Source organism: Centroberyx affinis, unplaced genomic scaffold (assembly GCF_046629955.1).
Source record: "Centroberyx affinis isolate AG114_WGS23_722 - 3 ecotype Tasmania unplaced genomic scaffold, CSIRO-AGI_Caff_v1 ptg003550l_1, whole genome shotgun sequence".
In the NCBI taxonomy this organism is placed as follows: Eukaryota; Metazoa; Chordata; class Actinopteri; order Beryciformes; family Berycidae; genus Centroberyx; species Centroberyx affinis.
The window spans coordinates 114228-186316 of NW_027281486.1; the positions used below are offsets into that span (position 1 = coordinate 114228).

The 72089-nt window shown below is 41.9% G+C and overlaps 2 protein-coding genes across 11 annotated transcripts; one reads left to right on the forward strand and one right to left on the reverse strand.

Moving 5' to 3' along the window:
- Positions 1 to 2777: 2777 nt before the first annotated feature.
- Positions 2778 to 30805, reverse strand: scn1lab (sodium channel, voltage-gated, type I like, alpha b). 9 transcript variants are annotated; one of them, XM_071540011.1, is made up of 27 exons: positions 30539 to 30805; positions 28532 to 28650; positions 27992 to 28081; positions 26794 to 26922; positions 25742 to 25833; positions 24574 to 24725; positions 24432 to 24480; positions 23347 to 23410; positions 22415 to 22556; positions 22084 to 22290; positions 20363 to 20641; positions 19543 to 19884; positions 18454 to 18586; positions 17938 to 18176; positions 17642 to 17815; positions 16643 to 16999; positions 15985 to 16518; positions 11875 to 11995; positions 10838 to 10992; positions 9784 to 9957; positions 9450 to 9572; positions 7891 to 8166; positions 6903 to 6956; positions 6507 to 6644; positions 4706 to 4810; positions 4064 to 4334; positions 2778 to 3970 (listed from the first exon to the last, which is right to left on the reverse strand). In XM_071540011.1, exons 1-27 carry the CDS (start codon positions 30803 to 30805, stop codon positions 2778 to 2780), a joined length of 5979 nt encoding a protein of 1992 aa, XP_071396112.1. The 9 variants fall into 9 exon arrangements, with proteins under 9 accessions (XP_071396112.1, XP_071396111.1, XP_071396113.1 ...); XM_071540010.1 differs by having other exon boundaries at positions 24432 to 24503; positions 24570 to 24725; XM_071540012.1 differs by lacking the exon at positions 25742 to 25833 and adding an exon at positions 26101 to 26192.
- Positions 30806 to 42442: 11637 nt separating this feature from the next.
- On the forward strand, positions 42443 to 54346 carry cobll1a (cordon-bleu WH2 repeat protein-like 1a). 2 transcript variants are annotated; one of them, XM_071540008.1, is made up of 10 exons: positions 42443 to 42496; positions 44282 to 44438; positions 45046 to 45247; positions 45628 to 45853; positions 46551 to 46592; positions 47394 to 47503; positions 47663 to 47857; positions 48129 to 48228; positions 50602 to 51923; positions 53423 to 54346. In XM_071540008.1, exons 2-10 carry the CDS (start codon positions 44347 to 44349, stop codon positions 53480 to 53482), a joined length of 2349 nt encoding a protein of 782 aa, XP_071396109.1. In that variant the 5' UTR covers positions 42443 to 42496; positions 44282 to 44346; the 3' UTR covers positions 53483 to 54346. The 2 variants fall into 2 exon arrangements, with proteins under 2 accessions (XP_071396109.1, XP_071396108.1); XM_071540007.1 differs by lacking the exon at positions 42443 to 42496 and adding an exon at positions 43329 to 43397.
- The last annotated feature ends 17743 nt before the right edge of the window (positions 54347 to 72089 follow it).

Consider the following 72089-nt stretch of genomic DNA (forward strand, 5'->3'; position numbering starts at 1 on the left):
TTTTTATTGAATGAATGATTGCAAAGTATAGGTTCCCTTTATGTCAATAGTCTTGAAATGAAGATTTAATATCCATATGTCCAAATATAAGACAAACTTCTCATGGGGTGAACTTACTTTTTCCACAGCATTGCATGTTCTTGGACAGAGTAGGGCTTTATAACCAAAATACCATATGATAATATTGTTCTTAGTTTGACTCTACTATTCCTATTCCAGTGCATGACTCCAGGATACTAATTGAGTTCGAAAAGGTTTAATTTAGACAAATTGAATTTCCTCCATTGAGAATGTCTAATCTTGATACTTAATTAAAGGTAATTAAGACATGAGCTATCTTTATGTTTTATGTGATGTGAGCTTTTGATACTCTGACAAAATGATTAACCGGAATGTAAAACTCACTATTATTGATGTTATCAGCTATCTTGCCCTTTACTTAGAAACCAATATCATTTTAAAGGATATCATCATTTTTTTTTTTTTTTAAAACAGTATTGTAAAAATGTATGACAATATACCTTCTAGTATGGTCTCCTGCCCAGAATCCCAGCTCTCTATATTCAGTATGATACCTCAGGCTGAAAATAGACCATCCTCTCAATAGCCAGGTATCCTGTTTAAATGTCAAAGAATATGCTGAGCCTCTTCCACCGCACACCAGCATTTCCCCAGTAACCTCTCATCTGAGAATGAATGCATCCTGCATGCAAAATACGCTTCCCAAAATAGGTTTTATTTTGGAAATCTAGATTTTGTGTTTTGTTGCCACATCTTTGGTTATAACAAAAATGTCACTTGTCACACATTTTGCAAATTGATACATCGTTAGGTGTAACATGTACTTGAATCACATGAATGATCCTTTCAACCAAAGTTTCCGCCATGTTAAGCAATCATACTTTAGGTTAGATCACAGACCAAAGACCGGATGTCACTGACAGAATAACCATTGAACTATTGAACAAAGAAAAGGCTGGAAAAGAAACTGAGAAAATAAACAAGCATTTACAAAAAATATGTCCTTTATTCTTTTGGCTTTAAAATTATATTACCATATGAGCGGACAGTAGTCACTTCTTGCATGCAGTTCACTAAAACACTACAAGCGCAATGAGAGATGGCTACTGATTGCTTCATGGTTCGTATCTACAGATATGGGGACCATACATGTGTTTCATCATGTGTTACAGTGCAGAATGGAAAACAAGTTCTAGAAAAAATGTAAATCAAATTCGAAGACTGGAAAAATGCACTCATATCTACAGTAAAAATGTTATTTATAATCGGTAGAACGTAAGCAACCTGCAGACCCCAGTTGCACAGAAACACACACACACACTCACATAGAGATAGATAGGCTTGCTTACATTCTCGCTTTTTCTCGTCTCCCTTTCACACACACATACACATAGACATACACAGACACACATGCACACGCTCTTACACACACACACACACACACACACACGCACTTACATGTATTACCGCCACACATGGTATTACATAGCGGTGGGGATAAAAAGTGCTCTTACATCAAATGTAAGTGTGATGCATACTGTGGGCCCAAATAGCTATATTATTTACAAACCAAACCACTACATTTAAAAACACTCGCTTTTCAATTCAAATCAAGAACAACATGAATGCCGTACAAACATTGGTGATATCATAACCTCTAAACGTGATGTGTTATATTGTCGTGTTCTAGTTTCGAGAGCATTTATAAAGATCGACGTTTTCTTTTAGTATACTTCATTATTTAGATATTTTCTTTACAGGAGCTCTGGTAGAATGTGTGTGAGAGAGGGAATGAAGGATGGGGGGAAAGAGAGAGAGAGAGTGATAGAGAGAGAGGGGGGGGCGATGAATGCATTAGAGGAGACACCGCAATATGACAATGGATGAGTGTGAATGAGGTGTGACTGTCACCTTAAATGTGTCTCATTCCATTAGTTGGCATACATTCAGCTTCTCTGTACTTGTATGTTTTTCTGCAACGGGGAGATGACAATCCAGATTTACAATGCAGATTTTAACAATCACTGATGGCATACCGGTGAATACAATGCCATATCCATTGTAGTTCAAAGGGATGCTTGGTGTTTCAACTTTGTCTATGAAGCTAAAGCATTCTGGGACTAAGTTTCAGATGATTATTTCCAGCATCGACTTTATCTGCCCTTGGTGATTTTACAACAGTGAAAGCAATGGACACATTCTCACAGTAACACAAATGAGTAGAAAACATTCTTTCTCATAAAAAAGAAACTTTGTAACCAAAAAAAAAAAACCCAAAAAACAAAAAAAAAAATGCAGAGTACTTGTTAAGTGATACAGCGATTGTTAAATTCAAGACACTGGATTTATAGTAGTAGCAGCAGCACTAGCTACAGACAACTTAACAGTACACTCAAGTGTGTCAGATAGTAACAACAACCAATAGGAAAATCACAAGCGTTTTGCAGAGAGGCTTTTCCATGTTGCCATAGTTCCACTCGCTCTCTGGTAGTGTCTGCTGGATATGGAGCTTGTCACCCACCACTTGTCTTGTGTCCAGATGACCTGTGAAAAGGTCCCATATATTCATATATGTCATAAATCCAAACTGCACTCTCATTTTAGGCTTACCTAGACAGTCAGTCTGGCATAGCATTTGTCATCTCTTAACAACCAACACACAAGCGTACATCTATCTACCCCTCAGAAGCTGTAAACAAATTTCCCTCGTCGATAATGTCTCTGATGCATTTATTTTTTTGTTCCTTTTAACGAGTCTATTTCTTTTTCTCCTTCAAGTCTTTCCCTTTGTTCTCTTTTTCCCTGTTTTCTGTCTCGTATTTGTCCTTGTCCGATTTCGTCACGCTGTTGTAGGAGGGCGGGGAGGCCGTGGAGGGGGTCATGTCCGTTTTGTCCGAGGTGGAGTTCTCGTTGAACTTGCTGATGACCAGCACCTCCTTGTCCGGGTCGCGGAGGCCTTCCCTCAGCCGCTCCTTGTAGAGGGCGGAGGCCTTCTTCATGGCGAGGCGGATCATGTAGCGGCGGAAGGCTCTCTGGATGACCATGGCCGACATGTCCTCCTGCTTGCGGCGCAGGGTGGTGGTGATGGGCTCGTAAGACACCTTAGAGGGATTCGAGGCCATGAAGCGGTCCTCCATCTGCCCGCGCAGCACGTCCATCTCGCCGCCCTCGCCCAGCACTCGCTTGGTGAAGGCGAACAGGATGTCCAGACAGTGGATGCGCTCGCCGCTGACCATGGGCAGGTCCATGGAGATGAGCTGGATCTTGTTCGGCTTGGGCATGCGCAGCGGCGGGTCCAGAGCGTCGGCGAAGTCGGTGAGCTTGTTGTACTCCATGAACTGCGTGGCGTCGGGGTCGAAGCGCTCCCACACCTCGTAGAACATCTCGAAGTCGTCCTCGCTCAGCGGCTCGGCGCTCTCCTCCGTGGCCACGCTGAAGTTCTCCAGGATGACGGCGATGTACATGTTGACCACAATGAGGAAGCAGATGATGATGTAGCTGACGAAGAAGAAGATGCCCACCGATGGGTTGCCGCAGTTGCCCTTGTAGTAGTTGCCCGGGTGTTCCATCTGGCTGTCACAGTCGGGCTCCCTCTTGTTCAGTATGGGCGCCAGCAAGCCGTCCCAACCGGCCGAGGTGGTGATCTGAAACAAACAGATCATACTGTTCCCGAAAGTCTCGAAGTTGAACATGTCGTCGATTCCCGACTCCCGCTTGACGTAGGCAAAGTTGGACATGCCAAAGATGGCGTAGATGAACATAACCAGGAAGAGGAGGAGGCCGATGTTGAACAGGGCAGGAAGCGACATCATCAAGGCAAAGAGAAGCGTCCGGATGCCCTTGGCGCCTTTAATAAGGCGGAGGATGCGGCCTATCCTGGCCAGACGGATCACTCGGAACAGTGTCGGGGATACAAAGTACTTCTCGATAACTTCAGATAAAAACATACCTGCAAAAGCAAAAACAGCAAATTCAGCCGCATTGTTACAATCAAAATTAACAAAATGGAAAGCTCAGGCCCCTCAACGGATGATGTCCTCACCTACAATCGACAGGATCACCACTACAAAGTCAAATACATTCCATCCAATGGTGAAGTAATAGTGGCGGAGGGAGATCATCTTGAGCACACACTCGCCGGTGAAGAGCACGATAAAGACCAGGTTGATCCAGTAGAGGATGTTGTCCATGTCCTCCGTCTGGTCGTCCGTCTCCACCATCATGGTCACCATGTTAAGGCAGATGAGGATCATGATGACGATGTCGAAGGCCTGCTTCGTGATGAAGTCAAACACACAGCCTTGGAATGCATTCTGAGGGTAGAGGATAAAAAAAGGACAGGAGGACATTAGTCATTTTACGCCTCTGTATTCCAACAAAAAGAAATAACAGAGGACAGACTGAGCAAAGACCAGAGTCTGAGCGCATTTCCACTTCCAAACATGGAAATCTTAACCATTGTTCTATCCTCTGGTAAAAATCATCACAAAAGTGCAGTGAAATAAGTCTAATCGCACTAATAATAGCTCTTAATTACAGCCTGGTCAGCAGAACATAAATGGACTATGCAAGCATCATATTATCATAACAAAACAAATTTTCACAACACAAAATAACACTTGAAGCTTGAAAGCCCACTCAGCACACTTTCAGTCACAAATAGTGTGAATTAAGTGTTTCCTACTGCTGGCCGGGGGATTGGTTTTTGTGGTTTCTTGGAGCCCAGCTTCTTCATGGCATTGTAGTATTTCTTCTGCTCCTCTGTCATGAAGATATCCTGACCTCCAAAGTAAAGGGAGCAAAACAAAATCTGGTTATAACCACATACTTTAAACTATATGTATATGTATATGTATGTATATATGTATTTCTCCTTCTGTTGCTGTCTCCTTCTACTGCTCAAAGGCAAAAAAAACCCCCTCATAATTAATAAAATCTCATAGGTAATTTTGGTGATTTTCATGTTTTCACTTGATCTGAAGTTTTAAATATGTTCATTTATAAGTAGAACAGGCTTCATGTATCAAGGCTCCATTACAACCAATCAAACCACATGACAGAAATGTCAAAATGGCTGTCAAATGGCTGTTAAAAAAAAGACCTTTGTTGAAAATACACGGTTTTCTTCCGACATAGGCGCTATACGCTTTCATAAATCAAAGAAAGAAATCCCCCTCATTATAGCATATGAGGCATTTCACCATAAGTCAGTGAGTGGTGCTCAGTGAGTGTGTGATGCGTGTCTGGAGGGAGGACTGGTGTCAACACTGAACGACCATCTGTGTGAAGCTGTGGCTGTGGGGCTGCTGCACCACATCAACTGATCCAGTCACTCAGTCAGTCAAGTCCGACCTGCCAGCACATAGCAAACTACAGTACAAGCCCACCCACCCACAACCCACCCCCACCCCCACCACCCCCCTCTCTGTGTCTCTCTCTACCCCTCCTCCTCTCGCTCTTGGGCGTTGCCAGTCCTACTTGTTAGCGCCTGGTTGAATGGAGGGCGCATTTCCAGACTATATTCTCTGTGACACTGTGATATGTGTGTGTGTGTGTGTGTGGTGCAGGCAGGGTGTTTCTCAGTGACTCATGCACCCTGGGTATTCTCAGAAATCCGTGGCACCAACAGGTTCTCGCCGTGCAACATATAATGATTATTCCCTAGCAAGGCAGTACAGTTCTCTTTTGCCCACAGCTGTGAGTCTGCTTTGGTTCGATCCATGCAACTGCTTTGCATATAAAGGGACTCCAGTATGGTTTTTCCACTGCACATGGCTATGGTTTGGACCCTTTGGTTTTCCATTGCAATTTTGCAAATTGCAAATTGCAATTTTGAATATATGGGTCCAGAATACATATGTATAAATACTGTAACTAATAGTGTCAACATCAACAGCAGACTTGGCGGACCCACTGGAGTTTTGTATTTTGTATCTTTCTTTTGAAATAATCGTGCATCAAAAGGAAAAAGTCGCTATTTTCCCCTGTTGTTCCACTTGTTTACACTAGGTGGGTATTTAAAAATGGCATTTGTAACTGAACGCTTTTCCTATACCCAGACTGTGCTGAACTGTGAACAAAATGTGATGGATAAACATACTGTACCATGGCAGCATGGGTACAGTATGGCACACTACTACAGTGGAAAAAGCATACATATTCTGACTCTAGTAAACAAACTGTTCCTGCTTGCCAAATATGGGTCTATTGTTTAACAATGTTTTTCATTTTTCATTCATGTTTTAGGGTGACCAGTTGAATTCCCAGCAGTCTGGTTATTGATTGCCAAGTCTCTTAGAATAGGAGTGTTTAGCTAGGATAAGTTACGCCTTTCAGTTGATTGTGAATGGTTCAGGCGAGTTATTATCCTAGATCTACATTCCTACTGAGACACTTTATAATTACTATCCAATGCGTGCCTGTAGAGCATATTTGTGTCTAAATTGCCGTCTGACTGAGGGTGAATATTACTAAATGCTACTCATCTTTTTCTTCTGCTGATTGAAGTTGTCGATGATGACACCGATGAAGAGGTTGAGGGTGAAGAAGGAGCCAAAGATGATGAAGATGACAAAGTAGAGGTACATGTACAGGTTCACTTCATACTCAGGCTGGTCCTCCACCTAGAGCAACCACACAAGAGAGAACACACTCACACTGTTACCTGCTTTCCTAACTCAAACATTCATGTATGTCAACCTGCTATGTGAAGTGAAAGAAAAAAGTGAGCTCAAAAGCAGCATTCACATTTAATCAAACTCTTATACATGGAACTGATTATGAGATAATATACAAGAAGACATAAATGCAAAGTGAATGCGGATTTTTCTCCTTCTAAATGCTCATTTACAAATCCCTACGTTAAGCAGAGAGAGACTTACATTGCGCGAGTCCACAGCTGCGTACATGATGTCCATCCAACCCTTAAACGTTGCCTAGGAGCAGATGAGAGAAGACTCAGTCATTCAGTCTCCAGGGATGGAGGAGGGGGAGGCCTTCATCTCAAGTGACAACCTTCATCTGATTTTCTCAACAGTCAAGCACCACCGCTTGGCTCTCATTTAGAGGATTGGAGAGTTATTTTGGTCCAACTTTGACAGATTTTCAAGAGTCATGTGACGCTGTGCGCAGTATACATATGAAATGCAAATCTATGATGATGACTAAGATGCAAGATGCCCAACAGCTCTTAATATCTTCATAAAAAGACCACAGGATTAAAAAAAAATCCCAAACATTAAAATATATCATCTTGCTGCCTTGTGGTCCTTTTACTCTCCACTTAGTCACTCCTCCACAAAATTCCTGTCACTCAGAAAGTATGGCAAGAAGATCTGAAATGGTTTCAGGTCTGGCTGACCCACTTGAAAAGCATGAAAGAGACAACATCATTTGCAAGATTAGCAAAGCCAAAGGGGAATAGGGCAGTCCAATCAGTAATTATGTGCATCACCAACTCTATCCCAAAGGTAGAAGCCGGAGAGACGAGGCTCTAATCTGCTGTATCATAATGACGTAAAGCCTGCAGCTTCTCCAATGACAATGAATAGGAGACTATTAAAGAATAGGAGTCTGAGATTTAACCACTAAGTGAGGACTTTATTGTAGTAGTGCTATCAGTTCCAAATCAGAAAAAACTACCTTTACTTCCAAAAAGTTATTAAAAGGTATTGCCAAGGTCACCTGCTCCATCTTTTGCAATAGTGCTGTGCATCAATATGACATCACAGATAAAGGGGCGGGACAAACTCCTCTTTCTTGTTTCTGGCTATGGGAGATAGTTGTGCTACAACAAGAATGGTAATAAATGCAAGCTTTGACATTTCCACCTTTGCCTTACTGCCTTTATGTCACTTAGGCTACACTCACCACTTGCAACAGAGCCAGATAGCCCGCGCCGACGTTGTCAAAGTTGATCTTGACATTCTTCCAGCGGGCGCTGTCGTTCACCAAGGCCAGGCAGTCGCTCCTGTTGTTGACGACATCGATGGGGAGGATCTCATCGGTGGTTGTGTTGACACAGTGGTAGTACTTCCCTGCGAACAGGTTGACGCCCATGATGCTGAAGATGAGCCAAAAGATGAGGCAGACCAGCAGCACGTTCATGATGGAGGGGATGGCCCCAAGCAGCGCGTTCACCACAACCTGGGGAGGGTGAAGCACACGGCCGAATCAGCATCCTTCTGTTTGGCAACCGCAGATCCTTGTTTGCCAAATTAGAATGGCTTTTGGGTTTTGGATAAGTGGCCATTAACAATCATCTAATCACTTAGCGTTCCTAACTAGGACATCTGGACACCAGATTTGATGGAGCTGTTTAACCAAATGTAAAGCTATGGCTTAGGGAACAAGGGCCAAGGGTGATGTTATTTTACATTTGGGCTGGAATAATTAACAGTGTTCCTATATTATTCAAAACTACATTTAATATGTAATTTTCAGCACACATAAAGCTCTTAACACCATACATATCTACAAAGAATTTAACAACATGACAGTTGGAAGGAAGAAGGTGGATAGGTGTAAAAGTTCACATTTGAGAGGTAAAAAAGCAAAACAGAAAAAAACCTTAGAGAGGCGGGATGAAGTCACAACATTTTGTTTGACTGTAAATGAAAAAAGACACACAACAAAGAAAAAAATTACAGGTCAAAGGCACCACACAAGCAACGTCAGAAAACAATGCTGAGAACAGCTATATACAGTACATAATCCATTGACACAATGTGAAGAAAGTCATGCAGATAGAAGAAGTATAGTTCTGAATCGCAAGGAAAAAGATAAATCTAGAGCTAGGAATAAGCATGCATTCTAACAGTCAGCCCCCTACAGAGCTAAGGCCCTTTCAAAACATATTTTGTTGTTTTTGTCTGCAACAAGATGTCACAGTTGACATCAAAAATTAACGAACAAGAATCTGCTACTCTAAAAATGGAAAACATGAATTATTTTGTGGCATTTTCCCTCCAACACTCCAAAGCTGAGGACAAGAGGGCACTAAGAAACTGTCTCTCTAGCTTTACAGAGAGAGGTAAAATAAAAATAATACGACTAGAAAAGTACATCTCCATGAGAAAATGCGTGGGCTAGCTGAAAGCAGCTGGAAGTGTGCTTGCTTCAGCATGAAAGGTTATAAAATTGAATTCAGTAGAAGGCGTTCTTTTAAAAGTGTTTACAATTTGACCATCCAATGTGACAATTCATGTATTTGAGTGGGACAAATTTAAGAATAAAAGTTAGATACAGAAACAGAGTTAGAAACAGAGTCTCTAATTGAAAGTATATAGAAGTAAGTTACAGTTTAAGGTTTTGGAGAGAATAAAAATGAACAGTAGGAATAGCATGAGTGTGCCTGCTTTCAGCTTGCCCGCTAATAATAATAATTAGAATACAAGGTGTTGTTTGGCTGTTTTTGCAGCTGCCCTTACCCTCATGCCCTCAAACCGTGACAGGGCCCTCAGGGGCCGCAGGGCTCGCAGCGTCCGCAGAGATTTAATAGCGCTCAGCTCAGAGTAGCCCAGAGCGTTGGCTACCAGGCTGACCAAGGACACCTGACAGAAGACAGTGACAGAGGCAAAAGGTGAGGCATGAAAAAGGTTGCCAGTGTTTGAACAAGATGGCTACAACAGATATATTCACAATTAATAATTAGCCAATCATCTCAGATTGGAAGCTCTATTTTTATGTTGTTATTAATGTATGCATCGAGCCACCAAGGCAGATTCCTGAAACATGAATACATACAGCTAACTTGATACATACATCTACAATGAGAAAGTCGAGCCAGCACCAGGCGTTGGTGAAGTACTTGACAAAGCCGTAGGCGACCCACTTCAGCAGCATCTCCAGGATGAAGACGTAAGTGAAGACCTTGTCTGCGTACTCCAGCACTGTTTTGACGGTCCTCCTCTGCTCTATGTAAATGTCCTCGAATGCCTGCACAGAGTCCCACAGAGAATGAAGACTGCTGGTGGAAGTAGTGAGGTGTGGATTATGTAATTGTGCAAAGAAAGTCAGAAGTTAAAGGAAGTCGGTGGTTAAAATTTGCACCAGTCACCAGCTAGTGTAAATGTTGGCTGTGGCCACAACACTGTATTGGTAAATGAAAAGGTATATAAATAATGAAATCTAGTTGGTGATTACCTTAGAGAAAGGCAACACCGCAAAGCAACATACATCTAATTTGGCAAGTCCTTAGGCAAACATAGGAGTGTCAATGCAGGTAACTACTGTATGGCTGAAAGCAGGAATGCCACTGTTGAAAGTGTAATGGACCACATTTTCAACCACATTTAACGGAATTCACACTTCAGCTATTCTTGTATAAACCACATTACAAAGCTGAGGACATTTTGCAAAGGAGGCAAGAATGAGCTGCCACCGCGAGTCAAGCAGCTTCGGAGTCTCCGGTGGGGCTGCAGAGGGACTGGCAGTGACTGGTGATGGATCTGCCGATATTGCGCAGCCATGCCCACAGAGAGTGAGAGTATAAACTGTAACAAATGGGATCAACACAGATTTTGCTGGAATCCACAGCTGACACTGAAGAACAGGGATCATTTTCTGTTACTCAGCAACAAAGTTTCAATGCGGAAATGACCACAGAGTTTAGAAACATCCCTCTGCACCAGCAGGATAAACTGGCAAATGACCGACTAGTGTAGTGACTGGACCAAGAGGGCAAATGACTGACAGTCAGACTGTAGTCTGGTAAATGCAGATACACACACACACACACACACACACACACACACACACACACACACACACACACACACACACACACACACACACACACACACACACACACACTCACCAGGGCTCCACTGCTGAGCAGGATCATGAATATGATGAAGGACTCAAACCAGTTGTGTTCCACTATGACAAAGCAGGTTTTCCTAAGCGTCCACCAGCTCTTCCACCTGCCCTCCTCCACGTTGACCTGGCAGCACTGGAACCTGCGCACACAGCCTGGAGGCACAGGGAAATGTGAGAGAGGAAACAGAAACAGAGAGACAGAGGGAGGCAGAGGCAGAGACAGGAATTAATATAGAAACCCTGGGTCCATGTTGACTGGAGGTGATTGTATGATTAGATCAAAACAAACCCTTTCTACCTGTTTTCCCTAGCTCAATTTTCATAACCTGGCACTTCTCTATTCTCTGTCATACATGATCATTATAACATTATAACATTATAACATCTATTGTCTGGGCTCTGTGGGTCTGACTATTGTTTACTCCTTGTTATTGGTTGCTTGTAATTTTGCCAATCTAGGAAATGAAGCTTATTCTGCTGTTGCACTGCAGTGTACGTTGCTCTGGATAAAGGTGCCAGCTAAATGCTTATAATGTGAATGTAAATAACAACTTGTCCAGGAAACCCACTAGGCCAGAAGTAATATTGGAAACAATGTAAATAAGCTTCACACTTTTTCTTTTATTGTACCAGTCTTTAACGTTCCACTTGGTCCTCTATTCCTTTTCTACATCCTTAAATGCTACGCCATGAGCCTCCTGCCTCCTCCACAATTTTTCATTTATTTATTCCACCTCCTGAAGAGGCATTTCCAAATTCAAAATTGTGGCGGAGGTGTGTCAGACACAATGTCATGTTACATTACAAACCGAGAGAATCTCATAGACTCCTTTTATTTCTGTCCTACTGAGCATTTGTATTCACTGTCGTTTTAGTGTTGAGTTTAACAGAGCGGTGCTAAGTGCGAGCAGTTAATCCGATTTTCTTTACGTCTTGAAAGGTACTGCGGAAACATTTTGTCTCCCACTTCTCACTGTCTATCCCCCTTTTCCTTCCTATCATCCTCTCTGCCTATCACCCTCGCATCCCTCTCACCCTCGGTGAAGCAAGCCTCTGGGTCCAGCGACTCTTCAGGCTCCAGCTCCACTGACTCGCCCCCATCTCCTGGGGGCCGAATATCCACTGTGCTCCCCTCCGAAGAGCTGAGGTGCTGGGGCTCCACATCTAGCTTCTGCATGGAACGAGGAGGAGGAAGAGGACGGAAGACAAAGTTAGACTGAAATGCCTGAAACCACAGAAGTTCAGTCATTACAGGAGCCAACCTTCTGAGCTGGTTATTATTGTCATTCTCCATTCACATGTACTCCAGTGCCACCACTGTAAATACCTTAGTCTGGAGACTAGGCACTGTAATAGCTCACAGAGTTGGGCTCTTTAAAGTCATTGTGATTGTAATCATCGTCATAGATTTCATCATCACATGCAGCATCGATCAAATGTACCTACAGGCTTTGATATTAGTTTGATCTGGTAGCTCAAATCAGATTATGTGGCAACACATGGCATGGGGAGGTTGGCCTTACGGAAATGCACTGTGGGTACGTTTGATGTGACCTCAGTTTGAGGAAGAGTGCATGCAGTATTCCAGTGCATTATCAATCCAAGCCTGAAATAGTACCAAGCAGAACGTGTGCTGAAGTATTTTCATGTCCACTGAAAAATGACCCAAGATCAATTCAAGTTGTCTAGAAATTATCCCATTTCCAAAATTGCTTTTATAAAATTTCCCCACCCTCAAACCTATAACCCACCCACCAAAAAACTGCTGAACATTTTCCGCAATGACATGAAAACACGTTATTTCCATTCCTTGAAAGCAGTGTACAAGCTTCTTCTGTTTGTGTTGAAGTAGACGGGTAACCACATTAGCTTACCAGCAAAAACCAGTACTGTGCACTGTTTATAAGACAGCATGTGGTCTGGCGTTTTGTTCCCGTGTGTAAAAGATGTTGAATTAGCACTCATGCATACCCAGAAAACATACAGGACTAAGTGTGGTACTCAATGATTCTCATCAGTCTTCTCAACGATACGCAAAACACATGGTTATGACAAGTGTTGCTTCTGTGCGTTGAGCTTGTTTTAATCTGTCTCCCTGCCAACAACAGAATTTTGAACCCTGACATCAATCATAACTCATCTGAAATCCTAAAATGAAGTGATCTTCTTTTTTTGCAGTTGTGTACATTGCAACATCATCTGCATAGAGTCAAACTTTTGTCTACAGTTTGGTATTGTGAAGCTTCCTGTCTGTTTTACCTTGGGCAAACATGGTGTTGTGTGGCCTCATGTCTGAAGCAGATCTGTCTGGTGTGTGGAGTACAGGAACATGTCATCCTAGACAGTGCAGCAGCTCTGATTGCCGTGGGACCCAGCTAATACGGCATGGGAATGATGGAAGCATGCTGCTCGCAAGTACATACTTTTCTCGGAAGGTGTTTCCCTCCCGCTTGCTTTCTTTCTCTCCCTCACTACGTGACCAATTTTACCTCTTCTGGATACGGACCATACACAGATTGAGGCTAGTCCTCTTAACCTACCCTGCTTTTATCATTATTATAATTTTTATCTGATTTTGTTAGCAAGTTTCACCATAGTGATATAAGATAGGTGATGCACCAGCTTAGATGCAGTGGCCCAAAGTGGATAACACAGGCACGTAAAAACATAGGCTAAGGCCTACTCATCCACACTTAATGTGTAGTAGTTTTGGCATCTTTAATGAGGATCTTGAGTTTCTCCATAACATGTAACATTATCAGGTTTTAATTTTGTAACTCGACTCACATTTGAAGAAAAAAATGAAATTATATTGAAATTTTAGAATAGTGCCACACTGATTTAATATAATTTGCCATGCGTTATCTATTTTGCCACCCTGCAAAAATCAGAGCTGATTCATTACCTTACGGAAAAACTACTGGCCCGATTTTCATGAAAGGAAGAACCCATTAAATTTTGGAGCAGATCCGGATCCGACTCACAAACAAGCAATAATAGCATGAACCTTGGCGGAGGTCTGTGCTGTCCAAGTGCCCTTCTAGTTTGTCTTTTGAAAATATCTCCATGGAAATTGTTCTGTAATGAATCTTTCATCATTCCACTATTACTCAAGTATCACAGAAAAGGTACAAGTATGTGATGTGTGTATGCATGGGCTATGAACCAGACAAATGAATTTTGTCAAACTACAGCAAAATTCATTCCTCCATTCCATCTCTCTCTTTTTCCTCATTCTCCTCCACCTCCACCTCTCTTCCTTCATTCTCAAGCTCTGAGTGTTGGATGCCAATCAAGTCCCAAAACCAATTCAAAACCAAGCAATGAAATCAAAAGCAAAGAACATGTTAGATGAGTTTGTCTATCAATGGAAAAGGTGGTGTCGCTCATTCCTAATGGTTTGTAACTGCAATACAGCCTGATGCTTGAAGATAGATTATGAAGGGGGGGAGGGGTAAAGGGAAAACTCAAAGATTACAGCATTGAGTGTGCTGCTGTAGGGGGAGGGAGGGGGAATATAAAGCAAGGGGTGGGAGGGGGGGTCGGAGGGCGGACCAGGCAAAGAACGAAAATGGGCAATCCATTGAAAGTATGAGAAAAACATGTTGTTTGTCTGTAAATGGCATAGGCAGTCCTCATGGTTAGTGCTATGGTACAATAAAGTGGTCTTACAATTCTCCTCTCATTGAAAACCTTGAGAGCGTCTGTGACACAGCTGCAATAACAAACGGGGGGTTAAACAAAGTAAGTCATACACACCAAAAGCCAGCATACAACCTAATGTCTGCTTTCATTCGTCAGCCACAAGGCACAGTGGGGGAACAGGTTAGCCACAGACAACAGAAACTACAATCTAGATATCTTGCAAAGTATATTCCTCAGGCAATACAGAGGGGTGCTATTTCTGCATAAATCAGTGTGCGGCCTCCTCATAGACCGGCAATGAACATTTATGTTGACACTCACTCCCCTGCTCTCCCTGACACACACAATAAATGCATGGCTAGTTTTTAATATCTCTTATTTTATTCTATGAAACCAATAGGCAGCAGGTGGAAAACATTCAAAGATCTGTTAACTAGACAATAAAATTTAGGGATTGGCCAAAAAATTCCCCCACCCCCTGGCTACAGGGTGTGAAGATCAGCAGTGACGCGAGGCAGCATTGCCCGATCCATATTTGGAGCATGTGGTGTCATGGCTAGAAATAGACTCCTGGGTTGTTTTGAATCGGAGGGAATTGGCACCACGCCCACAGTGGCAGGTTGGCATCACCGGGGAGCGCGTTCCCGAAGCTTTGTCAGCCTGGCAACACTTACAGCAAACCTGGCTTTTGCTCTGGAAGAATATGAATTTGAATATGAATATGAAATCATTATCTCTAAGATTTTCTTGAATAATGTGTGCAAAATGATAACATATTTGATTTTGTAGTGTGTTAATTGTTTTGTTTAAATTAGTTGATGGTATAGAGTTGTTCATTTTGGTTCTGGCTTACACTGGCAATTCATTATGATACACTATTACTCAGCAATATCTGGAGCTACCTTTAGATTACCTCCATAAATATCAATAGTTTGTTGTTTCATTCGTGTTATTTTAATGCAGGACATTTACATGGGCATACACTTCACTTCACCCAAAGGCTGGAACGCTGAATTAAGCAATATCTTCAACAGGTGTGTGTAATAGTGAAGAGCATTTGCTGGTCTGTCTGTTAAGTCAACCATGTAACACTGCAGACTGACACACTGACACACACGCAGTCTAATGAGTACATCTAGAAACTGAACCTGCTACATAGGCCGAAGGCAAATTTGAGTCATTATTTGTCATGGCTGTTTATTGTTTTGCTGCCAAGGGCTTTAGAACAGGGAAAAAAACTACAGAAGATTCCCTCAATAGCATAGCATGACGCATAGTGTACAAATGAGTCAGCAGATATGGTATTTTCAAACTGCCTGACTGTCTGAAAAGGCTTAAGAAGGCCAGCTTTACTTGCAGATTTTCTTGACATATTCATACATTGACCGTAGACTGACACTGGATGGTGGCCCTAATCAAATTTAAAAAGCTGTGTGACTCAAGTGATTTCCTTCTAAATGACAGAGGAGTGAGTCATCTGATCAAATTCTTTTGTCTTACCTCCTTGCTGCCTTCCACATCCGACGAGTCACTGCTGAAATCCTCCGTGTTAAGGTTCTCAAAGTCTGACTCGCCCACAGCGATGGGCACCGTTACTGTCAGGCTTGGGTTATGAATGAATGACATGTAGTCGCATTCTTCCATGGAGTACTTTCCTGTGCTGTCCCCACCAACACCAACACCAACCCCAACCACCAGCCCTCCTCCTGGCCGCCCATTGCCCTCCTTCAGGTACACCCCACTGGGGTCTTTGGTGATCTCCACTGAGGTGTGGTTGGAGATGCAGTTGCCTTTGCCATTGCTGTGCAGCTCATCCAGGGGTTTGCTCTCCTCAGCCAGACCAGAGCCTTTAGTGCCCCCACCAAAACACAGGCTCTGGAGGAACTGCCGCACCATGGACTTGACAAAAGCGATGCCCCGCTGGATCCGGCCCACTGCGATCTGCAGGTTGTTCATCTCGCTGTCATCGTCAGTTGCCGCCAGGTTGTCGGCGCTGAATGAGCTCAGAAGGAGAGCCAGGAACAGGTTCAGAACCTGGGCAAAAATGGACATCAGGGAGGGCAAGTGAATTCAGCTTGACTTCAACCACTTACCAATAAAAACTGTTAACCAATTAAAACTAATTATGGAAAGGAAATAAAGAGAAAGAACCCCCTACCACCAGGTTTCCAATGACCATGACCATCATGAAGACGATGAGGCACATGCTCTGTCCTGCCACCTCCATGCAGTCCCACATGGTCTCGATCCACTCTCCACACAGCACCCGGAACACGATGAGGAAGGAGTGGAAGAAGTCGTGCATGTGCCAGCGTGGCAACTGGCAATCATCTGCAATCTTACACACACACTCCTTGTAGCTCTTGCCAAACAGCTGCATGCCCACCACGGCGAAGATGAAGACGATGATGGCCAGCACCAGAGTCAAGTTCCCCAGAGCGCCCACTGAGTTCCCGATGATCTTGATCAGCATGTTCAAAGTGGGCCATGATTTGGCCAGTTTGAAAACCCTCAGCTGTTTTGAGAAGAAAATCAAAAGGAGTGTGTAATCTTCTGGATCTGCACGGCTCAAAAACCTATGATTGGCTTTAAATATTTATTGAACAAAACAAAGCTATCTCTGTTCTGGAATGTATTATTTATTTTGACTGTGATAAAGTCATAAACTTACATAAAGTGGTATAAAACTGCCTCCAAAAAAATATGTATTATTTTAAACAGTTTTCATTCCTAAATTGCACACTTTCTTACCTTAAAGTAGACCTAAATTTTGAGTTACAGTGGGTCAAGAATGTGTTAAAAAGCTTTTTGTACATCCACAAACTAAGCTAAGCTAAGAATCTATGTGGATATAACCTTAAACTTAAAAAATCATGGATCAGGGTCTCAAAGAGTCTAGCAGCACAGCAACAGTGAGAGTGAGCTTACCAGGTGATCTGGTCAAAAAAAACAAAAAACAAACAGTGACCTACAGGCCTTAACAACTATCAGTGAGGTCTTTCATACATTCCACAACAGCTCCCCTCCATTAATAAAATGAACGCTATTGAGAAAGCTATTCCAGCATGACATCTTAACTTCTGATCATTTACAGAGGGGAATTGATGTAATACATGGCTATTGCAGTAAGATATAGCAAGATTGCCAGTACACTTACCAATCTAAAGGACCTAAGCACAGACAGGCCTTCTACGTTGGCCAAGCCAAGCTCCATCAGACTCAGACTGACAATGATGCCGTCAAAGATGTTCCAGCCCTCCTGGAAGTAGTAGTAGGGATCCAGGGCGATGATCTTGAAGCACATCTCTGCTGTGAAGATGCCTGTGAACACCTAATGACAAAAAGGATCAGAACACCAGTTTAACACCTGTATTAGAGATATTTCACAACTGATGACAGTCAAAATGTTTTTGATCAGTCAGTGTTTAGCACAGTGTTTCACACAATACTTACCAGGTTTCCGACTGAGAGGACATTATCAAACTCTTTGGTCATGGGATAGTGCTCCATGGCCATGAAAAGGGTGTTGAGGACGATGCAGATTGTGATGGCAAGATCCACAAATGGGTCCATGACCACCATGTTGACGACCTCTTTGATCTTCAGCCAGGTGGGACAGCAGTCCCAGATCAGATAGGTGTTGGCAAATTTATACCAGCAGGGGGGGCACTTCTGTCTTGACTCTTCAAGCTCTGGAAAAGGTGAAATGAGCAACATTTCGTTATCATGGGATGCAGAGACATTTGTGCAAGATATATATATGCTATCCTTCCAGCTCGTACTGCTCTCCTGATTTTAAATGATAGGACTAGTGCCAGAAGGTTTTCAGTGACACTTTATCTGACGCTATCTGAATTGGACTGAGGAAGAAAATCCCACCTATCTCCTACAAGTAGGTTAAAACAAACACATATAATTTGAAGTACTATTCACCCCATGTCTGGAGGTAACATACGGCCTGACACTGACCTTCCATGGTGTTGGTGAGGATACTGGCCACACTCATGGCTCTTTGCCTGGCCCCTGGTTCATCTAAATAATCCATGGATGGCTGGTGGGAACCTGAACGCCGTTTCTTCAGCTCAGTATCTGTAGTTGTCCCCTAAAAAAACAAAAATGAAGTATTAGGGTCAAGATACACAAGCGACATTTTGCGCAAAGGAAGAGGAGTGAGAGATGGGGCAACTATTTTAAGCAAATTTATCAATATTTATGACATCCAAAAAAAATTCGGATCACCACAAGAGACATTTATTTCCTTTACTTTCGATGGTTACCTAAGGAATGGTATGTGGTGTTACAATAAAGAACGATGCAGAATGGCTGTTCCTGACATTTTTTTTTCTGTCCAGTGGTGGTGCAGAGATTATGTGTTGCATACATAAACAATTTATCCCCCAATCATTTTGCCTCAATCTATTGACTCCATCGTGCATCTCACGTCTACAGTGACAGCTAGGCATTCACCCACACAAGGCAAATGCCCCAACTCATTAAAAGACACGGACCACTTCCATTCACATGATTTTTCTGCCTGATGTGGTTATTCTGAACTGTGCATTCTTATTTTACAACTAGTGATTAATGATCCAACGCTATCTACAACTCAACTGACTGAGGATCTGATGTTTTATCTACTCACTTGGGGGATGATTATTGCGTACGCAGATCTCAGTTGTATACAAATTAGGTGGAAGCACACACATCATGAAGATAAGGAAGTTTCTTATTCAAGGTAATTATATATCTACGAAAGAGATTAGGGCCACATGTGAAAAATGTATTTGAGTTCTGAAATTAATCTCAGAATTCTGACTTTATTCTCAGAATTCTGAGATTCATCTCAGAACTCAAATACATTTTTCACGTGGCCCTAATCCTCTTCCATATATATCTCACCTGGAGAAAAATGGATATTTTCATCAAAATTTTTTGATGATGTACAACTTTCCTACCACTTACTAGGACTCAGTTATTTATCGACGACACCCGAACTAAGTGACAGGCATGAATCAAGGGGTATAAACTTGGAGGAGGTCTGTGAAACCGTTAAGTCACCTCAGGCAGGAGGAGACCTACAGGGGAGGTTGGTACGGACGTTCCACCGACCAGCGACACCACGCCGTTGCAGTCCACGGCGCAGTGCATCTTGCCGTTGGCGGGCAGCATGACCCGCGGCGCCCCGAGGCTCGTCTGGCTGACGGCGCTGCAGCGGCGCTCGAGGCGGCGCGGCACGAACAGCGAGCCGCGGCGGCTGTCGCTCTCCTCGAAGGTGCTGTGCTCGTCGTCGGCGAAGTCGTTCTCCGAGCCCACGTCGCGCGCCCGGCCGCGGAAGCTGAACAGGCTGGCGCGGCTGTTCCTCCGCGGGGAGAAGAGCGAACCCCGGATGCTGAGGAGAGACTGAGAGAGAAGGAGAGTGAGTGAAAGAGAGAGTGAGAGAGAGAGGGAGGGGGGGGTTAGAGGGTTGAGGGAGGTAGAGCCCTGGATACCTGGAGAACACATTGTCAATAATGTGATGATGTCTGTTCTCAATGATTTGCAAAGTTCTTTATGAGGGTTTGACAGATATGGGATTTTGAAGGTCGATATCCATACCGATATTTTTAGACTGGAGTTGCTGATATTCAGTGGTAGGGGAACTCATAATGGTAGGGGGAAACAATTAAATGAATAAATAAAATATGCAAAGAAAATAAAATTTAATTGGGGGTTTTACAGACTGTTTTATGGAATTGTGGTCACGGAGGAACCTCCATCATAACGACAGTGGATGGCCGATGTCCGATATTTAGTAATAATATCTGATCGGTATAGCCTTATTCTGTAAATCTTCATTCCTCAGGTAGCGATAATCCTGCTTTGCCTGTGAATCATTTACCTGGTTGGGCGAGGAGCATCTCTTCTCATAGGAAAGCCGGTTGGCGTCGATGGAGAAGCGGAAGCTGGACCGCTTGATGCTGTCCTCGGACTCAGACTTGTGGAACTTGTCGCGGCCCCCCCTCTCCTCCTCCTCCTCCCTCTGCTTCCTCTTCTTCCTCCGGTTGCGTCGCTCTTTGGCACTTTTGGAGCTGAGCTTAGACGTCCCTGAGGAGGACTCGGAGGTGGGGCCCCCTCTCCCGCTGTACTCTCCACTCTCCGTGGCTGCTGCCGCGGCAACCTGCCAGCCAATGGGAGCACAAACACAGTTGTCATGGCGACCAGAGCCCGTCTCGGAGGCTCTTGCGGACTAGAGCGGAGGAGAGAGCCTGGCAGCCGAGAGCAGCAGCAGCAACTTCTAAAAATGGAGGCCAGAATGTTTTCATATAAACTGAAACGGAATTGTGTCTGAAAATGTTTGCATTTGTAAAAATCCTCCATGAGGAAAAAGAAAAAATGATGCAAATAGTGAGTTAGGTAACAGCCCAATGGCTTTTTTTAATATATATAATATGACGACACACAATCTTTAAGATTGGATCCCTATTAGAAAGAACATATTTTGTGACAAGCCAAGCAACATTCATCAAATCACTGCACACAAAATGCAGCATTTCCCCCATCAGAGTCACAGTCTCAGCCTTGTATGTTGATGTTGGTGAGAGAGAGAGAGAGAGAGAGAGAGAGAGAGAGAGTCTGCATCATCCCTCAAGGAAGCCAATATCACTTTCTACTGAGTGCAGAAACAGATGCACTGTTTCAAACTTGGTATTAGCCTCGTTTCCATAGAAATTCTGCTGCTATTGGAAAGCTAGGCTGGGGGATTTGAGAGGGTGAAGTCTGGTGCCTTGGAGGAAAGAGATTAAGGTTAAACAGAAATGCAAAAGGTATGAGAGATACAGATATGTCCCAATAATTAATTATTCAAAGACCTTCATTATTAGCTTCCACATTTGGCAGTTAATTTATATTTTTTAGGTTTTCTCTCTTCAATCTTTGAGCGGGACTCTACAGTATGTTTTAATGGACAGTATGTTTTTTTTAATGGAGGGAATGTGCTCAAGCCTAACAACTCATGCCTATAATAGACAGAAGACATGAAAGTAACCAAACACCAAATCATCATTATTCTGTCATGGCAACTATAGAACAATCAACAACAATAACCTGGAGTTGCGCACAAGCCTAATAAGAGAGCGTTATGTTGAGCATGAATAGTAATTTAAGGATAGAGTCAGGGGTAAACTAATGTAAAGGGTAAGGTAGGTGATCTGAGAGGAAATATGAAGCAGGGCAGCATATGGAAGACAATTGAAAGTACCTTGGAAAATGTATCTTGACCTGTCCCTAATGAGGATGCGGTGGAAAGGATGAGTGACATACCCCCAGTCGTATCGCAAGCTTGTTAAAACACTATGGGACAGAAAGGAGAAATCCTGCTGTCTAATGAGCCTTCTATACAATTGAGCCACACCTCACAGATCACCAAAACAACAGCCAAACCAACAGTAAGTAAATTCCCATAATCCAGTGTGCTCCTGCCACACTCCTCCCCTCTCTATGGTCTCCATATGCCTCTGCCTCTAGGTCTACCAAGGACTCCTGACTCCTGAGGGAAGGGAGGATAGATAGATAGATAGATAGATAGACAGACAGATAGTCAGATAGATATTGATGCCCTACCTGTGCCTCCTCTTGCTGTCTCTTGAGCTGCTCCAGCATGGCCTGGAACTCCTCCTCCTTCTGCTGCGCCTCCTCGATGGTGGCCTGGTTCTGCTCGTCGTAGGCCATGGCCACCACAGCCAGGATCAGATTGACCAGGTAGAAGGAGCCCAGGAAGATCACCAGCACAAAGAAGATCATGTAGGGCTTCCCTGCTGCGCGCAATGTCTGACGGACCCAAGAGAGACCAGAGAGAAGAGGAGAGAACGGTCGTGGATTTTGATGGTCAAAAGAAATTCTGTACTGTATCATTATCAGAAATTAGTCCCACGAATCCTAAGTGTTCTCACACCTGCTGGTAGAGGTTTTCCCAGAAGTCCTGGGTCATGAGTCTGAACAGGGAGAGGAAGGCCCAGCTGAAGGTGTCAAAGCTGGTGTAGCCGTAGTCTGGGTTACGGCCCGCTTTGATACAGATAAAGCCCTCCGGACACCACCTGAAGTGTAGCATTTTAACATCAATAAATCATTACCACTTTGATTTGCGAAATTAAGCATAAGTAACGTAAATAAACAAGACCATCACCGAAAAGATTGGCAGCCTCTACCAGCCTCTACACTGCATTTTACACTGCGACAGGTCAGATTTCATGGGAAATCTGCTGGATTGCTTTACGGCACAAACAATAGGGCCACTGTTCTTCCACCACAAATGTAGCAACATCCTCTTTGTACCAGGAAGGAACAGGGTTTATAGGAAATGCAGTCTTAATTTTGAGAAACACTAGCACTAACAAGAGATAGAGGCTGCCAATCATCTCAATTATTTGTTTACAGTAATTATACCGTGGTATCAGTTAATTTCACAATGACATACTGATGTTTAAATTATTAATATTCTACACAGAGCACCTTAAACTGACTGTACAGGTAAATTGACTGTGACCAATACGGTGGAATTGATTATGCCTGGTCAGACTGTATTTTTTAGCAACTACTGGACTGGATGATTAGATGAACTTCAGTTAAGTTCAGCTTGGATAAATGCTTTAATTAAGCCTTAATCAATCAGTTCCACTGAGCGAAAAAAGCAATAAAGGGGAAAAAAAACTAAAAATTTGCCAAAACACATGACATGACATAACATGCCCATGATGCCCATGGTTAACCAGCAGTTTGACTTCCTGCGATGCCTCAGTGCGGTGGGCGAGTGTAGACAGTAATTGTGTATGCTCGGCTTTGTGGGGCATCTAATTGGCCGTATAAATAAAACATGTCAAGACTTACCCAGCGCCACTGCCGTTCCCACAGAGCAGAGCATCCCTGCGGTTAGTAAGGTAATAGTAATTACCTAGAGGAGAGGAGACAGAGGAACGGTCATTCAAACCCAGAGGGGACAAATGGGGGGACAATTATTTTTTTAACAATTTACAGTTGTTGTATCAGAATATGGCAGGAACATTGCATTATGCAAAGCAGATATTGCAGTGTTTGCCAACAGGTTAGAGAATGGGGTATAGTGTAACATTGTGCAGTGGCTCAGGGCGAGAGTAGAAGCAGAGAGAGAGAGAAAGAGAGAGAGAGAGAGGGAGAGAGAGAGAGAGAGAGAGATGGTGATTTGTTTTTTGTTTTAACACCCAGCCACTCTACTGCTCCACTGCTCACAGACACCCATGAAACATGAGTCATCCTTTTTCTCATTTATAGTCCGGTGTGTTTTTTTTGCATGAAACAAGTTTGTGTTACTTTAAGATGTGCAGTGTGTAGCACTAACTGTCGCAAATCGCAAGCGAGCTACGATCATATTTTTGATAGCCACGGCTGCCATTAAGAGGCCAGGCTTTACAATATCGATGCCATTTTAATTTGTTCTGACTCTGCCTCTCTCTCTCTCTCTTTCTCTCTCTCCCTCTCTCCCTGACATCGGTTTGTCATGTAGCTGGTGCACGTCTCCTCGATATCCCACTGGCGGTCAGTGACTCACCATCCCCTAGCACTTTAGGCTGCTCATGCCACACAGATGGGGTATGGGAGAATGATGAGGGGGGGGGGGGTGAAAGTGAAGGATTTATTGTTGTGGCGATTATCCGCCACATTTGCCGCATTCTCCCACCAGCCCTTGTTAGAGAGTGCAGCCCCTGCTCCTAGCCATTGCTGTCACTCCCTATCATGGCAGCGGGCCGGCGTGCCGACCCCCCCCCCCGCCCCACCACCACCACCACCCTCGCCCATCTCTGCATATGAAGTAGCCAGTATATGACTCAGGCCGTCTGGGGCGGATGCTAACTTGACCCCGGTTAACCCCTTGGGAGCCCGGCGGACATAACAGCGCCGGGCGGGCTTTGCTTTCGCGCCGCTTCACTCGGGCTTACGGTCATCGCTGATGTACTCCGTCCAGTTGAAGTAGCTGTCCGTGTCGTTCTGCGCGAAGGTGGTGTTGATGTCCAGCAGGGTGGTGTTGAGCAGCAGCATGTCGTCCATGGTGACGTTGCTGCTGTTAGTGGCGTTGCTGGCCACCGGCATCCGCACGCACTTCTGCCTCAGGTTGCCCATGAAGAGCTGCAGGCCGATGAGGGCGAAGACGCTGAGGCAGAAGACGGTGAGGATCATCACGTCCGACAGCTTCTTCACCGACTGGATCAGTGCGCCGACGATGGTCTTCAGGCCTAAACAGGACATAGGGAAGGGAAGGGGGATGGAGAGAGACATGGCAGACTGATTACTGACTGCTAATGAGGTCCACAAGCTTGTGTGGAGAAGAAGCTGCTAATGAGAGCTACAGTAGCAAGCAGCCAAAGAGATCTGCACTGGAGGTTCCTGTATGAACCGTCATACAGGAACCAGGCGGACACAGATCACCGCTATGGATAAACCACCAGAGAAAGTTATGTTGCTCTTGCCCATTGTTATAGTGCTATGGTATTGGCCTCTGGCAAACTGATCTTAATGAAGTGGGTTTTTTTCTGTATGTTTACAGAACTTCAACAGGAATAATGCCATTACAGTCATTACTGTTTTACTGTTGTGTTGTTTCCTGATTAAAATGTCATTGAAACAGTTACAGTATGTTTAAATAGGGTCCAAATATAGCTGCAGCAGCAAAAATCTGCATTGTTTACTGTAGGATTACATAGGACCCTCTTTTTACACAGAGCCAATGACTGGATGTTCTACAAATGGGCTTTTTGTTAGTTTGTGTCATGAAGTGTGTTAGTGTTTGTAATGCCATTACCCAACCACCACTCACCATGTCACAATTTCCCCAAAACACACAACATTGAACAAGACATGCACAGGAAAACAAGGTAAGGAGGAACCCTACACACACAAGTGCTTGCCAACAGAAAATCGGCTTTTGCAATCTCTCATGCAAAAAGGAGAAACAAATCCCAAGGCAAGAATAGATTTCATCCAAAGAGAATTCGGTCTTAACGAATGTATCTAAAAGCTAAGAATCCTGTCAATCTGTGCAGATTGGAGCCAGATTCCAGCTTTTACTGGCCTTGGGACTAAGGCAGCATGAGGGATAGCGACGGGCGTCATCAGGCTTTAGCTACAGTGAGATGAGCTGAGAGGAGGGGAGGGGGGGGGGGGGGTGCTCGGATGTTAGCGAAACGCCAGCTGTTAGCCGTTAGCATTTCATTAGCGCTTTTGACCCTGTGGGCCTTGATGGCTCTCTCACCTGGGATGACTGATATAGTTTTCAGGGCTCGCAGAACCCTGAAGGTTCGCAGTGCTGAGACATTGCCCAGGTCCACAAACTCTGTGACATATCTGTAAGGGAAGGGAGGGGGGGAGGAGGAGGAGGGGGAGGGGTGGGAGGAGGGGGGGGGGGCATTTCGGAAAGGGTGGAGGGGGTGGGGTGGGGGGCACACACACACACACACACAAATCACGCACGCACGCACGCACACCCACGCACGCACACCATGACAAGACAAAAGGGGTGGGGAGGGGGGACGGGGAGGGGAGGGAACGACAAACGGTCACACACGGAGGACAAATGGCAGGAGTGCTGGCAGCAGGCGCGGGCAGCCTTACCTGGTATGACTGAGATAGTTTTCAAAGCTCGCAATACTCTGAACGTGCGCAGAGCTGAAACATTGCCTAGGTTTACAAACTCTGTTATATACCTGCAGGATCAAATGCACAGTTACTACACAGCATGGCACAAGCATAAACCCATTGCAAACACCCGAAAAAATAAAGTACTGCTCACAAAAGTATCATCAATTATGGGAATCTTTCAGAGAAACAATGTGACAAAACAAGATTATAATCTTATTACATCATCTGACAAGGGAATAACTCAATTATTCTACACAGAAGCATCTGCAAATACTACGATCATAAAAAAAAACACTCACATGTACCGTGTAACCTAATGCTGAAGGCTCTGTTTTGTGGAGTCACAAGCCAAGTAGCTAAAGCCAGTCAGGCGTGGGACAGAAAATGTGGGCCAAGATACTCCATGCTTTGGGGCTCACATCCATTATAAGGGATTATGGCAGTAGAGTTGAGATTTCTGGCTATGCCTTAGAAAATAGAGCGAGGGACTGAGAAGGCTGTGAAATCTCCGGATTATCATACGCTTTCCCATTCTCTCTATTTTTCCTCTCCCATTTAGCGGGATTTAATAGGCTAGTGGGCTGATTAGCATTAAAAGCAGTTGGCCTCTTAATCTACGCCAGATCGTGTTAAGCTGATCCTAACGCTGGTTGTCACAATACTTACGCCATGAGGATAACACTGAAATCCAGCCAGTTCCATGGGTCCCGGAGGAACGTGAACTTTCCCACACAGAAGCCCCTGGCCAGGATCTTTATAAGGGACTCGAAGGTGTAAATCCCTGTGAATGTGTACCTGGTAGACAAACAGAGAGACAGAGAGAGAGAAGGAGAGCGAGAGAGACAGAGACAGAGAAATGGTTTTAACACCTAGCCGCTCTACTGCTCCACTGCTCATAGACACCTATTATTATGAGAGACAAGGTGACAGAGGGCTATGAGAGCAAACACAAGATCTACTGTGTATAGCCTTGGATGTTTTATTACATACCTTACATGTTTTGCTGATGGGGTTTTAGTCAACATTTTAGCTGATTAACTATTTTTACGTATAATTTTTTCAACCATCTCACATTGAGTTATCTCCTGAAAAGTGCAGCTCTGTTATTAGAGCATACTCATATGTGTATGGGTCTTTCTTGATAGACTCTAGATCTGTAGGTCTGTTTGCATGACTGTATGTATTTTCAGGGGGGCAAAAATATGGGGAAACACCCAGCAAACATTCTGACATTGGATCACTGTTGTCGGGTAGAAACCTTGCATCTGCAATATGTCAACTTTTCAGGAACTAAGAAAAACAACCTTGCTCTCAGCTTGACGACCATGCATTTTTCAGTTTATCCAATGTGTTTTTAAGTTTTCATAATCCCAAAGGTCACAGAATTTCACCAAAAAATCACCAAAATTGGAGTTATGGCACCGATGTTGAAAACCTGTGTAAATCTAATGCCAAAATGAATTTTGAGACGGCATCCATAGTCATCCATGGCTGCTACCTGCATTGTAAGATAAATATCTTTCTGGTATCAGATCAAAACAGTTTCCAAAGCTGTTTAAACATGAATTTCTACCATGCGATAATATAATATTGTGAAAATGTTGTGCTTGTTTGGGTTGATGTTGAACTTGGCCGCCTCCTGCATGCCCTCGTCTGGCAAATGCTTGCTTGGCAGTTTTTCAGATTTGTTTATAAAGAGGCTATTTGATAAGTCAAGAAAATGTTATTACCATTAGTCAATGTAGATTCTCTAATCAAATTAAAAACAAAGGAAAGCCCTACTTACCTGCAAATCAATCCAAACAAAATCAAAACAGAGAGAGACAAGACAAAATGGACAGTTTACAACAAGCCGGGGACTTACTCTACATTCTTGGCCCATTCAGGGGGATTACTGAGGGTCATGAAAGCACAGTTGGTCAGGATGGTGAACATGATCAACATGCTGAACATCGTAGACACAAAGCACAAGGTCAAGGAAGATAATAGAAAATTTGTGTTTTCCAGTGTTTTCCCTGTATCTCATTTAGCAGTGGGGGACCATGGCAGTAAGACAACAACAACTGCTAAAGAAGACAAAAAATATATAATTTCTCATTAAATATCTAGCATTATTTTCTGCTATTTTATGCTAATGTTTACATTTTGCACAGTTATGTAGAATCTAAACCAAAATCTCCCCAATCACCATTGCTACAAAATACAGTATGAGGAAACATTGGTCTGATCACCAGTGGATGTTTCCTCCATCCATAATCTAAGAGTAAAAGCTGATGTATCTTGTCACAAGACATCAAAACCAATCATGGCATTTAGTCTTCATCATAAACACATTCAAATCCCACTTTTGTCTGACACACTAATCCAAACCAAGCTGAGGGCGTAGCGAACTGTGAAAGGATATGAATGTACTAAAATTCTAATAGATATCCTCCTTAGAGGGTTGAAGGGGCTTAAGATGTACAAGGCAGGAGTGGCGTTGAAACGGAAGATTGCCTTCCCGCGATTCAATACTATGAAGGTCTGAAAGAGAGAGAGAAAGTGATATAGATAGATAAATATATACAATCTGTGCAATACATGGGAGTATGAGAAAGTTATATAAATATATATGCAAAGCAATGAAATCTATGCTATTTGGAGTTTTAGTTATACGAAAATTTCTTTGAGGCAGCTGCTGGAGGCAGAAACAATCTTTTCAGAGCACAGCCTAGCTAACTGGCAAACTTGAATCAAAATATAAATAAAAAATATAAATGGCAATTCATTATTTTTTTCTTTCATCCATAACCAAGGCATTTGTGATGTTGGAAGGTCAGCAGGCGAGCTAACCTAGCTAGCTTACCTAGATAGCTGTATGCTAATATTGCTAGTTTGTACTTGGAAGGTCAGCTAGGCTAACTAGCTAACATAGATATCTTAGTATGGCTAGACTGCATTTGCAGTAAGTAGCAAGAGCGCTAAGCTTCATAATATTAGCTTCCGCTTCTCTTACTCCTTGTCTTTTTCACTACTTGGCTTCAAAAGTCTCTCGCTTTACTTGGCCTGAAAAACTGTGGTTCTTTGGCTCCGCCCACTGAGGTTTAACTCAACCAATGAGATTATTCCTACCTCCAGAGCAGCTCTGCCTCCAAGAAATGTTTAGTAAAACTCTCAAAATCTCACAATCTGCGATCTATACAGTGTTACAGACCCAGGATTTGGAAAGCAATTTTTCAATTAAAAGAGCTGCAGTTTCACACAAAGCTTTGTCCTGTGCTGTTGTTCACAATATGTGACGGATGCAACACCCACGCGAAAAGACATAAGACAGCCTAAGTACTCAGATGGTAATGCCAGTATGTGTGTGTGCGCATTTCAGAGGTGCTACATTATGTGTGTGCCATAATGTCTGCTACGCACGCCTACTTAAGTGCGTGTGTGATTAGTCACAATAGTGGACAAGAGTGAGCTGGCGTCTCTGTCCAGCGTCCGCACAGCGTCTGCTGTGGTCATAATAGGCTGAGCTGGATCAGTCCACCTGGGGCAGGACGGCTTTGGCACCACGGTTCAACTGGCACAACCGCTCACATCAGCGCTTGGCACCTCTGCTGGCCAATGGTTGAAAGGCGCTGACTTGGCTTGGCACGTTGATTTTGCAGCTTGCCCATCAAAAACATCAAATGTTAATTCCGTCCATTTGTATGAATTTTGATTCAGCACAGAACAAGCCATTTCAATAAACAGTAGCTGAAAGGCTGATCTGTGTTTAAGCATGCAGTCGATAAAAGGATGAGTCACTTCGTGGTCAAATGTCACTGACGCACTTTTTGTTTCCATGCAGAAAAAAGGAGATAACTGCCACCAGAGGTACTCACAATATCCAAAACAATTAAGTCTATCAAATAGATAAAGGCAACCAAGGTCACAGAATAATGAGTTGTAAAACCAGTCACAACACATCCTTTAATAGAATATCTTGACATTTTGAATTTATTTATCCAGTTATTATTTTTCTTCAGCTGACATTTTTCTTATTGTGGGAAGAACTTTCAACATTTGACCTTGCGTTTTCTTAAAATAGTTTGTTGAAAGCACAGGCAGAGTTAACTGCAACCTTTCAGGGGCAAACAGGTTTATTGGTTCATCAGATGGGATCCCCATTAGCTGCTGCACAAACAGCCGCTAGTCTTCCTAGGGTCCACACATCATATATACCATGATTGAAAGCAAACTCAATATAATGTAACTAACAATACACACTAGGGCTTTAAAGCCAGAACAGTTATTTAAATTTTAAAAGACAGGTCTTTAAAGCCAAGGTATCCATCCATATGGAGCTTTTCCATTTAAATGTTTACCTTTTTAACAAAATATGCTTTGATAAAATGCACTTTCAGCTAGAGAGAAACAGAATAATTTTGAAGCAGACCTTCTGATTGCTGTAGAAGGTGTCCAGGTCCTCCAGAGGGGTGGACACCAGCTTGGGAGGGATGTCCCCGTAGATGAAGGGCAGGGACTTCCCCGCCTCCAGGTCGCTGTTGGGCTTGGGCCCATTCTCGTCATCGCTGTCGCTGCGGCGCTCCGCCCGCGGTCTCCGGGCCTCCTCCTCGGCGATGCGCCTCTCGATGGCGGCCAGCGACTCGGGGACGAAGGGGCGGAAGCTGTCAGGTCCGGGCGGTACAAGCAGCTGTGCCATCTTGTCATCCTGCTCCTTCAGAGGGCAGCGAGGGGCTCAGCTGGGGCAGGGAGCTGCAGCAGCAAGGGGACGAGGAGAAAATGGGTCAGGAGTCGTTTACTACGTTCACCTCTGTAAGTCAAATATGCTCCAGGCTGTGCTGTAAATAAGAGGGTTCTTAGTAGGGCTGGGCGATACTGACAAAATCAAATATCACAATATTTTAGACCGAATACCTCGATATCGATAATTTTGGGGATGAGTATTTGTGCTTTCATAAGATTTTCATAAAAAATTTTTTAATTTGTTATGATCATTAGTAATCAGTAATGTGTAATCAGTAAGAAGTAATGTGGATATGTTGAGCAGGTAAAGGCAATGATTTATTTTATTTTACTCACCCAGAACAGGCTAATACGTTCAGAAAATTAAATATAAAAAAGATAAATAAAATAAAAATAAAAATGAAAAAAGATAAATAAAATAAAAATAAAAATGAAAAAAGATTCTGGATACCTCTCACACTCCAAAGAGGAAGCTGATTTGAGATGCTGATTTTCTATTATTCTTCCAGCCAAGCCTTCATATGATCACCATGACTATCTACATATATTAATGAGATTGGTTCCTGCTTAAATATCAGTAGTCTTTGAGCAGCTACACACGTTTACTGACATCAAGGAAGTAATACGCAGACTTGCATGTTGGAACCATATGAAAGGCCGCTGGAGGAAAAATATAAAAGAGAGGACATTTCACATACAAATGGTTCTGAGTGACTAATACCCATTTGAGTGCCACATAACACAATACTCTTTGGCTCTGCAATGCCCGTTTTACAGCAGAAGACCACTAGAATTCACATCCTCACGTGCAAAACTAAAATTTCAATATGCCATCGCTTTGCTTTCAGTCTGAATATGAACCAAGTGTCTTCTAAACTACATATTGATGCTTCTATCTTTTTGGAGGAGAAATAAAAATGATTAATCACAGGAGTCGAATGGTGCAGCGCGTCTCACGCTGACCTCTGGGTAGAGTATTTCGACTGAAACAGCTGGAGGTCATAGGTGGGGCGGAGGCTTCAGAAAGGCGAGGGGAGGGGGAGGGGGGGGGGGGTTCTGACGTCAGTGACAGGCAAGGACGGCCTTGAACTGATTCAGAGGGACACTGCGAGAGCCAAGGCCAACTGAGGTGGACAGCATGAGAAAAAGACAGGCGAAGACACTGCCTCAGTCCAACAAGAGAAAACAATCTCCCCACTTTTCTCCATGTATTGCTCTGTCCAAATCTATTTACGCTCGCTTTCAGCTTCATGGAGAAAGTGGCCACTGGAGAGCTGGAGGCAGTCAAGCAATTCAATAAACTGTGTGTTTTTATTGCATAATTAATTGGTGGATTGCCTCAAATTAGAAAAATAATATGTGAATGGACTGTGTAACTTAGCACAACACATTTACTCTACAATTAACATTGATTTTCTCTTGTGTGTCCCAATCACTATCAACAGCAGCTTTCCCCTTGAAACCCTGCCACCCTTCACACCCAGAAGCCCATCCTGTTCCTCCAGGAGACAGAGGGAGGTGCACAAACAAGATCTGCTGAAAAAACCCTGGTGGGCCATTATCAGCGCATTGTCTGTGCCTTCTAGCCTCGGCAGTCTCACAGGTGTGTCTTGTCCCTCCTGGGACACCGTACCGGCCCAGAAAACAGGAACCTCCCCTCTGGGAGAATCGTCTGTGATGGGAGTGACGTCTCCTTGATTCATCAGCCTTTCTCCTTTACAAAATGGAAATGGAGGAATAGAGATTGCCTAAGCCTTCTACAGCCCATTTCCCTTCCATTTTAGGAGGCAGGGAAAGAACAAGAGAAACCTTTTAAGGCATTTTGACATTCAGCCCTTGTCTGAATGGCATACACCCCGAGGGGACTTCATCCATCACGGTACGACCAATTTCACCCATGCACACTGTAGCAAGAAACTCTGGATTATACTGCCATGCCCCAAGCGTTATGATGCTCTCAGACATGATCAAAATATGAGTATTACCAGTTTTAGACAGGTGTCATGTCTGACTATGTCAGAGACTGAGTCATGACAATCACTTATTCACAGCTCCACATCTTTGAAAGCAATCTTCCAGTCCTGATCGTATCCATAGTAACTTTAAATTGAATATAACACTAAGTGTGCAAATGGGAAGTAACAGGAGGGATCTTTCTATCAGCCCATGTGACCTCAACATCCACAATGGGATATAAAATTCAAACATATTCAAAAATATTTTGATATGTACATCATGTTCTCACAGGCATTTCCCTCCCAGAGTAGCCTGTGTTTCAGATAATTCCTTTAGCAATATCGTCAGTATTAATTTAACTCTGAGGGTGTAAGAATCAACAGTATGCCAGTTAATGACCAGTTAACAATTCTCAAATCAACATTTGTCAACTCCAAACAAGTGAAAAGTCACTGAAAAATCAACACTTATTACTGTAACACTGCCAAATGTCCTGTGGAAAGACCAGCACTCCAAAAAGGTGACATACAACTGAAACATCATTATAAGCCTTTTCTCCAGCTATGGATGTTTTACAGTATGTAACATTATCTCTGATTATCCTAACATATATTTCATCTTGATGAGGAGGCAAAACAAGAAGGAAATTCTTATGTGTGAGCCATATCTAAGACGTTAAAAATAGATGAAATAAGCGATCTGTCTCTATTCTCTGGTCAACCAGGAGCAGCATTCATCATTAGTGGAAGTGGAGCATTATTAGAGAGCCACAGCGGGCATCGAATATCACCGTCTCTAAGAAACCATCAGGCATAAACAGTAGATTAATTGTAGCTTCTCCCATAGGGGGAATCTCATAAAACACATCTGCTTGTGTCCTAAAGACTGCCCCGGGACGCAGTGTTTTGATGTGCGCCCTGACAGCTTGTTTGGCGTGAGCTATGGGGTTGTAGGGGGGGGGGGGGGGGGGGGGGTGAGTACCAGAGGACCGATCGACCCTTCAGGCCCAACATCCACACCCACCTCTGAGCTCAGCTATCAGGCCGGTTGTCCCCGGAGTCAAACACGACACGACACACTGATACCAAGAAGGGACAGCGGACGTTTCTGAATTCATGCGCTCTGACAATGAAAGGAATCGCAGTAACTGTGCAGTCAGAAATTATCTGGTTCACACATAGAGGACCTTGAATGCTCCACATGGATCACATCAAAACTTTAATCGATATTTTCAGGCATTTTGGTGGATTAAATGTATGGGACATAGGGATATTGGGATATAGAAATTATAAATTAGTTTGTTCAACCCTTTGGAAATTTGAGGAACTCTTTACCTCAATGCTTTTCCTAATAAAAAACAAATTAGATTTCATTCATAACCTACTAAATAATGACATGAAAGCGTGATGCAGTGTAATCCAGCCCTGTATTATGCTCTAAATCACCCAAATTTTCATCAGGGTAAAGCAGGGTGGCCTAGTGGTTAGGGTGCCTATCCCGTCACCCAAAGGTCACAGGCTCGATCCCCACAACAGCCAGGAATCCTGTCAAAGTGTCATTGAGCAAAACACTGAATCCTCTACCTGCTTTGTCTCTCTCTCTCATTGTCAGTCTCTGTGGATAAAAGAGCGTCAGCTGAATGACTAAAATCTCAACAAACAGACCTTGGAGTCAAGAGGCGCCGCTGTCCGTGGTGCTGAAAAGGGAGCGCGCTGAAAAACCGGTTGTTTGAGAAAACACAGGAGAATGGAAATGGTAGAAATGACAACCCGACGCAACATGTGAGACATTTTCAATAGCCCTAATAACGAAAATCACTATGATATTCATATTATACTCCTATAAGGGCTTAAGGTGTGTCTGTGATGCTCAATAGTTTATAGTGACCTTGTCGTACTTTGGGGTATTTATATTTCAGCCTACCTATAATAGGCTACAGATACAATACGAATATAGATATTGTATGGTATCCTTCAACATTTTATTATAGGACTAGGCTATATAGTTCTTTTTCATATAGGGGACATATTATATACATATTATAGCTATAGACTATACAATATAGTCGCTATATTGATCTCGATACCGACTGACTATTCCGGAGCGAGAAATATAAATCAATAAGGCTAATCATCAATCAGAAATAAAGGGAAGGTGGGTGTTAGGCGATATACCTTAATTGTCGCGGTTTCAAAACGAGCCGAGGGGGCCGCAGCAGCTGTCGCCATGTTGATGATGTCTCCGCGTTATTTCCACGACTCCAAAAATCGACACTTTTCGCATCATATTTTCCACAGACGAGGGCTCGCCGAGATATCTGCGGCCGTCATCTCTCTCTCTCTGTCTCTCTGTCTCTCTGTCTCTCTCTCTCCATCCACCAGCGGCACCACGACGACTCCGAAAAAAACAAAAAGAAAAGCCCCAAAGCGCGCACACTAATGAGCGACCGACCGAGGTTGAGGCTGTTAATCGTTTCAGCATGCAGCAGCCACCCATCACCATTCCCCTCTAAAGCAGCGGTTCCCAACCCGGGGTCCGGGGGCCTCCAGGGGGTCCTCGAGCTGGGGTCAAGAGGGTCCCCAGTAAAAAATGAAAAATAGTTTAATTTCACTATAATTCACTAGTCGTTTTCCCAATGGGAGGATGTATCAATATGAATATTCTAATCATAGGTTTCTCTCTTACCTTCTTATCTCCCCACGTAGGGTGTGATGCAATTCATAAATCTTCCCATGTAGGGGTCCCAGGGTCAAAATATTATCAAGTGGGGGTCTGTGGGTTCTATATGTGTCTATTTGAGCGGTCACCGGTGTAAAAAAGGCTGAGCAGTCCTCCCATACACCAGTGAATATGTGTGAATGGGTCGGCCTGAGTCTGGGCGTGTCCTGGCCAGATGTGTGTCTATTCCTTGAAATCGATCCTCTACATAGGGAGCAATCGGCTCACCTAAAATAGAAATTGGACCTTTTGTTGTCTTTGACACCGTTGTCCGCCAGTTAATCACGAAACCTCCGCTGATGTTGGCCCTTTTTGCATCTCACATGTTATGAATACGGAACGTTTTTCACACCAAAGGCGGAGGCCTGCAGCTACAGGCTGTTCCCTCCCAGCGCGTCGGGAGCGCTTATATTTTGATTTTATTTGTCGTCATGAGGCGATTATTTTCCACTCAGTGTGTTTATTTGAGAATGAATGAAGGAGAAATAGTAGCGTCTTATCCTTGTAGATAATCCATAACTGGGCTATAGGCCGATTAAAACCCTTGATTGATCTTCTAATCGATGAAATGATTGCGAGTTGAATCTCTCAATTACTCAAATGTCTATATAGGCCTAATTACACAAAATGATCAGAGTGTAGTAATATTACCGAATGGATAGGGCTATAACACGGTGTGCAATTAGCAGAGGAATGTAACAATGGTAAAATAACAACAATGGTAAAAAAAAAAAAAAAAAAATCCGAATGCGTTGTTCTCGTATTGCACGCATCCTATAGCCTGCAATAATGTGTTATCTTTGGAAAGCAATTAAAACTGCAAACACGTTTAACCCTGAAAATCCTTGAGTGGGGGTAAAGTGTCACATTAAAGCGGGTTTGCCTGGATACTCACCACCATTACGGTGCCCAGCAGGTGGGGACCCTGAAGGTAGATCCCATTTCCGTCAGAATAATCCTTTTATAAGAGGATAGCCTGTCAATTTAAGATTTAAAACGTGTCTCTCCCTTTGAGAAATCCTGCGCGCCGATTGATGGATGAACATTTAATACGCGCTCCTTTGATTTTCTACCAGCGCTCGCTCGCCTGCCATGTAGAAATCGATCCGCGCTTCCGGTTGGTAAGGCATCGCAGGGTGGGAATTAAATAAAGCTCCGACTGTCACAAGATGGCCCAATCCCACCGATATCACTGTTACTAATTCAGAATTGTCTGTTTTTATGATCGGTCGCACTTTAGACTGACATGAGACATTTATACGTCCAGTTGAGACTTTTGTCTAGTAACAGAGAATGTTTTTTGTGGAAAACAGTGATAAACAGAACTACGCAATTACAGTAAATCCAATTCACTTCTATAAATAGTCTACTGGCAACAACCTTACAAAAGCCAGAATGAAGGTTAGGTGTCATTGAATCTTAGAAAAAGTGAAATTTCGCCTAATGATCGTTGTTCAGTCATGCCAACAAGAAAGCTTACAGAATTAGTTGGCTCAGTTTATTGATATACTACATTTGCATGCTCTGAAATAGATTTTTACAAACGGAACGCCTGAGTCTTTAGCCAGTTGGGCCTATACTGTCTTATGGTTAAACAAGAGTGATTACATATGCTTGACAAAGAGACGCTGTATCTCAAAGGCTTTCCATCCACATTTTGTGAATTTGCAAGAAATCAGAGAATCAGTTGATATGTCATAAGTCGATATGACAGATGACAAAAAGGTTGGAGGCTGATGGTGGTTTTGTTTATAATCTGTATCAGGCTTTTCCAGTGTTGATAACAGTTGATTTTTCGGTGACAATTATTTGGAGATGCCAAGTGTTGATTGAAGTGTTGTTTGTTCACTCATAGAGCTGATATGGCTCTGGGGCTGCTGTTCAAAACTATCCAAAAGTGTTCTTATGGGTGTGGGCTTGTGGAAACACTGGCACAGTTTTGCTTTTCACATTCTCACAGGTAAATGAACACTGGCAGTTTGGTGTGCTGTGGTTTGACGTTTCAGAAAGTTGGCGTGTGCGTGCGCGCTCACGTGCGTGTTACTTAAGAATCAGCGCATACCATAGCCTACTGTTTAATGTACAGTGTTCCCTCTAGATTTCTCTGGTGAATTCCTGCCACCTGCTGGTCAGATGGTTACATTACACCAACACAAGGTTATGTAACACTAAAGCTGTTGCAAATCAGGTCCAAGTAGTAAAGTTTGTTTACTTCTGCCTCTCCTCTGCTGTAGCTAAGTAAAACAGATATTCTAAACAATTATATTTCATAAAAGCATTAGTTTATGTTTTTCCCCCATAAAAGTCAATTATATTTCATAAAAGCATTAATTTATGTCCCCACCCCCCCTAAAAGTCAGTTATATTTCATAAAACCATTCATTTATGTTTTTTCCCCAACAAAAGATCTTATACTCATATAACTTGTACACATTTTATATTACTTACTAAGATGCGTACTATGAATTCATGGCACATGTCATTCATAAAAGGTAGGTAAAATCTACTCAGCAAATAAAATAAAAAGCTGGGTTTTCTCATCACTGACAGAGACAAAGGAGGACACACCCATGAGTTCAACCTAGCATGTCTCTCACTCTCCAGTTTCACTTCATCATGTGAACATATATGACAAATGTTTTACTTCTTCAAACACACTTTTACAGGCTGTTAAATAATTTGTTTAATCTTGTTTTTTACTGCTGCTGCATTTACATTCATTCTTGTTTTGTTAATGCATGTTGGGAATGTTTTATTGTTGTATCATATTGGCTTATATTTATTAAAGTTGTGTTATTTATAAGGTACTGTTTTGGTATGTGATATATAAAGTGTATTTATATTTCTTTCATATATATTATCTAGCATAATTAATCAGGTCCCCAATGTCATATCATGCTTACAATGATTAAGATGATTTGTTAATAAAGTCCAATACAAATACACAGTTTTGGTGAAATGGACCTGCTGAATACTATAATTCACTTTCAAGAAAAATTATCAGTCAGTGTCCAAGGAAGAAAGAAAAAAAGAAATGTGTTCAGTGTAGTGTAGTTTAGATCTAATAAGTCATTCAGTTCTTCAAACTGAATGACATTTCGTCCTCAATCCTTGTTGACGACCTGCCTGGAGCTACGATTATGCAATAAGGCTGTTGATAGAGATATTTCTCCTTGGCCTCAGTCTAGACAGTGAGGCAGCTCAGTTACCATAACTACTGTACACAAGGCTCACTTTCCACAGCTTGCTTGTTTGTCGAATTGTATTTCACTGTAGCTTCTCCACTCACACCTAATACTACATGTCAACTCCTGATGAGCAATCAGGCCAGAAAATATTTTTCATTTATCAACCCATTTTTATAGGTTATATAGGCCTATGGGTCTATATGGGTTTACAAAGCATTTACATAAAAACTACAATAACTGGGCAAAGTAAATAAGGACCACAGAATATACAGCTTTGATATTGTACAGTAACAAATGAAGCCTTCAGACAGACAGTTAATGTACCGGCAGTTGTGTATTCATACCAAATCATTTAGTATGTATGAATGTTATACATCGCCTAAAAGTATATATACAACTATGTCTTTCACTATGTGTGTATGCAACACTCTTAATATTGAGTTAATGAGATTTGAAGACATCACTTATCAGAATACTGGTTCTTCTTCTGTATGATTCAAATATGAAACACTGCAAGCAATGCATGGAGCATTTCAATGCAGCCAAAACACGCAGTGTATCCCTAGCCGTATTCACTATGCATTTCAGACAATGTAAAATATGTCTCTAAGGCTCAGTTCATGGCTAGTGGTCCTTCTTAGCAGCTATCTGTGACTTTGCTGCGAGTTTCATTAGAGGCTGCCTGCTGAATTTGGGAGCCTTGTTCAAACAGTGGGATGTTAAGTTCCACCAATGCCGCCCTGCTCAGAAGGCTTCAATATGGCTGCATTGTTTGACTGCTTTATGTAATGTTGCTTTATATAATGCTCCAAATTTGAACTGTTTCTGGTTATGCCAATGTTAAATCAACACACGCTTATACACACGCACTGCTGGGTAAAAACTTCCTGAGTTTACATTGATCTATTCAAAGTAGTAGAGTTTACCCTGGGCTGCTGGTGAATGTAAACATAGCATGGTGAATACGACATACTGTAGAGGGAAATGAGTTCATGTTGTTGCCATTTTGATTTCCTTCACAGGAAAAATAAAGCTTGTCACTATCAGGCCACTTGTTTCATCATGCATAGCAAGGAGAGGATGGGAAGTTTGCTTTAGGCCTGCGCTAAATCTATCTCTGTCCTCAAGTGAGTGTTTTGAAGGTGGCAGAACAGAAGCTATTTTACATTTAGACATGCTAAGTAGAACGGAAAGACTCCATGCACACTGCCTTGCAATACACAGCACTTTATAACTGAGCTTTCAGCCAGAGCAAAGTGAGCAGTACATCAAACACACAGGACAAAAGAACCACTACACAGGTGGATACGATGGGTTCATTAGTCCAATTAACCAATCACAGCGTAGTCCCTTGGAATGTCACTGTTGGTTAGGAATAGTACACATCAATACCAAAAACCACAACATTACATTTAGTATTTTAAAGAAAAATATTTATCCAATAACCAATCAGTTAGTCATCCTAAAACCTCTATATCTCATACTGAAGTTAAATACCATAAGTGGGATGTGTGTGTGTGTGTGTGTGTGTGTGTGTGTGTGCGTGCGCGCGCGTGCATTCTTCTTCCATTTCACAGCATCATAACTGATGATACAGACCGACAGACTGGATGGTGTGAGTAACAGGCTTTCTGTTCATCTGTTAGTCAGCAGAAGAAGTTCATTAACCTAGACAGCCACACTGTGATCTGTTTACTGCAGCCTCGCTAGAAGCCCATTGAGTTTCCACCGGCAGACTTCAGAATGAGATTACAAGATTACAGTCAGAGTGGACATGTGTTCCTCCGTGCTTAATTTGATTAAAACTCCCACTTAACCCACTGCCTGTGACTGCTCACCTACTGTATGCAGATGAAGTCTGCCGCACAACTAACATTAATCTGACTTTCTGAGCTGTGCACTCAATCTAGCTGATGGTCCCATTAGTGTATTACAACCCATTATCTCTGAAAAGGGGGTTTGACTAATCACATATAGGACAACAAAAGCCTATATCCTTCAGTCAATAAAAGCCATAAATACATGGGATTGGGAAATTAACCTACAGCTGATGAACACTTAAGACATAGCACAGTGACCCTCCCAATGTAAACATGGGAAAGCCATGGACTGATGGGGGGAATATAATGTTATGTATAATAGTTTGAGAGCATAAACATCACATGACATATTAGACAAACAGCACACAGCAGCTAACAGAAGTAGTTTTCAAACCTTTTCTCTGAGAAGCCACCTTTACAAAATAAGTTTTCTTTTCCAATTATGTGAATTTTTGGACTAATTTCACTGCCAATTAATCAAAACTTATGTAACAGAATAGTCTAAAAATAGAAAGATATCAAGAATAAATGGAATTGAAAGCTCTTTTATTGTGCATGCCTGACACACACAACTCCTGTGCAACTGAGGACACAAATAACAACTTTGTTTTAAAAAAGTAAGTTGAATAAATATAAAATATAGTAATTTTATTTTGTTTATTTCAATGAGTGATGAATGAGCAATGGAAATTTTGTATTTTACAATGGTAATTCTCTGAGTATTTCTATTGCTGACTAGTATATCACCCTGACATTAACAGACTAGTTGAATGACTTTCGACAACCCCCAGAGAACAGGCCTGAACTTGTATTCACCTGTGGGTTTTGCATGTAGGTGGAGCGAACAATAGTGATAGCGATAGTAAGAGCAAGAAAGCAAGTTTTTCCAGTCAACAAAAACTTAAATCAATTTAAAACATAACATGCCTTGTGGCTGCGTTGCATTCTGGTCTATTGAGGCTGCTGTCAGTGGAGAAACTGGTCTCTCTGCCTCTTCTACGATCGGTTTCTCCCTGTATGATTGATGAACGTTGGTCGGCTACGTTTCGCCAGTTATCTGTGCGAATAAGAAAAATGTCGGCGTGGATTTTTCCTTTAACTGCTCCCTAGCTTACAATATTGTCTACCTTACATTCTAAGGCCTTGGAAAAAACTATGACAACATGATACAGCAAGTAGTTTCATGCAAAAATAAAATTTTACAGCCAAACACTATCCCAAGAATAATTTGGGGACCCACTTTAATCCCCTCATGACACAGCTTTGGTTCTCAACAGTCTTTGAAAACAACTACCATGCCCCACAAAGGCTAAGACGCAGCAAGTGATATTGTGTTTTTTAAAGGTCAAAGGTCATGATGGGGGTTTAGGTTTCATATCATGAAAAAGTATACCCATAAATGCTATTAAATAATATGCTATTCATTCATATACATTGTCTGCCAACAACCCTTTTGTCAGGACAGAAGACAAACTGAAGTCATTTTTTTCTCAATGTCAGTGCTCTTTTGGATTTGTAAGGCAGTACAGAGCACCTATGCGTGTGTATGCACGCTATACTGTACTGTATCTGATCAGTCAGATCCCATAGAAAGGATTAGTAGCTTAAGTGGATTATATGTCTTTTTACAAATTGAGAGGAAGGCTTTTCAACATTCCTGTGGTTGAAAATTGTCCAGGGAAGAGCTTTTACATTGCAGACTAGGAGACACTGATTCACCAGGTCACTATAAGCACACAGACACCCACACACCCACACACACACACACACACACACACACACACACACAATGATGTCACAGGACTGGGCAGGGCCAGAAGGTGTGGTAGGCTGTCTGCTAAACAGGGATTACAGGGTAAAGAACCTCGCTCCCTCTCTCTTTCCCAACCTTGTTTTCTCCTCCTATACCACTTCATAATATAGAAATGAAAGTTGCATGAGAATGGGGAGAATTTGCAGAAGCAGGTAAGTGCAAAATACAATGCTGCTATGCCTGTGTATGTATGTATACTGTGTGTTTCTAAATGTGTATCTGGCAGCATGGAGGAACACAGCCTTTAAAAAGCACTAATCCCTCTTGCTCTAGAAACACTGTAATCTTATTTGGAACTCAGCGTTACTGCGTGAGCAACATGGCTGAAGACTGCTAGACTTGTAACTGTTACTGAGATAAACAGTTTGTGGATAGAGAGTTTACTTTTTATGATGTTCATCTACTAGGCCTAGGTGTCAACTGTACAGCAGGCTCAGTGGGTGGGGCCAACAAATACAGTAGAGCATTTGACTGTAACTTTGTAAGTTATTTTGGCTGTTATTTAGTTGGACTATTGCATCTAAATAGGATATCCATATATTTGAAATATTTTTAAAAATATTTTGTATGTGAGGATTTTTAGATAAATAAGCAAACAAACAAGCAAATAAATAAATAAAAAACATTTTTTTTGTTTTTGTTTAAATAACAATGTTTAAATAAATAAATACATTTATTTATTTATTTATTTATTCCTAAATTACATTTGGTTTCATTTGATACTATAAAGTCCCCTGTGTGTGTGTGTGTGTGTGTGTGTGTGTGTGTGTGTGTTGGGGAACACACCCTTCAGCTCAGTGGTGTGTGTCAGCCGTGCTAGCAGCTTGTTGATGAACAGATACACACAGCTGTTTCGTAGGCATGCTCTGTTGAACTCATATCTCAAAATACATCGGGCGTTGTCTTAAATCAAGCTGTGGAGACTGTGCCTGCTAGCTTGAGTAGTTATAAAAAGTCTAACTATATTATAAGGTCAGAGGTGACGTTTAAGAAAGACTAAAATCATGGAAACAGACGAGGAGCGCTGACTGACCTGGACAACCGTCGGTTACCGTAGGAAGTTGCTCTTACTTTTCTGTGACTAAATAGCTTGTAAAGTTTCAAACATTTGACCGTGTCGTTACAAGTCGTTTTTTAATCGATACCTTGGGCTAGTCTTCGTGTTGAACACAGTTTGGTTGCTGTATTCGGTCATGCTTCGTGTTTGAGGAGTTTTTCCATTCAGGTAACTGGGGACATTTGACACATAGTTGCAGTTTTCACTGGGGATTCAATCGGCTAACATGGAAATTGATAAATAAAGAGATACTTTGTAGCCTGCACTTAATTTATCAGTAGGCATGCAGGGACGCTGGTTCCCATGTAGTTAGATTAATTTGTAATTTAATTGGCAAGTTGGCAGTTGAGCAATGTTTAATATATTTTGCCTTGCTTGCCTGATGGGATTTGGCACTTGCCTGGCTGGATACTTGACTGTGTGCAGAAAGTACAGGGTTTAAGATAAGGGTTTTGTTTAAAGGTTTATATAAGGGTGACCATACAGTGTTCTTTAATCAAAACCATAAAAGTAGGGCAGTTTTCCTGTTATGATTTTGAAGGAGGAATCTGAATTGAACAGGCCATCAGCCCAAAGCCTTGAGGAGAGGAGGGTAAGAAATGTCAGATTTACACCAAATGTTTTCATCCCTCAGTGTTGCCTGCAGTAGTCTGGGTCAGGCCTTCAAATCTCATTCTTGAAATGTTTTAGAGCAGCAGCAAGACATTTCACACTGGCAGCAACAGTCAGACAAGCCAGACAAGTGTGTGTGCAGGCATCGCTGGCTTCAACAGCTTGACTCTCAGACAGATGCTGCAAATTGTTCAGCCTCTACTGAAATGAAAAGAATTGCACACTGACCAACATGCAGTAACTTAATTCTAAATGTCTGATCTCTCAGGAGGTTTACCTGACACTGGGTGCAGCAACAGATCTTGAATGGTCCAAGATTCCCCTTGAGGTCCGATGGATGAGCAGGTGAATCCACTGGAGAGGGACCACTGTCTGTCTGTGGTTCTCCCTGGGGGGATGGAGACGAACGCCACGGTGCATGGAAGGTACGTCATATTGTAACCTGTGTTGGCCATAATCTGTTATTATTTTGACTGTATTCAGAAAGATGAGTACTGATCTTGTGCCGTATTATCATCCAAGTAATAATTGTGGTGTTTACATTGTTGTATACAGAGCTGTAGTTCTTGAGTCAGGTCTCGATACCACTTTTATGATATTTTGGCCTTTTCTTGCTGTTTCCCAATGAGTCAAAATCCAATGTATTCATCAGATGGCCGTTGAAGGGTGTAGTACACACTGGATTCGCAGACGGATCTACATGTTTGTTGATCCTTAAGAAACTCCTTAAGCATTAGTCTATTTTTACATTTGGAAAGACACTGTGCGGTCTTTATTGCCTATTTTGGTCTTGGTCTTGAATAGAACTTGATTTGCTCTGGTTTCTGTCTTGACTTGGTACCAACCACGGTTGTACCAGGTCTTGACTCAAATTCCTGTAGACCTGGTCTTGGAATTGACTTCAGTAGACCAGTAGACTACTCACATTTTGAGAACCCTGATCAATGAATTCATATCTACATGAGATCATATGAAATAGTTTAATTATGGATGTCCATTTGAGATTTCAATTGAATTTTCTTCTCTTTATAGTAAACCGGTGATGGACGTACTGGTGACGCTTTGTGCGAGTTACCACCTGAATCCATCTGACTACACTGTCGAGGTTCTCTCGCCCAACAAGAACAACATCAGCTTCAAACCAAACTCTCCTATCGGCTCACTAGAAGCTGAGAAGATTGTGCTGAAACCCAAAGTGGTCGAAGAAAAGATCAAGAAACCCTACATGCCTGAGGTGAAAATTGACAAGAACTTGTTAATTTGTTCAACAAACTTTATAAGGAGCAATTACTATAGGAATGTATTAAAACACACGAAAATATATGTATGTACTCAAAAATAACATAATTTTAAATCCATGGCAGGAAAATACAATGAGACTGAAAACACAGAATGTTTAAATGAATCAACATCCTCTCATTATACAGTGTACACTTTATATTCTGTATGTCCTATGGGCCTATTATGTAGTCAGAAGAGTGAACATAATTTAAACCATTCATTAATGGGAAAATGTATTTAGTTCTTCACGATATGATTTATATTGGTGTTATGTAACTAAACTATCATGTCACACTTACAGGAAATTACTTAAATTCTGATTTCTCTTTGCAGGCGACTGTACGTCTCTTGATAAACTACAATAAGTCCCACAAGGCCGTGGTGCGTGTGAATCCCAGAGCGCCCCTTGAGTTGTTGATGCAAGCAGTCTGTGACAAGTGCGAGTTTAAAGTAGAGACGACCGTCTTACTGAGAGACTCTCAGTCCCAAGACCCGTTGGACCTGACCAAATCCTTAAATGAACATGGACTGAGGGAAGTGTTTGCCAAAGACACAGCTGGTAAGAACCCTACTGAGCATCCTCACCAGTCAGAAATACCCAAAGCAGGTGCCTAAATTACCCATCGATAAGAAGGCTTCCATTCTAAAACAAAGTTCATCCATTTTGGAAAAAAATATTTCACTTTCCACTGCACTGTATCCATATACAGAGCTGGTGAGAAAAGTTCCCATATCACCCAGTTCATGCACTTTTCACTCTTCACTATTTTCTCACTAGATTGCTAGTATAAACCCTGTTTTAAGGGCATTGCATTGTGTTTTCTATTCTGACTCAAACATGTGAAATTTAAAGTAGTTAAACCTGTTGTATCCAAACTGGAACAATTAGCCCAACACAAAATAGTACAGCATAAATGTGTCCTTATTTAGCTTGGCACAGTACTGTAGAAATGTCACTAACTGCTGGTGTTTAGAAGGTTTAAGAATTCTTATACAGTATGAAGATGCTTCAAACAGGCAATTTGTAATTCCTAGATGTGGTATGTAAATTTTGTTGTCACTTTGATTTCTACATTTTATTTTGTAGTTCCGGCATTTTGAAAACCTACTGATGTCATGCTCAACATCACACATACAAGAGAATGTTTTGAAGCGGTTTCATCTTTACAACACACACCTGTTGGTGCGATCTGACCTGTTCCATCTGTGTTGTTAAGTGTGATAATAACAATCACATTGTTTTCCATCTGAAACAGCTGTCACTCCAACAGAGGTCATCTCACCACCTCCACTACAAGGTAACACACACACACACACACATACACCTCAGCATTATCCTCAGAATGAACAATAATCTTTTTCTCAACCAACACTTCTACACAGTATCTGTAGCATATTTATTTATTTATTTATTTATTTATTTGTTCCGCTCATGGTAGTGCACAGTTCCAGAAAAGAAACAAAGCAATTCACAGTCAAAACACAACTCAATTTACACATTTCATGACCGAAAAGGAGCAGGGAGAAGAAAATCATATTTTGCCTGCCCCTTACTCAAAACATAAAAAATAGAAATAGATGGTCTGTCAATTACAGTTACTTAACAACCAATACTTACAGTTACATGATAAATAAAGAAGAATCAAAAACCATACACAATAATTCACCATCAACTAAGGAAACTGAAACATATTTATACAACCCTTTAAATCATTCTGTAGAGAATTCCACAGTTTGACGCCAACAACTGAAATACACATCTGCTTTAAGGTGGTCCGTGCATATTTATGCTTAAAATTAAATTTCCTTCTATGGTCCTTGTCCTCTGAACTAAAAACAAACAACTATGAAGACAGACCTGGGCCAAATAGTATACAGTATTATTAAGTAAAGAGTATACTTTTCTGTGAGTGACAGCCTGTCTTATACTGTCTGAATTGTCATGATGCAGCAAAACCATCTGATACATTTAAAACTAATTATTTTGTTTATAGTCTTGATGTATATACTGTGTGTTCTTTCCGGCTTGGTGATTATCGAAGACACTTCTCCTGTAAGGACTATAAAATGAAGTGTTTAATTCATTCATTCATTCGTAGCTGATCTAGATCTCGTACAAGACACAGACCTGCCAAAGAAGGAGAAGAAACAGAAGGAGAACAAGGGATTCCTCAGCTTGTTCAGAAGAAGAAACAAAAAGCCTGAAACGGTATGATGTGAACCTACATGAGACATATTATCTGCTCAATTATGCTATTTCTAAATGTCTCTTAAGAATATGTGGCTTTACTCAAATAGAGATGTTCTTAAACTTCTTTTCTGCGCTCAACCCAAATTGACATTTGGTCTCACCTTTTCCCCCTTTAAGGACGCATCAGAGAGCGCCCCAGCTTCTCCTGGTCTCAACAAGCAGCTGGCTGTTAGTACGAACTCACTGGGTGTCCACTCTTCTAACACCCTGCCAGTGGACATGCCCAAGAAGAGACGAGCCCCCCAGCCCCCCATGGGTGCATCCCAGAGCGTCCCCAACAACCTCAGCACCCACCATCTCGGGGGACCACAGGTGGGTTGGTGTGTGGAATCGGTTGACCGAGGGCCCTTGGGGAATGTATGGCCCAAGGGAACATACATTCTCATGAGGATATCGATGTTGCTTGGATGAATTTAAAGTGTGTAAATCAGTCAAGAAGTGGTAGAACTAGTCTATATGTTGTTTAGAAAGTTAGCTGCCTGGTAAATACGTTATACATTAATCATATCAAAGCAATAAAGAAACAATGCCAAAAACAGAAAAATGTGGGAAAACATCTAATATTGCTCTTGTCTCTCCGTAGAGTTCTGCAGAGTCGACCTTAAAGAGGACCAAGAGGAGAGCGCCGCCCCCTCCATGTGCAAATGCACACCTGGAGCTGCCTGCAGACACAGAGGCTCAAGGTACCATCCTCATTGATGACTCACTGACCTTTGACCTGAATGATGGCGATCACACTCAAAAGGGATGCATGAATACAATGGATGCTGTCCTGAACATGATTAGATTAGATTTTAGCCAGTCAAGCACTTCTTGCAAACAAATGGGTGTTAATTATTGCCATTCAAAGTTAGTATCGGCCAAATGCTGCCTGATCCCTTGCTGCCTGTTTTGCCTTTTGCCATCTAGTGGTGAATGGCAATGAAGCATCATTGGAAAAAGCACAAGATGAAATATGGTGGTAGAATAATCCCAATTGACCTTTTACAGTATTTCAGTGGAAATCAAATAGGTTTTGAGTGCGGTGAATTCTAGTATCTGCTAAATCCTTAGGATTTCAGTCAGAGTCACATGAGGTCAAAAGGGATTGAAGTTAAATCAAGATTAAAATGTCAAAGCAAATACCATCAAATATGAGATTTAGCAGTTAAATCCACTTCAGAATGCAGCTTTTGTCAGTCAGAACAATTTAACCCTGTTCAGGGCAATTAAAGTGACCCAGAGCCTTGTTCATACATGTTGGCTTCAGTCTGTTCCAAGATAAATCCCTCCATTGTCCAAGCTTTCATTCCCTTGTATTAGTCTATCTGATATGCTTTCCCTGCTTGGGTTCAGGTTGTCCCTGGGGACTGCTACTTTTTGCTGATCTGCTTTCACAGACTTGGAGAATGATAATTTTGTTATTAGACACAGTTTTAAAGATAGTAGATCTATTGTAGAACTGTAATTTTGTGAGGAATAATTAGTGTACTCATACAGCAGTGTGGCATAGATTCAGAGAAGGGAAAGTAAGAGTGTATAGCATTTTTTTTTCTTCAGTTTTCTAATTAGCTGACTACATTGGCTTCCGCAGTGTCTTGGTTCACTCCCTCATTGTTTTCTCTTAGCCATGCTAGTGCATCAAACCGCTGAGTCGACATTCAATCCTAGGCTGAAACAACAACTCCCATTCCTGAGTTGATGATCCTTGAACACACACTGGAGCCTGTCCTCCTACACTTACATAATCATGGTCTGTGAAACTGGTAAAGCAAATTTAAATGTTAAGAGAATGATCCTATAGTCATGGAGAGTCACATACTGTAGCAAATTGGCTTTTGCTTTACCCCCAAATGATGATGCAACCCTCAGATTTGGCGGATGGGAGCAATATGGGAGCAATTTCTATCAGCCAATCAGAGGGCAAGTTAAAGCCAGTTGATTGCATACACTTGTCAGCGGTGATGGTTTTATTTTGGACACCTTAGAGTGAAGATCGCTGTCCTAAAGCCCAGCTTTTTCTCCCTGCTTACAGACTCTGTGTAACCTGAGGGGGGTGATTGAGGGCTGCTGCTGTCTCCTTTTCCTCTCCTCCTCTGTGCTGCTCCTGTCCACCATCCCTCTTCCTCCTCTCCGTTCTCCTCCTGCGGTGGCTTCTTCTTCCTCCTTCCCATTTTAGTTAATTTGGCTTTTATGGATGCGTGTTGTTTTGTGTCACTGTTGCCTGCTGTGTTCACATGTTTATTTGTACTGTTTTCAAGTTGTCTGCTCATTTTGCAAAAGTCTTTGTTTGTTTGGTGTAATATCAGTGTAACTTTCTTATTCTTCTAATGTCTTTTTAAGTTTTTGTATTTTTTCCTTTGTGTGTTATTCTTTTAATTAATCAGATTTCTTAAACTAATTGCTGTGCCTTTATTCAAAACAGAAGCCAGATCTATTTGGTACATCTACAAGCAAAGATTGGTTTTAAGACTGTGCATGCAAAATCACAAATGTGTTCTCAAAACGTCTTTATTATTAATGTTACATTCTTATTTGTTTCTCTACCATACTACCTACTACATGTTAATGTTGAAAATTATGTGAAAATTAGCACGTTTGATAATGTTTTTTAGCAAACAATAGATCACAGGCAGATGTTATATTTTATCTATTCAAAGATTTTTTCATTATTAATCAATGTTTGTCGGATTACAATAAAATGTTTAATCCTTTATTTAGCTTTGATACTTTATTGTATTACATGGTCTTATCTCTGATTATTAGACTGAAAGTGATAGTTAAACTAAAAATATATTTTAAATCATTTTGGCTTTATGATAGAGCTCCAAGGGAAAGATAAAACTCGGTAGTTATTGCATGATAAATATCTATTTTTTTTATGTTATAGTATTCTGTGGTGATTGTTTATGTTGATTACATAAATGTACCATTGGACACCTAGCAATTTCTTGAGCCTGACATTTCTAAAAGTTACTGCTTGGTGTCAAAACACCAAGACCCTTAATTGGAATAATTCAGATAAATACTCTGTCTAGTTCTTTTCCACATTTCTAAGTTCTATCCTGTCTCTCCAGGGACTGTGAACTCTCTGCACACTCTGGAGGAGCTGAGAGAAAGTGATGAGTCAAACTACGTAAACCTATCACGATCATCATCTTCATCACAACCAGAGTCATCTTCATCCTCCTCGCCACCATCAGTGGCTCATCTCCATGAAGTAAACAACCCGTATCTGCCTGCAACTGGGTTTGCAGGGAAAGAGTTACCCCATGTCTGCTTTGCTCTCTCCAAAATCCTGACCTCCTCTCTTTCCAGTGGAGTACTGGTCAAGCGTCTGAAGAACTCTGCCACCTTCCCAAGATTATACAGTGGCTCTTCCTTTATGCCGATGACCCAGAAGTATCCAGATAATGGGGGTTTACGTGCAGAACTTGGATCAGTTTTCAGATCGAACACTTCCACTGAGCAAGAGTGGGAGGATCCTATACAGAGGAAGGGGCTAACCACGTTCAAAGTGGTTCCCTCGAAGAAGCAGAGGTCCTACGAGGTGGAACTCAGCCTGGATGTCCCAGACCAGTGCCAGATATTAGCAGACGATAACCCCAACAGTGACGCTTCAGCTGAGGCCAGGGATAACCAGACTGAGACTCAGGAGGATCCATGTTCCCCAGGGAGCCCAGAGGCTGAAGTACCTTTGCCCAATTCAGAACTCCAGGTTTCTGACAGCCCACCTTCTCCTCCACCTCTACCTGATCCAGAGAATCCATATTGTCAAAGCTCACCTCGTTCTGAGGTTGAGGAAAACCTTGAAAAATTGAAGGAAGAGGATACACCTTCAGTCAAATCTGAGTTGCCACTGGACCACAGTGATGGAGAACTTGTCGGTGATAGTAACTTCAACACAGAGCTTGAGAGGGAGTCGCTCCAAAGCCCTAGTGACCAATCAGTTAGCACAGAGATGGACCAACCCAGTTCAGAGACTGATGAGAAGGCAGTTGAGGAGGAAGAGGTTCAGCAGGAAGAAGAGGACAATTTCCCTCCCCCTCCTCCACCCGTCTTCTATTGTGAAGACATAGAAGGTATGGAGGCGGGGAGAGAAGATCCTGTTCCTTCTTCTCTGCCATCTTCCCAGCCATCAAGTCCTATCTCCAATGGAGAAACCAATGTGTTCAATGGGGACCATCAAGATGAGCTTACCTCAGCTACATCATATCAGTCCCCAACTGCCCCAAAGCCCCAGAAGAAGATAAGCACAGTTCCATCCCGATTCGCCCAGGCAGTGGCGTTGGCCGTCCAGAGGTCCCGCTTCCACAGCCAAGGGAAAAGCTTAAACCCACAGGTCTCCCATGGCCCGCATAGCACCCTCCCCTCACCCCCAGGTCCACATACCAATACGGTGAGTGGCATTGAGTGGTTATTCTGTTTTATACTGCTGCAGATTCAATAGCTTTGTTACCATACAAGTAAATCATAAAGTTGACACCAGCTAAAGCACAATATTAGCTTCCCTTTGACTAAGAGCCAGTGATTTCAGTGCTTAGATTAAAGAGGAATTAAGTAAACATCAAACATCAAATGAAGAGGCAATACATCATAATGCAAAATATGGTGATAATACTGTTTCGTCATTTGTTTTCTTGGCTTGAAAACTAGGCTTTTTTTTTTAGCTAAAATGTCTTGCGTCACCGGTCACTCAATTGTTCACAACAGAGAACGGGCGTGTGAGTTTTGAAAGCCAGAAATCAGCACCCGAGGCCTGTCTCTCGAAGCAAGATTAGTAGGTTAGCGAGCTAACTTTGGGTTTAACCCAACCCAGACAACTTTATGAATACAAAATCTTTTTACAGCCTCAATCAATGGATCAATGGAAAGTTTGCCCACTGTGTCCTAATTATGGCAGATCCTCCAGTAATCCTCTCTAGCCTTGATAGCAGAAACCATGTTAATTTTCGCTATTATGTTTTGTAATGCTGACATTTATTTATTATATGAGTTTGTTCACACAAATGTTAGTAATCCATTTCTTTCCGATACCCACTTTTATAGTCTAGGCTACTTAATGTATTGAAAATGTCAGCATAGGATTTAGGCCTATATAAGCCTATAATTAGGCCTATTTATTGTCTATGGCTTTGATTGTTTGATTATTGTATTATTTTCTACTATTTCTATTTTAGTTTTGTGCTTAGGCCTATATTCTATATCTATATCTATATTTTCCCTGCTGAATCATATTCTACTTTTCCCACTGCAATGACCTAATTTCCCCACGGGGATCAATGCTTTCATCTTATCTTATCATGAATCGTCTTATGTGGATCTGTTCATGTTGCATGTGATTGGCTATTTGTTACAAACCCCGCCTCTTTCATGTGAACAGGCTCATAGCTGGATAGGTAAATCCTGGGTTGACAGAGCCAGTTGATTACCAGCTACATGAGACCGGTAGGTTTAGTGAAGCCAGCTAAGGCAAAGACAGCCTGACTTTGTTGAACTTGCTTCGTGAGACGGGCCTCTGGCCAAGTAATCACTGAGTCGTTGGTATTGATCAACAACCCTATCAACCCCCTGCAGATGTATTATGGTGATTACTATACTTATAGCCCTTTTAAGTACATTATTCTATTCTTAGTGAAATTTAATTGTCACAATATGCACATCCCATAGTCAGTGAATGCTACACAGAGGAAGCCTATACACAGGAAAAGAGGGGGCCGGTATGTATTGTTGTTGAATGTAGACACTCAAATTCAGCATGAAGACATTGCATGTATACATTTTCCTGGACTCTTGCGTCTATGCTTGTCTGTATAATGCCCTCTTTTTCCTGCTCACACACTGGGCCTACAGAGGAAATATGTAATGTAAACATTCCCCTTTTTATCTCTTTTGCAGCCTCAGGTGCCTGACTGGCTTCCTCACACATCTTTGAATGGAAGTTCCTGTTTAGGGTGAGGTATCAGACTCACCATGTGACCTCCAGATAGCTTCACCTAAAGGTCAGCTGATTCATTCCTAAGAAGATTGGGCGATGACTGCATTGGTGTCACTGGGAAGTTGAGACAAGACTGACAAATCTCTGCACATTATAAATGTGTATGACATTTTCATTTTCTTCAGATCACGTTTTATTTTTGCACAAGACTCCCTGAGTTATTTGTTTGACTTCATGTTCACACGTTGAACAAAAACATTTTCTGTTGTCATGAAGGCCAAATATACAGGACATGAGTTGTTTAGCTCACAACGTCCTGTTTTCTCATTATTTCCTTTTAAGTTTCATTGAAAATGTGCCAAGGTGGACGTTATACTGACGTGAAAGCTTTTTTTGTTTGTCTAAGACAAAAGAAATGATGTACTTGCAATAATAATTGTACTTTTTCATAGGAATTTATTTTCTCCTTCAGGGTGTATGACATTTTTTATGCTGTCAAATGTTCACAATGCAGTAAAACCCATGAACTCTACATTTCAGACTGTTTGCTTTTTAGTCACCAGGTGGCAGAAGAACACTGTTTCTGAAATACATAACCTGATCATAGCCATCTGTGAGGTATTTTTCATTATATGAATTCTTGCAGATATATTAAACTGATAATACTAAGTATACTTTTCATGTCACTCTGGAGGCATAACATTAAACCCCAGTAAATAATGAGAAATATATTGTAATGTTCAATTTTCCTCCAGCTTGTTTTGAAGTTTTCTGAAGGTCTATATCCAAGAATCCTCAGCCATTTCAAGGACATACTCGGGGTAAAGAGTACATGCAATATTTAACGTGGACATGATGAGAATATCCTTGATTTTCAGCAAAAATGGGAGAAACCATCCTTGTTGTAAATATCAAGTCTATGCCAAGCATTTCAGCACCTTCCTGAATAAACTCAGTCCACTTTGCTCACATGCACACACTGTTATGTCTTTAACAGACCCATACCTTGGGGCGATACTGCATAACTATACTTGGGTGCCAAAAGAATCCACACTACTATATGTATCGATCCAGCCCCGGCCTTGGAGGAACAGCAAGGAGCTGCGCGAGGTAGAGACCTAGCCAGAACCGCCTGTGGCTAAAGCTCCTTGTTTGCCAGGCCTGGACTGAGTGGGCTAGCTTCAAGACTTTATCTCTCTCGCTCTCTCCCTCTCTCTGTGTCTCTCTCTCTGTCTCTCTGTCTCTCTCTGCCTCATCCTTTGCTCCACCTGAGGAGAGAGGGAGAGGACGGGTTGCTGGTGGATGATGGGAGGTGACCGTTGACCCTGTCGTGTTTCCACGGCGCTCCCCCCAGAGGGGGCGCCCGGCCCTCAAGGGCACAGCCGTGTCACACCGCCGTTGTCATGGAGAATGCCATTACCGCCCCTAAGGGAGAGAGCCATGTCTAATGTTAAAAAAAGAGTATGTGGAAGGAGAAACACACACAAGCTGGAAAGAAGCTCTTTTCCTGCCCAAAGCAATGATATCCAGTGTAAGTGACAACTGTGGCATTATCCTTTTTGCAGTGAAAGGTTGGATTTCAACCTGAGCTGCGGTGTTCTACTCCAACTCATGATTATGCAGACACCGAAAGCACAAAAGAAACCTCGATTGATAATTCAATATAACATGAAATGGTACTCTGTCATGTGCATTTATTATCCAGTGTGTGACACAAGATGCTATCAGCACCAGTGGACCTTTGAACACAACAGACATTTACATAACGAGATGCCACATTTTGTTGATTATTAGAGAGACTTCTCTCGGGAGACAATGCGGAGAGACACACGAACAAACAGGCTATTCCAAACCCAGGAGGACACTTAATTCACACGGAGCACATCCTGGTTCAAATGCATTAATGAGGAAGCCTTGGTATGAATGCACGATCACTCAGTGGATCACTCCTCTACAAAGATCACTCAAACACACACCCACACAAACATGTCTGCATGTCAGTACACCTGCTGTATGCATGCATTTTTCAAGCATACATAGTGTAGCTTATGCCCACAGTATTAATATATGTATGGTATGTAGATGAACACACACTCTTGATCACAAGTGAAACAAACCCTCTACACATTTTGTGTAAAATGGCATAAAAATATCAACCGTCCCACGTACTGTGCATACACACACACACTCGCACAACAAAAAAAACAAGACATACAGAGCTGAAATCAATAACACAATAGCCGGCCCACACATATCGGTAATGCACATTTATCATTTATTTATTCCTTCATCTGTTCATTCATCTCTATTTAGTTATCCATCAGATGTATCTGCCTTGTGGTTTGAAGATGCCCACAGGCTGGTAGAGGTAGGAATATGATTATAAAACAGTGAGTAGGCCTGAGGCGTGCATCGCCAGGGATAGTGTGTGTGTGTGTGTGTGTGTGTGTGTGTGTGCGCAGGGGTGCACATGTGCATTGTAGGCTCCTAATATATGTGTGTTTACATGGCACCTCCATGCTTGGATAGAAATAATCGATAGATGAATCACCCAAAGCAGTGTTGTTCTCCCTGGACAGTGTGGTGGAGCTTAATGCTATTCTTTCCATTCACCTTGGGAATGGCATCCATCAGGCCCCCCCCCCCCCCCCCCCCACAAAGTGAGGCACGGTTGCCTAAAACACTACCAGTGCTGCAGGGGCTGGTTGGAAAGTGATGCAGGGAGAGCACGGTTGACCTTTCACCTCCACCATGTTTGCACTCGCTTCCCTCTCCTTTGGCGGAACGGGAAATCACCCAGTTCCTGCCTCATTGGCACTGTCAGGCTCCTACAGTAGTATTTCTCTGTGATATGCTGGTGGTTAACTGGTTCAAATGTTATGGAAATGATATTTATCTCCTCTTTGATCCTGTATACAGCAAACAGTCAGGTATTATTTCTGGATAAGAGTTTTGGAAATCAATCACATTTCAGATTTTTTTTCAAATCATATTCCATTGTTGCTTGTTTACACAGGACACAAAATTTCTGACAGTAACCACCAAGTCAAGCAAGTTTGATACATGATGCTTAGCGGCACTATAAAAAAAATAAGCAAATAGGAACAACAGCAAAAGAACAATTTGATGGTTGAACATGCAGTAGATGGCCCCTGTTGTTCTGTGATAGATAGTGGACAAGCCCTATCCCTCTGTCATTTTTCTTCATTCTTGCCTTTTCCCTGACTTCTTCTGAGTCCAAAAAAAATGCAGCTTTTTGCTATGATGAATGGTTGATGTCTCAGATTGAATCCAGTGACAAACTGACACGATCGCGGCAGTTAATTTGTCACTGGTGGCTGTTCCTTTGATCAGAACTAACCCCCCTGCCCTCTGCCTCTATACAATGAAACCAACGCGCACTTTTAATGCAAAACAAAGTATTCGCTCCATCTGATCTGCCGCCCTTCTGGTCCGTCACTTATATCTTTGACTTCACCGCTCACTTCTAATCACTCTAATGATCACACAAATTACCCATAATCTCACTGAGAATTTTGCTGGGACGCTTGGCAGTGAAGCCCTGGGTGGCAATGCAGTGCTGTTTCATAACCAAGAGGGGGCACAGTAATCCCTGCTTCAGATCATTTGACATTTTATTGTAGCAGAGGAAAAACATTGACTTTCATGGTTGTATTGAGATATAAACCCAGGGCAGGAGACAGTGACGCCCCTGTTAAGGTTGCTGCAGGATAAAACCTTTGCTTTTTGTCAGATAATAGGGCAAATTAAAAAAAAATCCAAATAGCTGGAATGAAGCCATTCAATTGCCGAGAATTTTGTGCACTTAATAAGAATGAATTGAAGTATTGTGTAGTTTAAGTTAGGAAGTTTAAACGTGAAGTTCTAAAATCTGACTAAGACCTGTGTGTGACTGTACTGCACCACATATTTTCAATATAATTTGTCAGTAACATCTGACATTTTCCTCAAAATGTTGTTTACCAGCTACTTTATGTAACTAAACCCTAATTTACTTACAGGCCTCTTGATGGAGCTGGAACACTCAGCAGCATTCCTAAAAAAAATAAAAAAAATACTAGAGTTTTATTTTCCTCTTTTCTTTTTGTGTCTGTCGTCATTAATAATTCATCCCTTTTCTTGGATGCTAAAACAACAACAAACAGAACAACAGCTCAGATAATATATTCAGTCAAAAGCTCATTGTCTGGGGGAGGAGGAGAGGGGACAGTGAAATGTGCACTGGAGTGAGACAAGAGAGCACCCCGACAGGGAGAGGCTCAATGTCACTCCGCAGCATGGCGGGAAGGAAGAAAAACAAACGCCAAGAGGAAAAAAAAAAAAAAGAAAAGAAAAGAGGAAGATACAGTTTGTAAGTCATAAAAGCCCAATTAGAGGCATTAGGGTCCTCAAATGGAGGATTACAATGAATAATTTGTGACTGCAATTTTTTCAGGCTGATTGTGCCATTAATGTGGGTGACAGAGGAGGATATATTTTTGAGAAGGGCCAGTAGAAAAGCTTTCAATGCAGAAAAAAAACAAAACAATAATTCAAGGTTACACGTATACAGTGCCAATTCTGCACCCCGGCTGTCCATTGACTCAGCTGCCTTACTTTAAATCTCTCCACTCGCCGTCACCCCTTCATTTGGAGTAGCGTGACCTTGAATGTCTCCAGTGTGAACCGCTGCCCCGGCTTTCACATTACGCCAGAATGGATACTGACTCATTCAATTTAAACCCATCAAGAAAGCACAATACAAGCCAAATTAGCTGCCATTATTAAGACACTTTCATGCCCCCAATTTGAGGTTATATGACAATTAGTTACATTTGTCTCCGCCATTTTCATGGTTGTCCTGTTACATACAGTTTCTGTTCTCTATAATCTTCTTTGGGAGGATTTTGATATTGATATCTCTATTTCATATATGAAATCTATTCTCATATGTGGAATTATAACATTTGCCAGTATGTATAGCCTTTAAAAATGTTCAATTTTGCGAGGTGTTTCGGAAAAAATAACACACTGAATAATTTAATCATCGTCATCACTACCACACCCTCATCAAAATCATTGTCATCATCATAGACAGTGTTAGACAAGTTTTCTCCATCCATGCCTCCCTCCCTCTAGATTCAACTCAAGCTCCTATGCAGTCCTACTCCGCCCCAGCAACAGCAACACTCACTTCATACTGTACAACTCACTGGAGTACAGGTATTGTGGCCCCTCAGTGTCCCAGTGCAGCACTCCCCACCCACACCAAAAAATATCTTTTGGATTATTTATTCAGGGAAGCTTTGCTGATGCAGACTCAATTGTTTTACAGTCGCAAACATTCTAACCAGAGAGCCGCCTAATTCAACACAATGTTCCTCCATTGGCAGTTTGGGTGGAACCTTGTTCAAGAGCACCTCCATGCTGGTTGGTTGTTGAGGGAGGTGTCGTTACTCATTCAGATTTCCCCAGCTAGAGATTTAAACAACCAATCTTCCGGTCACAAGCGGGTTCTCTAACCTTAAAGTCACAATGAAACGGCATTTTGAAGGCATCTTGCTTCCTTAATGTGATGTATTTCCTATTGAAACAGGATTTTGGGGCAGGAGGATCATTCAAAAGTGTAACCCAATGGGAGGTCAGTTAGAGCGAGAAAGGCAGTTTTATTTGATGGGAGGAGCAGAAGGGCGGGATTGTACAAAATTCTGTTATGGTTTTATTGGTTGGAATTTTTATTTACGCCTCCTGGTACACAATGAAGTCATCAATAAAGATTTTCCATTTTCCAGCATGTAAAAGTAATTCAATTTTGGTATAAAAATGCAAGAAAATAAATTTTACATCTTTTTTTTTTTTTTTTGCATGAATTGTCAAATAGGTGTATGGTATGACCATTAGAATGAGCTAAAAAGGCTAAAAAACAAAAAGTCATTTTTCATTTCAGTGTGACTTTAAGGCTTCCATCCTAGTTTGCACCCATGGGACCAGGAGGGGGGGGGTGTCTTTAAAGAAAAGTGTTGAAATCTTTACAGTGCAGGGGAATGTTGTGGCCAGACCCAGCACACACTAATGCAAATCTAATGCCAGTAAAGACGCAAATCACTCAGTAAATCCCCTTGGATGTACTTTGTTGCAGGTACTTTGATGTTAAAATGTAGGTATAATATATAGATTTGATCCTGTTTGGGGTTTAATGTTTCAATGTCTCAGTTAAATAATTGAATATCTCAAAACTGGGCAGTAGATTATGACTCACAGGTTTTCACTGGTGCGCTGCTGCAGTATCTTGGACCAAGAAAAACTGACCTGGGATTGGTTGTCATGTTCATGCTTTACTTCTGATTGGTGGAGTTGAGTACAGTAGAACAGCTGAAAGAACATTTTCCAGAGGGAGGCAACAAAACTACTTGACTACCTTTATTTTTACCTGTTTTTTTCACGTGAATTCTGTGTTGTTGACGACTACAAGCCAGGCATCTGACATTATCCTCTGTGCAGCTCCAACCCAATGTGAGCCCAGCTCCCCTGTCCCTCCACCCACTCCACACAACTGAACCTCCTTTCTTAGAAATGGCTATTCAGAGAGGCATACAGTACGTTTCCATTTTATTCTGTCTGTGGCTTTAACAGAAATATTCAAAAACAGCCTTTTTCATCTCTGTTCTTTATGGTCACCGTTTACTTACCAAGGTTTCTCCTGGTAGGAGTGCATGTCTCACACGCACATTCTGTTATTTCTCTTTTATCTCCCATGTTGTTACAAACTGCGGGTTTATGCAGGTTCACCCCTACTATGCTGACTGGGTTTCGGGTGAAGGGTTCAGAGCCTGAAAGCACCGCATTCAAAACCGCCGCAGCTTTCAACTTACTGCCCTTCTTTGGGGAAATGTGTTGCAATATGCACAATCCCATTCAAAGGCTTCTGTTGAGGATGTGGGAAATTGTCAGGGTGACACTATTAACAGGTGTTCCACGCAACCTCCCTGCTTTGGCTCTTTATTGAGCCTAAAGGCAGCTTTAACCTCAGTGCCATCAAACTTAGGGTAAGCAAACATGAACCCTGCACACAGCAGGAATCTAGTCTTGTCTATTCAGAATGTGTGTGGGAACAAGGATTTCACAACACATATGGAATTATGTTATGCTCTACTTTAAAAACTCAGTTTCATCCGATGCTTTTACAAAAATCCACTGTATTCTGGCTCTGACCTTTCTGGGGAATGTAATGTAAAATGAAGCCAAACATAAAACCTACTAAAAAAAAAAAAAAAAAGTTGTAACTGTACAGACGTTTTCATGTAAAAGAGGAGAAAGAGAGGTTTTTTTTTTTTTTGTTGAGAAGCACAGTTAATTTCCACATAATTCCCTGAGAGTAAGCATCGAAAGAATGATCATTAAAATTGTAGCCTTCAATGGAGCACGCTTCCATACTTTCCACACTGTCACAGCATTAAAAGTGAGCATTAAATGTTTAAATCCCACTAGTTAGGCTTGGAGCTACACTACTTTTTTTTTTTTTTCTATCTACTTGCCTCCGTCCTCTAATTACCTGCTATTGCACTCTTGCACGATAGAAAAAAATAATTTCTTTTGATATGAAAGAAAAGAGTTAAGGACAGTTTTGCAGTGCTTGCTACTGTCTGCTTGTAGCCATCAAGAAAGTATAGATTTTCAGCTATTGAAGGAAAATCTTTACCTTGTTCTCTTCATTTGTCAATGTCACTGAAGAGAGATGTTTACCTGGCCAATTGAGTGATATATGTTAGACTCATTGATTTCAGCACCTACAAAAATAGCATCTCTCTCTCTTTCTCTCTCTCTCTCTCTCTCTCTCTCTCTGTGTGTGTGTGTGTGTGTGTGCGCGTTCTGTGCAGGAGTAGCCTTACAAGGCAGCAGCTCGGTCTTTACTTTGCCTTCACCATCTATTTTCAAGGCAATAACCAAAGTTACGCTTCAGCATCAACTGAAGAAAGTGCTTTGAACTTATTAATTGTATGTTGTTTTAGGATATTGTAAAAAAAGAAAAAAAGATACAAAAAAAAGAAAAAAAGGCGGCGGACGTGGCTTGTTCAGTCTAAAATGTAATATGAATTCATGATATGATACCTGGAGTTTATTAATTCAGGGCCATAGAGACAGCTGAATAATGAAATTTAATGAAATTTTTAGATGGACTAAAAGTCAGAGTGCTTCGGTCATTAATTTTAAAAGCACACATACCATCAGGCTTTGCACAGTAATGATGAATTCCTCCGCAGGGCTTCATGTTATACAGTAAGTGTGCCAAATACCTCATAGAAAGGACTTTTGGTTTTACTTAGTCCAATGGAATTCAAGGTCTTATTACATGAAATAGTTTTCTATAAAATGTGCACCATTGAAAAGTCACTTTGGTTTGAAGCAGTGCTGTTTTTCTGGGGTGGCAGAATTTTCTAAATGGGCTATTGTGTTGATTGATTCAATAACAAAATCCTGCTTTTGGATCTACTGGCCTACTAGACCTACTAGTATCTGAACTATAACTGTGATTCAAATCCAAGAAAAACAGTGCAAGGAAACTGAGCTGACCTAGTTTGTACAGTCTCACTGTACTATTGTATGTCTCTGAACACTCTGCATGACCTCTAAACACAGAAGAAGCCAATCTCAACTACCTTCAAAACACAGTTATTTGATTGATGCTGAATTAAATCCTAATAGGGGATTTCATAATGTCACCAACAGTACATTCATGTAGAATACAGACACAAACCATTTAAAAAACATAAAACAAAGAGTATCCTTCAGCACAGCGCAGCTTGCTACACACAACATGAAGTGAATAACTCCATTATGAGAAGATACAGAGGAAGATGAGAAAAGAAGCCAATGGATCTCAATAAAATACAAAATAGCAGTAGGTGCAAACAAGCTTCTGAATTGTTCATTGTTGCTCCCACTGTTGGGTTTTAACACACTTTCTCTTGACAGTCTAGGTGGGTTTTCAAGGCTTTGGCATCATGATAAAGCATGGAACTTTTCAAAGCAATTTCTTCAAGAGGAACATTTTCTTCTCTTCGATGACCCAAATTTGGATTCCAATAGAAAGTTTGAAAGACCCTTTGGAGGTAACTTTGTCACGTTATAACTTTAGATAAATTAGCGCTAATGCTTTGCGCTAATGCAGCGCTTTATTTCGTTGTCAGTACACTAAAACTTAATTTCCGTCCTGAACAATAATTGTGTGCAAATCAATTAATTTTTCTTAGTGGCATATTCCACTGGTAATTCTCAGTGTGGAATAATATTCTCTGAAGAACAGCCTTCAACATTTTATCTTAAATGAATCTATTGAAAAGAAAGTCACATTCTCTACATAGCAGAGTTCTTCACATTTAATAGGTTTATCAACTTCTTTTCACATATGGTGAATTAATTTCAGAGATAAGTTGTACATCAATAAACATGGGCGAACATCTACATACTTAAGGCAATCCTCGCTGTTGATACGTTTCCAGCTCAGCGGCCTTCAGGTTTTTGTTTCCTCACTGAACCTATTTTTGCTAAGTATGATGACAATTTTAAATGAAATGACAACTTTGTCGCATATGAGCATTGTGATCTCCCTCCACCACACCTCCGAGCCGCGTGTCTCCTCCAACATGCTGTCATCATCCTTTACCTCATGGTCTATCCCTCTTTCTTAGCCGAGTGTCTCTCTGTCATTCTTTGTCTCTGTGCTGCTTATTCCACATTGAGTTGGTACAATAGGTCCACTACCAACCAAAAAGGATGCTGGCAGGAGAATAAATCCACTCAGATCCCTGTGGTTTACTCATCCTTCCTCGCGTCCCATGGACTAGCCATTATACCTCAGGCCCAGCATGGGTTGCACTCAGCCGAGCATGGTGCTATTGGACATGCCATGGAAGCCCTATGTACTTTGACCCTGAAGGAGATTGGATCCTTGGTGCTAGGAACTTAGCTACAGCTGCCTTCTGTGGCACCGCAGTGAGACTCCTTATAGTGGGATGATGTGTTAGTTGCAGAGTGATAAGACTCCAGGCTGCAATAAATCAGCAGAGGCTGGTCCATACAGGATAGGGAGGATGATCCTCCCAAATTTTTTTTTTTTAACTTTTTCCTCAAAAGGCAGGTTGTTTAGCCTTGAGTGCAGCAGCCATACATTTTTGGGCTGTACCCTTTTACCCAGCAATTTACTGAGTCCTGCACTGCTCAACTTTCTGAGTCGCCAGCCTGCACTGCAACAAATGTAGAGAATTGTGAACAGCGGGCCTATAATGCCATAGTGAAAAATAAAAAAAATGTGTATCCCTGATGATGACTCAGAAGAAGAAGAAATGTATCCTAAATAAATGTATCTATTAACACTGTGTGCTGGCATCTTTCTGTTTTCTGGTCTGGTAACACTTTACAATAAGGGTCACTAAGTTAAGGGGTTAGTTAATGCTTAATAAGCATTAACTAACCCTTAATTAACAGTTAACTAATGTGTCTGGTAATCATTTACTATTGGTGTTCATGTTAACTAAGGTATTCATTTATACATTATTTAATATCATCTTTATAAACTATTAAATAATGTATAAATGAATACCTTAGTTAACATGAACACATTAGTAAATTACACATTAGTTAACTGTTAATTAAGGGTTAGTTAATGCTTATTAAGCATTAACTAACCATTATTAAGCATTAACTAACCCATAACTTAGTGACCCTTATTGTAAAGTGTTACCCATGGTCTTGACTTCTGTATCAAGTACCTGACCAAGATTTTGAATATGCATGGCCTACTGCAGGCAACATTATGAGCTGTGGTAGAAGGTATGGACTGCCTTCCCATGATGCTGAAATTAGGCATGATGATGTTTGAAATGTGCACACACTGCCACATTCTACCCCTACTCTGTTAAAAAAAAAGAAAAAATTAAAAATCGCCCATCAACTTAGTGTACATTTGGCAGCAGAAAGGTACCCCTATATTTTTCGAGCAGATACGCTGCCGGCTCTTTTGAAGGTGCTCGTCTATGGAGTGTCAAAACTGTCAAATGATGTTGTCACATAAACATGTCATGGTGAGATCCAATATCTAGCCCCCGTCCACTCACTGACAGAAAGACGCTCCCTCTGTTAAATCCTTCCCTTGCCTGCACAGTATGACTCTTCCTAAACAAACAAACAGAGACAAAAGACAGCCGAATTCTCACATGTCGAAATCCGACTCTTTGAAACCCAAAAGAAGGGCGCCAGCTAAAGGAAACGCTTCCAGCGAGCGGCTGTAACAACTGGCGACTGTCTCACACTTAACTACCCATAGCTTTTGAATTGCATTATAATACATGAGGACTCCTAGACAGCGAGGTGCTCTCCCCTGGTTCCTAATGTATGACTATTTCATATGGACAGGGAGGGGGGCGGGGGGGAGCTGTCTGTGGGGGTGATTGACACAGGCCCACATTAGGAGCAGCTTTTGGAAATAGGTCCGTGGAGGCTTGGCGGATTGGGTCTGGCGAAGGAACGGTGTCTCCGCGAGGAGCCGTGCCTTCTTAACCCCACTCATTGGTATGCCGATGTGCGGCTAGCGAGCCGCGCTCCAAACGGCAGAGCCTTCCAGACTGCTTCCCCCCCGACACACCGCTACGCAGACACAATCCCGCTGAGGACCCACGACGATATGCAGCGTGGAATACTGAATCAAAATAGACTCCAATTAATAATCACATAGTTAGTTCATTTTTTTAGGCTCCCTGTGTGCAGGCTCGCTTCTGCAGGAGAGCTCATGTTTCCGGAAGTTTCAACAGGGAAAAGTTGCCAGTTTTGACTTTTGTTTAAATTTCTTGCCGTGCTGCACACACACACACACACACACACACACTTACACACTGCGTCAAACGTGTCAAGTTTCAACTTCATGGGAAAAGAAGGCGCAGGCCCTTGAGTCTGTCCCATCCCTCCCACATGTGACAGAAACACAGGCAAAATAAAATGTTTAAATTTGGTTTTAGATCTCACTTCTGGTCCCTGGAATTAGAGGAATAACATGTCAGCATTGAGACATATTCTGCTGTCAAGTAAGAAGACAGAATATCACTTTACCCTATTGTGACTTTGAACTATATGACGGTAAGCAGACAGATTGTTTTTGTCACAGAACTAAGTGACCTTGAACCTAACCGTTCTCTTTTCAAACTCTTCCGCCGTACATCTAAAAATATTCCCATCAGAAGGAAACTGATAGAATTTACAAGACCTAATGTCATTGCAAAGAAATATTACCACAAACATACAGTACATATTTTTGTCTTTATCATTCGAAGGGAGTTATCATTTAGCAAGCTTTGAGGTCCAAGGTGAGACAGGAATATTTGAGTATGCCTAATGAAAGGCAATATAAAAGGTGCCTCTTCTGTTGTTTGAAATCAGCTTGTTTTGTTTTTTGGCTATGTTACATGTGCTGGCACTAATTATACAAGCTAGGTAGTCCTCGCACATTCAAGAAAGAAAACTCGACCGTTTTTGACATGTTCATTTAAAGTTACTAATCAGATGTAAATATGCAAAGCAGGTCCCCGTGGGATTTCTTTGATATGCAAATTGAAAGTGCAAACAAAGGTGGGGGAGATGAAGATTTCTCTTTTTTTTTTTTTTTTCAAAATAAAAAAAAAGAAGAAATCTCAGAGATGGTACTGTCGTCAAATTCTGTTTGAAATAAAAATGTGAGCGCATTAATGCCACATTGTAAGACCAAGGCCACAGCCAGGCAACACTGCAGAAAATGAGAGGGAATAATACGAGGTACGCAGAGTGTGAGGGTGTCTTACCACAGCCAGATCTCTGACTCCCATTCATATATCAAGGCAGCGTCCGATATGAATCTAGTCCTATTTGCCATTCGACTGCATCGGAACATGTAAACAGCCATGACAGTGTTCTTCCCCCTCCTCCTATCATAACAGCAACTTACTGGCCAGTTATCTGTTTGATGGGATGTAAAGGGAAGGTCAGTGTTTCCATAATTCACTCCAGAACCATAAATCACATTATATGATCTCCCTTTGCACAGGGAGCTGGCATGCGCTGTCGACTCACCGAGTGTAGAAAACGGTCAATTCACCACAGCATAATATGGCAGTTTGGCCCTTATGGGCACAGGTGGAGGTTTTTAATACTTTGTTTTTCCTCTTTCTTCCTGTCTTACCCTGCACCACTACATTCAGTTTGGTCACTAAAACTCATACAATCAACATTTTCTTCACGTTGTCACAATATTAGCTATCCGCAGTTCTGACTATAGCTGACAAAAGTCCCTCTATGGTCAGCGAAGAGGAGCAATGGAGGGAAACTGACTTTTATTGACACAAGGCTGTCAGAATGGAGACGGCACCACTGTTCATTTCCAATTTCAGCCCACAGATTGGAATCCGCCGCTGGGCTCTCCAGTGTCTCAAGCACCATTTTCTGAACCTATGGTGTGGAAAACATGATTTAATTCCTGTTCAATGCCTTGCATCAGATACTCCATCTCTCCAAATCGTCTTTGTGTGGCATCATATTGAAGGAGTAATTGTGCATCACTGTGGATGGTGGAGTGCAACATCCTCTGGTAGTGCCCAGGGTAAAATTACAGCTGGACACTTCAACTGCAAGATATTACAGGGGATTTTGTAGTTTATACAGATTAATGTGCTGTTCCAGTCGTGTTATTGATAAAGTTTAATTACTCATTTCATTATGTCAGTTTCTGTTGCACATTTAGCCCTTGTGAAGTGTTTGTTTGTGTGTGTGTGTGTGTGTGTGTGTGTGTGTGTGTTGGTATGTGTGTGTGTAAGCGTGCATGCGCATGCACAGTAAGTGACTCATCCTCAAGCCCTGTTATCACTGCTGCTCGATGTAATATCCTGCTTCTGCCGGCTTTGCCCTATACTGACTTCTTACAATGTGGAGGTAATGTTCTTTTTCACTGAAAGTGACTTGGGGACTGCAGTCACAGCAGTGAATACAACTGCAACTAATGGAAAGCGACTGTAAACCAATACCTGGCTATATGATCAATATTTTAATTACATCTTTGAGGAAAGCATTGTGCTGCAGCTCCTTCGCCAATAACATGTTGTTGTTTTTTCACACAAAAGTGGAAAGTAAATGAGTCAGAGCTTCTCTTGTGCTAGAGTTACTGTACTAGAGTAGATTTCCTACTTTTCTGAGTATTTTCTTGGCTAATTTTGAGGTATTTACTCATATTTCACTAAAGTAAGATATTTTCAGACACATTAAGTTGTAAGTGTGATTATACCACTCATCACTTGACTGAATCAGCTAACAGAAAGGAACCGGACCCAAATTTCAGGCTGGTAATGACCCATTCAATATGCCAAAAAGGACACCAAAATGTACATTTTGTAGATGAAGGTTTTAGACCCAAAAATGGTAATAGGTTTTGCTCTAATTCAACTGAGAAGCCTTTGTTTGCATCTGTTTCATAGCACAGCTCAAGCCGTCTTTCTAACCAATGCAGGGACTGACTTTGAAGCACTGCGCTTACTCTCCCGGACGGGAAAATTCATTATTCTGAAACCATAGCCCAAAAGGTAAATACGATTCATTTTGAAAATTGGCTTTAACTATTATTTATTAAATGGCACTACACATCTATTAATAACTTGGTTGTACAATAGTAGAAATTCAGCAAAAAGCGCTGCGATCGCTTTAGGACTAAGGGATTTGTCAGCAATATCCATCAAGGCTTGTGTGTTTTCCTAGTTGTTGACGGGCTATTGTGGAGCGGCCGGCGCGGCAAGTATGGAGGGGAAAAATAGAGAGAGGGATTTATTATCCTGTATTGAAGTTCACCCCAAAAGAGCTAGCATTTCACAGGAGCTGCGCGCTGACCTTTCCGACAGCCAAAAATGTCATTGAAGGTTTAAGGCAAAGAAATCCAGTCGTATTTAACCAAGCCTTCAAAATCTTTGACATTTCTTCTGATGTTGCCACAGGATGGCACCCTGAAGACTGAGAGCTGGCCTTCTCATAGAGAGCCAGAGCTTTCTGCACATACACGCCTCACATGTAAGCAGCCCCTGTGCAAACACCGGTCTTCACTATGAAAAGAGAGGATTTAGAGATATGGCATCGCGGCTGATAGAGGATCTTATTTGGGCCTTTCTTGAAACCTTGCTTTGTCCTCTGCCTTTCACACATGAAAGGGTTATTAATTAGGAGAGACAGAGGTTGGTGTGAAGCAGTTAGAGTGGGAAACAGTTCACTCAAATGGGTTATTTTGCTGGGGAAAAATTGATGAAATGAAATCAAGCTCTAGTCAGTTTAACGTGCCTGTTTTTTCACTCTCACACACAAACCTGCTTTTCCTTTCTTTCTTTCTTTCTTTCTTTCTTTCTTTCTTTCTTTTTTTCTTTCTTTCTTTCTTTAGCACTTTTGTTTGCAGACATGAAAGGGTTATTAATGTGGGGAAATAGAGCTTTGTTCCCCAAGACTGTTTTATGAAAACAGTTGATGTAACGTATTACAGTACGTTGCCAGGGAAAAACCTTGAGGTGAACTTGTTTAGCCTTATCCCCTCTTTCTCTCTCTCACTCTCTCTCTCTCTCTCTCTCTCTCACACACACACACACACAAACTTGAATTCCTTCCTTTTTCCATCTTTCTTTCTGTCTGTCTTTCTTTCTTTCTTTCTTTCTTTCTCTTTCTCTCTTTCTCTCTCCTTTTTTGTCTCTGTTGCTCTCTCTCTTGGCTGTTTGTCCCCCTTCAATCACCCAACACGTTGGCTTATACATTCACACACACATGCATGACCATACATATATAAACACACACACTACTCAGACACACCCTCGACACACACACACACACACACACACACACACACTCCACTGAATCAGTGTGGTGTCAGTCCGCATCTTCCCTGCCACTCACTAAATTGGAGAGAGAGCTGGTCTGCGCTCAGGCAGAACTAAACTAGGAAGTACTAAAGCTGGAGGCAGAAACAAGGGACATGGGTGGGGGTGAGGGGTGAGGGGGGGTTGTGAAAGAGAAGACATCGGGGGTACGGAGGGGTGGTGGGGTTGGGGGGGGCGGGGGGCAGGTTGTTGGGGAGGGGGTGGTGGGGGGGGGGGTGGTGGGGGGGTGGGGGTTGTCCCTCCACTAGACACTCTCAACACCACTGGATACCACCGCGGTGGTCCCTCACTGATTCACATTCCCCTAATCCCAGTTGGCAACCTCTTGGACAGGCACATTCACTTTACACACACACACACACATGCACAAACAAATGCATGCACACACACACACACACACACACACACACACTCACACACCACCCCCACGCTCCTCTCGCTCACTCTCTCTTTTAGAAAACGGACACAATGGTGTGGATGGGTCCGGCCTTAGATGAGGCACAGCCACAGACTGCAGTCTGTTCTTGCGTAGCGGTCTTAGTGGATTGACATCACCTCCAGGATCGAGGCTGTGCCACTGTGAATATCAAGGGAAACCTGCATCAACCCAGAATCACACAACACTGAGAATATGGTGCTATGGTAATATGGAAACCCCACAGCACGAGTAGCTATTTCAAAATGTGAATGCCTTTTCTGTGAGGCCTGCACATTTGCCCCATGTACACACTACAGAGTTATTATTTAAAGTGATAAACTGCAAGATTATAATGTTGTTGTTTTTTGTTTTGTTTTATTTTGGTGTCTTCTTTGGTGGAAAGCAGTCATGGTCCTTATTCCCATGGCAGCCATTTTGAATTTGTGTCACACTCGGGGTGGGAAAAGCTATACAGCTCAGTTTACTGTTGCACATCATTCAAATGTCAGGAATCAGACAAACATTCATCATTTCACAGATTCCCCACTGAAAAACGTATTAGAAACAAACAGATTTCAAGATATAAGGTCACGTTTTAAGGTAGTCTAATCTAGTCTAGGTAGCTAGCAAGTAGCTAACTAGCTAGTGAGCTAGCTAACTTCCTGCTAAATTCAAGCAGATTACTAGCTAATTTGATTAGTGTTAGATCTATCTGAAGTTCTAAAATGATGAAGCAATGCTAGTTTCATATACCAATTTTCTGGGTATAGAGTTTCCCACCCCGAATGTGACGTAAGTTCAAAATGGCCGACGTGGAAATAAGGTCAACTGCTGTGGTGCACTGCTCTTCCCAGAGATCACCTGTCAATCAAACAGTGTGTCCAGTACTGTGACGTCTTTTATCTTGGATTCTGTTGCTGAAGTTTGAGTGGCTGTAGGTGGCGCTCTTTTCAAGTCTGTTCAGCCATGGTGGCTATCACTGCTCATGCTAACTACCCAGATCTTCTATTCTTCTTCTATTTATTTCAACCAAACTGCTAGCTGCTGCCAGTAAGATAAAACGCATCACTTCCTGTGTTACTAAAGGATTTTTTCCGGTGAAGCGCTACCAGACACCGGGTGTTTAGAACAGCAAATGTAAAAGCTTTCATGAATTGGGTGAAGGTTGAGTAACTATTGTGTTATATCAATGATAGAGAGAGAAGCAAAACGGAAATTTGTTTAGCCTACTGGAAAATGTCACAGATTATTACTTTAAGCAGACCTATGGCTTTGTGCTGTATAGAGAATGGGTTAGCAGGGAACAGACTCATAACCAAACCATTCCGGCAAAAAATAAATATATATATATATATATATATATATTATATTTAGGGCATGAAACTAGATAATAGCAAAATTCAAACATATATCTTGGTTTTAAGTATATCTTAGGTTTTGAAAAAATGTGGTATATTCATCTTTTTTCTGTGATCCAGGGTAGAAAGAGGAGAACATTTTTAGCATTTGAAAATAGACTACTCTACTCTACCAAAATTATTGACAGTATAAAATAAAAATGAATTATTGTATTTTAATTTCATAGGTAACTGAAATCCTTGGTTGACAAATTGATGACATGTATATGATGCTCTATATTTCAGCAATATAAAATGATGCACTTAAGGTATTTTCCTTTTCCAAAATGGATATAATGTTTTGGAAATGAGTTCTTCATATGAATGCGTGCACATACTCACACACACACACACACACACACACACACACACACACACCTATGTCTTTGGCTCCCTGCCAGGAGTTGTGACATGGAGGCAGACTATAGTTTTGCCCATCTGGCTGTGCTTTCACATTTCACTTTCTTAACATTTACATGTGCATCTTTATTCACACTCAGAATCTCAAGCCTCCATTACTGTATTCAGGGCTTGGTCGAGTGTGACTTGATACCTTGAATCTTGAGCAGCATGGGAAAACAAAGATACCTGTATATACTTGGGTAGAATGCTTTTTCAGATTTGTGTTATATGTGTGAGTGTGTATTTTGATGTGTATCCGGGTGTGTGAGTGTGAGTTTGTGTCTGGTGTCCTTTCAGAGAAACAATAGCTGTTACCTTTTGCTGGGGAACCGTTCATGGCCAGTCATTTAGAGAAAGGGAGAAAGATTTTCTAAATGAATTAATTACAAATGCTTCGAAATGTCAAGTATAGATAAAGCTTAATACCCTGTCTCCTCCCTTCTGCAATAGAGAAGCTTTTAAATGGCTCTCTGCCAGCCCCTATCTGCCA

Bases quoted from the DNA above. Each gene is read 5' to 3' on its own strand.
- scn1lab (XM_071540015.1), bottom strand. From the start codon at position 30,805: ATGGCACAGCTGCTTGTACCGCCCGGACCTGACAGCTTCCGCCCCTTC. The intron at 17,000-17,641 runs GTAAGTGTACTG...TTCTCAAAACAG, and splicing joins TGCTTAGGTCCTTTAGATTG to CTGAGGGTTTTCAAACTGGC. The intron at 6,645-6,902 runs GTAAGTCTCTCT...TGGTTGCTCTAG, and splicing joins CAGCTGTGGACTCGCGCAAT to GTGGAGGACCAGCCTGAGTA.
- cobll1a (XM_071540008.1), top strand. From the start codon at position 44,347: ATGGATGAGCAGGTGAATCCACTGGAGAGGGACCACTGTCTGTCTGTG. The intron at 46,593-47,393 runs GTAACACACACA...ATTCATTCGTAG, and splicing joins CTCACCACCTCCACTACAAG to CTGATCTAGATCTCGTACAA. The intron at 47,858-48,128 runs GTGGGTTGGTGT...GTCTCTCCGTAG, and splicing joins ACCATCTCGGGGGACCACAG to AGTTCTGCAGAGTCGACCTT.